This window comes from Peromyscus leucopus, chromosome 10, assembly GCF_004664715.2.
Source record: "Peromyscus leucopus breed LL Stock chromosome 10, UCI_PerLeu_2.1, whole genome shotgun sequence".
In the NCBI taxonomy this organism is placed as follows: Eukaryota; Metazoa; Chordata; class Mammalia; order Rodentia; family Cricetidae; genus Peromyscus; species Peromyscus leucopus.
The window spans coordinates 89,902,511-89,963,458 of record NC_051071.1 but is presented as its reverse complement, the minus strand read 5'-3'; the positions used below and the strand labels follow the sequence as shown (position 1 = coordinate 89,963,458).

General features: G+C 42.6%; 1 protein-coding gene and 1 pseudogene across 1 annotated transcript; both read left to right on the top strand.

Moving 5' to 3' along the window:
- Positions 1 to 10,818: 10,818 nt before the first annotated feature.
- LOC114691796 (guanylate-binding protein 6-like) lies at positions 10,819 to 28,287 on the top strand. The gene is made up of 10 exons (XM_037209259.1): positions 10,819 to 11,645; positions 13,058 to 13,185; positions 15,758 to 15,867; positions 16,070 to 16,266; positions 21,388 to 21,633; positions 22,590 to 22,870; positions 23,542 to 23,754; positions 25,329 to 25,431; positions 26,468 to 26,661; positions 27,491 to 28,287. The coding sequence occupies exons 1-10, from the start codon at positions 11,456 to 11,458 to the stop codon at positions 27,695 to 27,697; spliced, it is 1,869 nt and encodes a 622-aa protein (XP_037065154.1). The 5' UTR covers positions 10,819 to 11,455; the 3' UTR covers positions 27,698 to 28,287.
- Positions 28,288 to 40,371: 12,084 nt separating this feature from the next.
- Positions 40,372 to 58,146, top strand: LOC114691876 (annotated as a pseudogene).
- Positions 58,147 to 60,948: the final 2,802 nt, after the last annotated feature.

Genomic DNA, 60,948 nt, shown 5'->3' with positions numbered 1-60,948 from the left:
CCAAATACAGTGTCCCACCTAAATATAACCTCTTCACTGTGCATCCTGTCACTAGCGTGGTCACATGACACACTTGATAAACTTCATGGACACATCATGATTACTCATGGCCCAAGGTTTACATTAGGAGTCACTCTTGGTTGACATTTACACAGCAGAATCGTACAAAATGTCTTCACAGCCCTAAAAATTCCCTCAATTTCCCATCATCTGAACCATTATGTTCTTACTGCTGCCAAAATTTCACCATTTCCAGAATGCCACAAAGCTGGATTCACACAGTGTGTCATTTTCTCAGATCGACTTTGTTCCCTGAGCGGTAGGCAGAGCTCAGTGGACTCACACATGCTAACTCTTCTTCTGCCAGCTTTGGCTTCCCATCCCTGAATCCCTTCCTTTGAACCTGTGTCTTCATGTTAGTTTATTCTCCATGCAAAAGCTTTCACAACTTTTGCTTCTGGAAGTTTGGCACATTGATAGTTGGAAATCCAATTCTGTCTCACAAAAGAGCTGAAGAATCTAAATATAATTGGCTTTGCTGTTGATATTCCCACAGGTTCCTCACAGTGTCTCTGTCTCAGTTTTGTTGAGTCCTGGAACTCTCTAAGAAAACCGTGTGCCCCTCTCGTGGCTCTCTGCTCATAAACGGCAGATGCTCATTCAAATGGAGCAATTGAACAAAACGGGTTAATTGTCCAGACCTGGGAGAGCTAGATGTGCCATTTGTTGTCCAGTCTCTGTGGGATGGGAAAGTGCAGGGCTTATGTCACGTCTTGGCTAGAGTACTCTGTGAGGCTGGATCATCTGAGTCAGCCATCTTGAAATTATCCTGAGCAGTTTGTAGTCCACAGCCAATCTTTGGATGGTGTTTGCCATCTTAGTGACATTACTACAATCCAGATGAAATTGTCACTTCGGGGCCCCATCTTCCTTTTGGAAACTTCAAAGGTCACTGTTAGGCATGGTCATGGTTCACTGCAGAAAACTTAAACATTTTATTTTATTTTTAAAAAAGATTTATTTATTATGTATACAATGTTCTGCCTGCATATACACCTGCAGGCCAGAAGAGGGCACCAGATCTCATTACAGATGGTTGTGAGCCACCATGTGGGTACTGGGAATTGAACTCAGGACCCCTGGAAGAGCAGTCAGTGCTCTTAACCTCTGAGCCATCTCTCCAGCCCCAACTTAAACATTTTAAATGTCATATGAAGCAGATCTTGAAGAGGTTAAAGGACCATAATTTGTTATATATATCCAGAGTACAAAAACTTAATTCCTAGTTATTTGAGAGAGACTCAAACCTGAAATCATGTACATGGAGCTAGATGAAGCCTTTTTCTAAAATTAGTACTTTATATGACAATTAATAACATGACAAAAAGTTTAAAATATGTATATATGTTACTTTTATAAATTTTGAGATATATTTATACCTTAAGTTTTAAAGAGCCAAAATAAAACCAAAGAATTATGAGATTAGTGGAAATAGAATAGTCCCTTAATTTTTTTTTTTCTGTCCCATATCAGGTGACTTTTTTTTTTTCCCAAGACAAAGTTTCTCTGTGTAGCTTTGTGCCTTTCCTGGAACTCACTCTGTAGACCAGGCTGGCCTCAAACTCACAGAGATCTACCTGCCTCTGCCTCCCGAGTGCTGGGTTTAAAGGCATGCACCACCACTGCCTGGCCAGGTGGCTCTTTTGACATGAGACAGAGATTTTGGATTTTCCTTTAGCAAGCATGCTTGGGTTTAGAGAAAGAGAGAGCCACCCTCCAACTCCAAAGCCAGCTTTAATTTTGAATTGAACTGTGACTACAAAAATACCATTTGCATTATGTGTCTGTAGAAAACAGCAGAAACAAACATTTGGGGAGATTTATGAAATTTTATCCTGTTGGAAATGTGATATTCTAATAGACCAATTTACTCTTTTTCTTGGTACATTATTTTCTGGATGATTTGTCCTTTTTCTTAACCTGTCTCATTTGCTCAGTGGTCTTCAGATTCCTTAGCTGAATGCCTTCATTCTCCTGGAAAGACAAAACAAAACCCTGCCCCAACCCTAACTTTGTAGAGTTTCCTTTTTGGCAGGTTATATCTGATCAAATGAAAAGCATTTGTTAGTCTTATAAGTTAGTTTATATTGAATGGCCATACTGGTTGATGAACTACCGCCTCTCCTAACCAAGAGGTCTCTCTTGTTTGAATCTAATCTCTAACAATTTTGATGATATTCATAGCTTTTCTCTTCCTGTGGAAACAAAAGCAAAACCTCTTCCTCAATATAACACATATCCTGGTTTCCATTCTGAGGTCAACACATCTTTAAAGTATACAGGCTGATTTAATTCAGCACTTTTTTCTATTATCCAATGTCTCTCTGCAGCTGTCGTTCCTTTCTTGTAGCTGGAGGGCTTCTCTCCAGGTTCCCCAAGCCCCGCAGTCCCACAATCCACTTATAAAATAATCACTCAGACGCTTATATCACTTATAAACTGTATGGCCGTGGCAGGCTTCTTGCCAACTGTTCTTCTATCTTAAATTAACCCATTTCTATAAATCTATACCTTGCCACGTGGCTGGTGGCTTACCAGAGTCTCTACATGCTCTTCTCCTGGCGGTGGCTGCAGTGTCTCCCCCTCAGTCTTCCGCTTCCCAGAATTCTCCTCTCTCCTTGTCCCACCTACCTCCTGCCTGGTCATTGGCCATCAGTGTTTTATTTATATAGAACAATATCCACAGCACTTTCTCATTAGCATTTAGAGAATTTAAAGTTAATAAAGCATTGTGTAATCTGTCTCTGGGGGTCTTAGTTACCCCTTTCTGCTTATTTAGCATATCTTTTAGAGTTCAATTAGATCTTTCTATAACTGCTTGCCCTGTAGGATTGTGTGGTATACCTGTAATATGCTTTATGCTGTAATATGCAAAAAAAACCTGGTTCATTTTACTAAGAGACATATGCTGGAGCATTGTTAGTCTTAATTTGTACAAGTATCCCATAGTAACTATAACTTCTAATAGATATGTAATTACAGAATCAGCCTTTTCAGAACTCAAAGCAGTTGCCTATTGAAATCCTGAATATGTATCTATGGTATGGTGTATAATTTTCCAAACCCTGCAAAATGAAACACATTCATTTGCCAAATTTCATTTCTTTGAGTACCCTTTTGGTTACTTCCTATAGGTAGTGGAGTTTGGTTATACAAAGAACAAGTAGAATATTTAATTATAATTTCCTTGACTTGTTTCCAAGTGATGGAAAATCTTTTTTTCAGACCCTTGCTTAACATGATGTTTCTTATGAAATTCTGAGGTTTCTAGCACATTCTCTACCAATAGTTGATCAATTTCATCATTACCTTGTGCTAGAGGGCCTGATAGACCTGTATGGGATCTGATATGTGTTATATATAAGGAATGATATCTATTTCTGATTATTTCTTGTAACTGAATAAATAACAAAGTCAATTCTGAATCATCTGGAATAAATTCAGCAGTTTCAATGTGTAAAACAACTCTTTCTGCATATTGAGAGTCAGTAACTATATTAAGAGGTTCTGGCAAATCTAATAATACCGTGAGAATAGCATGTAATTCTCACTTTTGAAAAGAACCATAAGGGCTTTGAGCCACTTTACTTAAATTTCCTGACTTATAACCTGCCTATGTGATTTGTTTGCATCAGTATATAATGTAGAGCCTCCAGAAATTGGTGTTCCCCACACAGTGTGAGGAAGGATTCAGTTAGTTCTCTTTATAAAATGAATTCTCTTGCTTTTGGGATACTTGTTGCTAATCTCTCCCAAAAATTAGTGCAATCTCTTTGCCAATATTCATTTTATGCCCATAAGGAGGAAATTTCAGCATTAGTAAAAGGTACCTCAATTTCTGCTGGGTCTATTCCTGCTAACTGATGAAGTCTATGAAGTCTTAATTTTCCTTTCAGAATCAATTCAGAAACCTTTTCTACATAGGCCTTTAATTTTTTTACTCTATTTGTGTGGTAAAAATATCCATTCTAAGATATTATCTTCTCTCTGCATTAGAACTCCTGTAGGGGAATGTGTAGAAGGTAAAATAACCAGAATAAATCAAGTTCTTGATCAAAATGATACACATGTGCATCCTACCAAAGCCAATTTTCTCTCAGCCTCTGCTAATAATTTTCTTGGACTATTTAAGTCCTTGTCAACTTTTAATGTTTGAAATAAATTACTTAATTCTTGAAATGTTAATCCAGTTGTGGCCCATAGCCAGTTAATGTCTCCCAGCAATTTTTGAAAGTCATTACAAGTTCACAATCAGTTTCTCCTGTACCTTTTGGCGTCAACTTTTTTGTAAACCTATTTTATATCCCAGGTAATTAATAGAATCTCCTCTTTGTATTTTTTCAGGAGCAATTTGCAATCCCCAACAAGGCAAAAATTTCTTTACTTCTTCAAACATTTTCTCTAAGGTATCTACATTTGAATCAGCTAGTAAGATATCATCCATATAATGGTAAATTATAGATTGAGGAAACTTTATGAATTATTTCCAATAACAGTTGTATAAAATATTGGCATATTGTGGGACTGTTTAACATCCCTTGTGGGAGAACTTCCTACTGATATCTTTTAATGGGCTGAGAATTATTATAAGCAGGCACCATGAAGGCAATTTTTTCTCTATCCTGTTCTTGTAAAGGTATTGTGAAAAAATAGTCTTTTAAATAAACCACTGTAATAGATCATCCTTTAGGTCATAGAAAAGGCAGGAGAATTCCAGGCTGTAGAGAGCCCATCAACTGAATTACTTTATTTATGGCTTTCAAATCTGTTAACACTCTCCATTTTCCAGATTTCTTTTTAATGACAAATATAGGAGAATTCCAAGGACTAGTCAATTCTTCAATATGTTCAACATTTAGCTACTCCTGTACCAGCTGTTCTAAGGCCTGTAATTCCTCTGATGTCAAAGGCCATTGTTCCATCCAGACAGGTTTATCATTTAACCATTTTAAAGGTAGGGTTGTTGGTACCTTTGAAAGATCAGCAGCCACTGTGCCCTGTTTTTATGCAACCGGAATGGTCAGTGACTGTTCTTTATAATATCTTTTAATATTTTCCCCAAAAACATATGTTAGCTTATGGTTTGTTTCTGATTGGAGGAATGTTAATCTGGGTATTCTATTGTTGTAACAAAATCACATCCCTGCTGTGGGATGTTCTGTATGTCCTGTGGGAGCCCTTCTTGGGTTCCTCGTGGCTTTACCCAGCAGGTCCGCATAGAGGATGATTAGGACCATGGGCCTGAGTGCAGGTGTCTGAGATGGTCTGCACTTGGCTGTGCTGGGGGATGGTCTGTATGTCAAGTTGCTCTGATTGGTCAATAAATAAAACCTGATTGGTCGTGGCTAGGCAGGATGTATAGGCGGGACTAACAGAGAGGAGATATAAAAGAACAGGAAAGCAGAAGGTTGTGGCGGAGAGACACTGCAGCCGCCGCCATGACCAGCAGCATGTGAAGATGCCGGTAAGCCACCAGCCACGTGGCAAGGCATAGATTTATGGAAATGGATTAATTTAAGCTATAAGGACAGTTAGTAAGAAGCCTGCCACGGCCATACAGTTTATAAGTGATATAAGCGTCTGAGTGATTATTTTATAAGTGGATTGTGGGACTGCGGGGGCTTGGGGAACCTGGAGAGAAGCCCTCCAGCAACACATCCCCATAAATTCATTGCTATATTAGCCACATATGGCTTTAATTTTCCTCTCTGTCCTTCTGGCCTTATATATTCAACCCATCTTAAACTTTGTTTTATCTGAGATAAAGTTCCAATCCCTAAAACTTGAACATTTACCTTCTGAAGAGGCCAATTTGAATACAATAGCAATTATTGTTACATCTGCCCCTGTGCCTACTAGACCCTCAATTACAATGTTATTCATTTGTATTTTTAACTTTGGTCTTAGATCATTTGAAGAAGTTTGCCAAAATATTTGCTTTAAAATTTCTCTTGAAATTTTGTTTTTATGTCTACAGTTCATGAGTTTCCACTGGTTTGGCTGGTGATCTCTGTACATTTCCCCATCATGATCTTGATGTCCCTTGCTCATAGAATCCCTCCTCTCTCTCATCAATTGGACTCCTGGAGCTCAGCCTGGTGTCAGGCTGTGGATCTCTGCATCTGCTTCCATCAGTTAGAGGATGAAGGCTCTATGATGACAGTTAGGGTATTCATTAATCTGATTACTGCAATAGGTCAGTTCAGGCACTTTCTCAACTATTGCTGGTAGTCTGAGGTGGGACTATGCTGTGGATTCCTGGGAACTTCCCTAGTACCTTGTTTCTTCCTATTCCCATGATATCTCCATTTATCATGGTATCTCTTTCCTTTCTCTCCCATTCTGTCCCAGTTCCAGCTCAAACCTCCCATTCTCTTATGTTCTCATCCCACATCCCTTGCCTTCCATTACCCTCCCTCATCCCCAGTTTGCTCATGTAGATCTTATCTATTTCTCCTTCACTGGGTGATCAATGCCTCCTTCTTAGGGTCCTCCTTGTTAGCTAGCTTCTCTGGAGCTGTGGGTTATAGTCTGGTTATCCTTTGCTTTTCATCTAGTATCCATTTATGAGTGAGTACATACCATGTTTATCCTTCTGAATCTGGGTTCCTGTCTCCTCTCTGTCTACAGTCCTCCAAGTCTCTATAGTTAATTTTGGTCAACTAGTGGCTGACTCTGCCTTCTGACTCCAAGCAAGCTTTATTTATCAGAACACAATCAAACTATCACACAACACATGGGTGTAGGGAGCCATCCAACTACCATGATACCACTGAAGAAAACTGACTCTCCCTGCACCAGCAGCCAATACCATTTCCCTTTTTTCTTTTCCTTTATTTATTCTTTTTTTTTTTTTTAGATAGAGTTTCACCATATAACCATGTCTGGTCTGGATCTCACATGTAGACCAGGCTGACCTTGAACTCACAAAATCAGCCTGCATCTGCATCCCAAATATTTTAAGGCATTAAAGGCAATGAATGGGATTAAAGGAAAGTACCACCAGACCTAACCATTTTCCAAATTTTAGGAAATTCCTAAATTTAGGAAATTTCTATTTTTATCATTATATGAAAGGTCTTTGTGCACTTGAGTTCTTTTACTCCTCTCAACATCTTAAACATAAGCTCTTGCAACATACAGAAAGTAGAAAAATAAAATAATCACTCATTTACCTTTAATACACATGTGTATATTTATACACATTATATATGTATATATATAAATATACACACACACACACGTGTGTGTGTGTGTGTGTGTGTGTGTGTGTGTGTGTGTTGAATGCTTACTTTCTAACTGCTCCAAGGTACAGTTGAGGGAAAGGTTTTTATTGCAGATAGGAGGCAGAGTACAGCCAGTAACATCTGGAAGAGTGCAGAGCAAGGAAAAAAGTACTACACTGAACATGGCCAGCAGAGTGAAACAGGCCGTGAGAGGAGAGAGAGAGGGGAGATGGAGAGGAAGACAAAGTGGGGAGGCTGCCAAAATGGTAGGTAGAAATGAGAAGCTGGGGGAAGGGAAGCCATGAGCTGGAGAAGTTTAGGAAGGGGCGAGGTGAGAAGAGCTGAGAAGATCCACAGATACTAAATGAGCCTGGAGGCCAGCAGACACTTTGGTATGCTAGTAGACACCATAGCCATTTGTATTTTTTGGACCTGACACTTTCTATATTCTTTCTTTAATGAATTGTTTAAAAAGAAATTTAAGATGTCATGATGCCTCACTCTTAAATATTTCAACCCATATCACCTCAGAATAAATGTGTCCTTCTAAACAGGCACACACTCTTTGCATACTGAGGAAGTTATGGTGATTAATAAATCTTGTAGGAAGTAGGGCTCACTCCCAGTGTGGCTTTGGGGCATACTGGTCACCTAGAGCCCTACACTCAGAATGACTGAGCATCTGTCCTTATCAGAAGATATCCAGATCTGTTTCCCAGGCCCCCGCTATTGCTCATACCACGTCACTCATCACAGCTTCTCGTCCCTGTCCTCCATGTGCTGTGTGGAAACAGTCGAGTTGATGGTGGGTTCCAGGATCAACTCTGCCCAGTATCTCTCCTCTTCTTGATCAGGCTTCTCTCCAAGCTGTGCAGCATGACCATCTTCACTAGTCCAGCCTGTAAGCAAGAGACATTTAAAGGCCCCTGAGGCAGTTCTCAGCCCAGAGGACTATAGGGTTCTGGAGAAATACGAGACAGGGGTTATTCTGTAGCTCTGGCTGTCTTCCTGCCTCTATCTACCTCCAGAGTGTTGGGATTAGAGGTGTGTGCTGACACTCCCAGCTCTAATTATTTTATTTAAAAATGGTTTCTTAATAAACTCCCTCTGTATTAGAAAATACATATTCAAAATACTCAAAGCTCTTCACAAATAAAACATTCAGGCATTTCCACTAAGGAAAAAAATCTTACTACAGTGTTGAGCCACATAATTCTGCTTGTGTTTGTGCATGGGTTTCTGTTGTCTTGTGTGTCTAGGAAACTCTAGCCAGATGGGGGGACGTATGTGGAAGAGTCCTCAGAACTCTTGCATGATGGGAAGAGACAGGTGTTGGTGGGACCGCGTTTCTGGAGTTGAGACCTGGAGTTACTGCTGTTCATGCCTTCCTTGTTCACCCCTGTAGAAGGTTGTAGAATCGCCACCGTTCACCGTTCGCAATCTCTTGGGTAACTTTACTTTCAATTCCAGTCCTGCTGCAGTATGTGATCTTGTGGTCTTATATAAGAGAGGAATGAAAAGCAGAAGAAAGAGAAGAACAAGGGGCGAGCACCAGGCAGGTGAGAACTGTGCTGTGACCTGCAGGGAAAGGATCTGGTGAGTTTACTTTACAAGCAACTGAGTGTTGACCTTGACTTAATCTGACTCACAGTGGCAACAGAGGCAGCAAGGGCAGGTTGCCTGTTGTCTGGTCTTCAGAATTCTGTAGCTGGCTTTAATTCTGGGGTAGTTCAGTTTGTCCCCTTTGGCCAGTGACAGATGCAAAGTGGCAGCCAGACACTCTGAGGTCTCTGGATGCATTGCCCTGGCATCCTCAACTCAGCACAGCAGCAAGTGCGGTGGGGAGAGCCCTGGGTGGGAGACTGCCCACTTTGCCAGGCCCTGCTGTAGCTCTGGCCTACAGAAAAACACTATTCTTGCCAAGGAGCTAACAGGCAATTGTAATCTAAAGAGAACAGTTTTGCCTGTCTCTAAATTATACCCTACTCAGAGTAGGGTTGTAAAAATATCTATTCAGAAATAAATTTAGTTCATATACCACTGAGTTTCACTAAGCAAAGTACATAGTCAATATTGTCTTTGATGATGTATAGAATGTGATTACACACATACACTCACGCACACAATGGTGTATGGATTTTTCATGCTCTCTATCTTATTCTCATATATGGGAGTAAGCTGCAGAGAAGCTGATCATTCTTCTCTAGCGACTTTGTCTGTATTTGAATTCTCAGGATTCTGAATATTATCCTGCCTTGGCATAATGTCCTCATAAAGGTCATCCACGTTGTAGCATGGAGTAGAATTTCATTCCCTTCTCTGACTGGATTATATTCAATTGTGTGGGCTATCACATTATGATAAGTCATCTATCTATTGGTGGGAGATTGAATTGTCTCCACATTTTGGGTATTGTAAATACAGCTGCCATGATCATTGGTGTTTAATGTCTGTCCAAGTCCTTGTTTGCAATTTTTCATGTACTGTGTATAAACAAAAGTGGAATTGGATCCTATATTATTATGGTTAATGTTATAAAGATAATGATACTGTTTTCCACAGTGATATTATCACTTCATGCTCCTATTAATAACACTGCAAAAGTCTACCTTTTCACACCCTGGTTCACACTCATTTATTCTTGGTTTTGTCCTATGTGGTAGCCATCCTAGTGGGTGTAAAACGATGCCTGTGGTTTCCAGTGGCACTTCCTGAAAGTTGGGTTTGACAGACTATTGAGCAACAAAACGAACTGAGCCTTGAAATAACCTTTTTTTCCCCTTAAAATACAAACAAGCAAGACTAAATTTGATTTCGAGAAAATGCTTAGATTTGACAGAAGCAAGAGTTAAGTCCAGTTAACCCTGAGTAGTCAATGAACATGAGACTCTGTGAGGGCAGACTCTGAAACAAGCTCCCCCGCCTCCCCAAAAGAGGAATTTTATACCTAAATGGCTTCTTCATTTGGAATCTTCGTTTTCCCAATAGACTCTCATCTTTGACATTTTTTCATTGGAAAACAAACACTTTATCTTTCAATCTAGTGTTCTCCAATTCACAAATTGAAATAATTTTAAAATAAAATTTAAAAAATTGTAATGTGCCTCAGACTTTCCATGGTGATTAGTGGCAAACAATGAATATTATGTCTTGTGTTTATTGCCATTTGCAAACCTTCATTGGAGAAGTGTCTAGTGCCAGGCTTTGCCCATTCTTCAGTTGAGTAGTTTATGATAGATTTAAGGAGCTCTTTGTTGAGAGATTAATCCATTAAAACATAGATCATATTTAATATTCCTCACCCATTCTTGGGTTGCCTCTTCACTCTGGATAGAGTCTCTCAATGCACAAACATTTTTAATTTTACAAAGAAGGTTTTTATCTATTTATTCATTTGTATCGTGAGCTGTCAGTATCGCCTTCAAGAATGTGATCTCCTGAGTCCAAGTGAAGCAAAACAGATTAGAAACGTTAGCCCGGGGTTCGCCTGTTACATGCAGTTAAAATCTTCTGTGCTCCTTGCAGACCACGCATGTGCCGACTTGGAGAGAGGCAGGGCAGGGAAGCAAAGATAGCCTGCAATCTCCTGCTGTTATGGTTGTGCCATCGTTTCAGTTGGCTATCTACGCAGCTGCTGCAGTATGCCAGTTGGTTTTCGAAGTTCCCATAGTATCATTTCCTCATGTTAAGAGTCTGTTTATGGAGAGACCAGGGCTTAGAACCAAAGACTCTGTCATTTTGCTTGTTGGTCATGATTTTAGTACTCTCTATGAGTTGCTTACTTGGGATTTTAAAAACTCAGCAGTCTCGTGTGCACTGTGGGTCTAAGAATATACCTTGCAGACGCTTTTCCACTTCAGTGGACTCACACGCTTAAGGTATCCTTTATATGGCTCAGCCTCTCGTAGGACTCCAGGGCAGTTAACAGTCATTTTGGCTTTGTTCTTACATTGTTACTCTGCAGATCACAGCAGTGAGGGTTTCAGCAAAAGCATCCTTAGAAACTCTGAAGAATGATGGGGAGTCCCCTGTAGCCCGCAGATGTAAGGTTACGTGCTGACAATGTAGAAGTCTCCCCAGTCTCAGGTTGTTGGGTGCTTGGGTGAGCTGAGACAGAGGAGCTGTAATTTCATTTGTGTCAGGAGATTCTCCTAGGTGGACAAGTGGCTATGGCCAGTGGACCGAACATGATGGCCCCCATTTGTCTGGTGGAAAACCACAATGAGCAACTGTCGGTGAACCGGGAAGCAGTAGAGATCCTGGACACAATTTCTCAGCCAGCGGTAGTCGTGGCCATCGTCGGATTGTACCGTACAGGGAAGTCCTACTTGATGAATCGCCTGGCTGGCCGGAATCACGGTGAGTGCTGCTAATGGCGGACTCCACCTCTGTCTGGTCTGCATCTCCCTCCCAGGCCTAACAGAGGAAGCTCAGCTCCTTTCAGCTCAGCCGGCCTTCCATGCTGGTTTCATCACGAAATTACCACCCCACAGTATCTGTCCCTAATCCTTTCCTTACATTAAGAAAAATTCTCTTGAAAGTGCTCAAGAGGGGTCGTCTCTAATGCTCTGAGCTCCAGTATCCTTTGTGTTAGCCCCTTGCCTCATACAACAGGTTTTCCTTGATCATTTCCTTAAGAATATAAGAATATTTGGCAAGGTATGACCTTAAAAATATTGATTGGACTTCACAAACTCTTATTTATTTTTTAATCACATTGGGTTGTTTTACCTTTAGTCATTCTTTCTTTCTTTTTGTTTTTCTTCAGACAGGGTCTCCCTTTGTAGCCCCAGATAACCTGGAATTTATTATGTAGATCAGGCTATCTCTGGACTCACATAGGTCCAATTGCTTCTACCTCCTGAGTTATGGAACTAAAGGCATGTTTTGCTTTGTCTTGTTAATTATTTTGAATGCAAAAATATTAAGCCATTCTCCTTTCGACTCTACTCTTACAAGTGACTCCCACTAACACACCATTCTTCCAAAGACCTTTATTTTTAAGAGCTAGGATTTTGCTCTGTATCCCTGGTTGGCCTAGTGATAGCCGTAGTGCTCAGGCTAGGGTTGGACCAGCAGCAATCATCCTTTCTCAGCCTAAGTGCTGGGCTTATGATAAATGACACCTGATTGGCATCAGAATACTGTATTATAGTTACCAGAGCCCTCCATGTTGGCTGACTGATCCTTTGATGCCTGTTTGTTTCCATTTGGAACCTTTGTGTGACATCATTCTCATGTTAAATGTTCCCTATAGTTTGAAATAGATGGCTAATAATAAGAGAGTCTTGAGAAAATAGAGAAAGCACCATCTTACATGGTAGGAATTCACAGTCCAAATGTGTCTGACTTTGTAATGCTGCTGCTTGGAGGATCTGCTGTTAGTGTCCATTTCATGTAGTTGTGACTGTATTTCCAGAAACAACAGCAGAAGGAGGCAGCACTTATCTTGGCTCACAGTTTCAGAGACTCACTCCATTGTCTTTTGGTCCATTCACTCTGGACTCATGCCAAGGGAGAAGATGATGGCTGTAAAGTGTTCGTAGAGGTGGTTCATGGTGGACAAGAAGCAGGGAGGAGGAGAGCCCTGGGAACCAATTATAATCCTCAAAGTCAGTGACCTAGTGACCTTCCTCCAGCTAGGCCTGAACCCCAAAGGCTCTAGAACCTCTCTAAATAGTGCCACCAAGTGGTCATCAAGTATTCAGCACATGAGGCTGTGGGAGACATTCCACCACATGCAAAACAGAACACTTCACCTCTTCCCTCAGGCTTCCCTCTGGGCTCCACTGTGCAGTCAGAGACCAAGGGCATCTGGATGTGGTGTGTGCCACATCCCACCAAGCCAAAGCACACCCTGGTCCTCCTGGACACTGAGGGCCTGGGGGATGTGGAAAAGGTAAGGCTAGTGCTCAGGTTGGTCCCTTTTAGGTTATTTTTTCCTGTCTCTTTGCTGTTTGTAATCTGTTGTCACCTGTTTGTGAAGTCTGAAGCCTGAACTGTGGTGGCTGAGAGGACACTGGTTTATTGGATTTCACTTCTAGGAGAGATCAGACATCATGTTCTCAGCCAAAATACACTTTTGTTTCTGGACCTTGGAGTGAGTGATTTGATCCAATATATTACAGGTTAATTGAGCAGGTAAATTGTAGCTGGAGTTATATCCAGTCCTGCTCAGACCTGCAGCCACTCAGACCTAAATAAACACACAGACACTTATATTATTTAAATGGTTTGGCCTAATGGCTCAGGCTTCTTGCTATCTAGTTCTTATAGCTTAAATTAACCAATTTTTATTAATCTATAAGCTGCCACATGGCTTATGGCTTACTGATACCTTACAACTTGCTTCTCATGGTGGCGATGGCTGGCAGCATCTTATGACTCAGCCTTCCACTTCCCAGAATTCTCCTCTCTCCTTATACCACCTACACTATACTTCCTGCCTGGCTACTGGCCAATCAGCATTTTATTTATCAGTCAATCAGAGCAACACATTCACAGAATCCCCAGCAGTAAATCTTGTTTTCAGCATAGTCTCCTATGATCACATATGTGGTGCGGGGGTGAGGTTGGAGACAGGGGATCCCTTGGGGAAAACTGGCCAGCAAGATTAGTCAAACCAGTGAGCTTGAGGTTCAGTGAGGGACCTTGTCTCAGGGAATAGAGTAGAGGTTATCAAGGAACTAACTTCAAGCATTCACATGCATGCACACACATATGCACACATATTTACATACACGTCATTCTCCCATGGGAACATGAACACACACATGCACACACACACACACACACACACACACACACACACTCACACATACACACAGGCTTGTGCACAAAAAATAGCTTTTGTAAACATAAGTACAGTAGGAAAAACAGTAGTTCTCTGAAAAACATCTTTGTTAAATTTAATTAGATATAATTAGACTCATGAGTTGCACTTATTGCGATATATTGTACTATAGTGCATATTTATAGAGTAAGAAATTCCAATATCCTTCACTGAGCACCCTACTGAGAACCCAATACAGTGCTAGTTTTTCGTATGTTATCTTATTTCATATAATTGAGGAAATGAAAACATTGAAAATATTTTAATTCTCTCATAAATGAAGAAATTCTCCTCATAATTGTCAAAGTTGTTAATTGTCATTTATGTCTGTTGTCTTTGAATAGGAAATACGTGTTGTTGGTTGTTTTTATTTTACACTTTACTCTTTGGCTCTTTGGGATCCTGGCACCCAGCTCCCAAATAAATCACACATGAGAAGTCTTATTCTTACTTATGAAAGCCTGGTCTTAGCTTGGCTTGTTTCTAGCCAGCTTTTCTTAAACTATCCCATCTATCTTTTGCCTCTGGTCTTTTACATTTTTCTATTCCTGTAATCTTTCTTTCTTATTCTGTTGCTGGCTGTGTAGTTGGGTGGTTGGCCCCTTAATCCTCTTCCTTCCCTCCAGATGCCTCCTATTTATTCCCTCTGCCTGCCAGCCCTGCCTATCTTTTCTCCTGCCTTACCATTGGCCATTCAGCTCTTTATTAGACCAATCAGGTGTTTTAGACAGGCAAAGTAACACAGCTTCACAGAGTTATACAGATGCAAGATAAAAAAATGCAACACATCTTTGCATCATTAAACAAATGTTCCACAGCATAAACAAATGTAACACATTGTGGTGGTATTATGTTCCCCAAAATATTGTGCACCCTAATAAACTTATCTGGGGTCAGAGAATGGAACAGCCACTAGATACAGAGGCTAGAAAATGGTGGCACTCACGCCTTTAATCCTAGCATTCTGGAGGCAGAAATCCCTCTGGATCTCTGTGAGTTCAAGGCCACATTGGAAACAGCTAGGCATGGTGACTCACACCTTTAATCCCAAGAAGTGAGCCTTTAATCCCAGGGAGTGAGGGCAGAAAGATATATAAGGTGTGAAAACCAGGAACTAGTAGCTGGTTAAGCTTTTAGGCTTTTAAGCAGCACAGTTCAGCTGAGAGGCTTCCAGTCTGAGGAAACAAGATCAGCTGAGAAGTTGGCCAGGTGAGGTTAGCTGTGGCTTGTTCTGCTTCTCTGATCTCCCAGCATCTACCCCAATACCTGGCTCAGGTTTGATTTTTATTAATAAGTACCTTTTAAGATTCCTGCTACAACACATCTTAAAATAATATTCTACCACAAACACCTTATCTGAAATGGTACATGAGAGACCTATAGACTTTCTCTGGCTCTCAATCTCTTTCTGTCTTTCTCATGACTAGGAGTTTAATGAGGGCCTTGCATATGCTAGGTACCTGCTCTACCATTGATTTATGTCCCCAGACCTTTACGTGTGTATGTGAGTATGTATGTGAATTTACTTAAACCCATAAAACCTTTTCATGTAGATATACAATATACGTGGGTCCTATACTGCATATTGCTTTCCCTGAGGAGTGCTCTCCTCAGCCCTCTGCCCTCATGTGTCTTCCAGGGTGACCCTAAGAATGACTCCTGGATCTTCGCCCTGGCTGTACTTCTGAGCAGCACCTTCGTCTACAATAGCATGAGCACTATCAACCACCAGGCCCTAGAGCAGCTGCAGTATCCTTGCAGGACCTGAGCCGCCATATTTCATTGAGTGCCCTGGAATGCATATGGAGGCACTGACCTGCCCTGTCTCTGTGTGGCTTTTGGTGGGGCAGAGGAGACCTGTGGAAGAAAAGAATGTTTATTGTGGTTTATTTTTAATAAGAGAATCATGAGAATGTGTGTATGAATTCACTTTTCCTTAACTGAATGCCAGTTATGTCACAGAACTCACTGAGCTGATCAGGGCAAAGTCTTCCCCAAATCCTGATGGAATAAAGAATTCCACTGAGTTTGTGAGTTTCTTTCCAGACTTCATCTGGACTGTTCGGGATTTCATGCTGGAGCTGAAGTTAAAGGGAGAAGTCATCACGGAGGACCAGTACCTGGAGAATGCACTGAAACTGATCCCAGGTATAGGGAATGCTGGGGTGGGGGGCTGGGAAGGGCTGGGATCTGCTGAGCTGCTCCCATCCTCTGTGGGGTCCTTTCATATTTGCAGTGGGATAGAGATCTGCAGGAACGCTGATAGGTCATTGGCTGATAATGCCTGAGAACTGGTGTTTAATTTCTGTTGAGAAAATTAGAGCCTAGAGCACAGCAAAATTACTCAAAGCCAAGTTCTTTTTTTTTTTTTTTTTTGGTTTTTCGAGACAGGGTTTCTCTGTGTAGCTTTGCGCCTTTCCTGGAACTCACTTGGTAGTCCAGGCTGGCCTCGAACTCACAGAGATCCGCCTGGCTCTGCCTCCCGAGTGCTGGGATTAAAGGCGTGCGCCACCACCGCCCGGCCAAAGCCAAGTTCTTTACAGTTGTACTTTAGCATCTGGAATATAAAGCTTCTAAACTTCTCCATGTCCAGACATTTGTATTGCCTGTTTTTGTGTCTGCCTTCCTTTAAGAAATCGATGGCAACATAATTCTTACTCATAAATTTATCATACATAGCCCATCTCAGAATATATTTCACATTGTTCTACATTATTCTTTTCATGGAGGAACATAGCTTTTTAAATGATGGGTTGGTTATGTCATCTGCAAAACAGCTGTGTGCTAAATAAACCAACAGATGTGTCTTTTCAGTCTATGTCTTCTCAGTATCCATCATAATTCATCACAACAGTCTATTTGACAGTCATAGCCACCCATTTTTATTCATGCTATAGTGTCAGGATCCGTTATATTAATGGCATTTAAATGGCCTATCAACCATTTGCATGGACATTATTAACCTGAGAGAGGAGCTGATGAAGCCTTGTGAGGAATGCCAGCTCTCCTCCGTCTCCTTTTCCTCTCGTTGCTGTCTTGAAACTGTGGTAGGCAGACGAGCCATCTGTTAGGCACTGTGGTCCTCATCTCACAGAGTTTCTGAAACAGCAGTGAAAACCTGAGATTCACAGTCTGGCTGCAGTGTGTCACTGAGGCTTTTGATAAACATAGCACTGCGTAAAATTTTAAAAGTGAGATTTATTGTATGCACTTGAAATTCATAAATTGATGTTCTAGAACACAAATGAGTACTAAGGTGAATACTGTAAGTGATGTATGTAACACACCTGTTATCACACGCGGGTGAGGTTTACGATAAACAGCTAAAGTCGACAGTTTTACTGAGTCCTGACTTGGTGTTGCACATCGGCTCTCCAGTCCTCTGCATCCTGCATATGAGCCACTTAGCGCCACCTGTCCAGCGTGGGCCTCCTCCTCCCCAGCTCTAGTGACCACTGTTTTATTCTGTTTGTATGTTTGCCTTAAAGATGAGTTCTGTTTAGAATCAAAGCATTTTTTCTTTGATGACCATGGCATTGTTTCTTGAATTGCTAATGTTGCTGTCTAATTCTCTATTACCCTTTATTTGTGGCTCTTCTTTTTTTGTGTGTTTTATATTATTTTTTAATTTAAAAGGTCTTTTTTGTTTTACATACCAAGCACAGTTCCCCCTCCCTCCCCTCCTCTCACTCACCCTCACCTTCCCCCCACCCTGCCCCCCATCCACTCCTCAGAGAGGGTAAGGTCTCCCATGGGGAGTCAAGAAAGTCTGGCATATTAATTGAGGTAGGACCAAGTCCCTCCCCTTATGTATCAAGGCTGAGCAAGGCATCCCTCTATAGGGAATGGACTCCAAAAAGCCAGTTCATGCACTAGGGATAAATCCTGATCCCACTGCCAGTGGCCCCACAAACTGCCCAAGCCACACAACTGTCACCCACATTTAGAGGGCCTAGTTCAGACCCATGCAGGTTCCCCAGCAGTCAGTCCAGAGTCAGTGAGCTCAAACTAGCTCAGGTCAGCTGTCTCTGTGGGTTTCCCCATCATGATCTTGACCCCTTTGCTCATATAATCCCTACACCCTCCCTTCAATTGAACTCCAGAAACTTGGCCAAGTGCTTGGCTGTGGATCTCTGCATCTGCTTCCATCAGTTACTGGATGAAGGTTCTATGATGACAATTGGGGTAGTCTAATGGGAGAAATCCACAGAGTGTACTTTAGGGGCAAAGAAATTTATTAAGAAAGGGAACTCACAAGACAAAATAAAGGAATTTATTGCAGAATCCTGGAAGGGTGAGGCCATAGTCCAATGCTGTTCTCTGGAGAGCTCTACCCTGGCCTTTTGCAGCATCCAAAACCATGAGGTATTGAAGAAAAAGCCACATATGTGCATCCCACGTCTTAAGGGTCCCATGGCCATGCCCCAGGGGCATGTACCTCAAGGTCATAGGCAGGTGTAACAGTTACCTGATAACTCACTAGGGACAGCACTTCAGGGCATGGTGAGAACAGCTACCCACTACATCCCCCCCTTTGGTCTAAATAAGAAAGTTCTAACCTAACTTATCATATATAGCTATATACAATAGGAATGATTATTAAGTATTGTCCAGGAGAAATAAAGGGTAATGACCCAAACAAATGGGACACAACCAACAAGAACAACATCAAACAAGAGACACATACATACTAAAATCCAGAGATGTCTAGAACATAGGTAAATGGCATGTTACAAAGATTATTCCAAAAGCTATCCTATCCTGAAGAATCTGAATCTAGTACTTAGTATGTTCTAGTTAAGATACAAGAACTGTAACTATTAGTTTTCAACCCCATCAAAGACTTGAGAATGAATATAATAATACCCGAGAAATCGGAAAATGCACGCAAGCAACTTTTGGAAATCTTTCCAGAATAGACAGAGACAGCTGGCAGCCTAGACAGTCACCTAGTTTCTCAGCACTGTTGGGCATCCAATTTGGCTACAGGCCTAGAATATCTGATAGACCATTTTCAGAAGCAGGTACTTTGAAAGACCATCTTACTGTGTCTCGGCAGAGTCTGATAGTTGCTTTTCCTTGTGTCCCACTCGTCCAGAAAGGACAGCTTTCGTACTGTCAGCAGTTGAGGCAAGGGCAGTTCTTTGCCCAGTAGGCCATTATGCACCAGGAAGAAGAAAAACTTCCAACTAGAGTGTCTTAGAAGCCCACAATTCTCTCTGGATCAGGTCGGTGCTGCCAGGAGCAATTGTGTCTCACATCAGCGAATTCTAAGTTATTTAAATGCCATATTCTCTAGGTCCATGAAGTGTTTGAAGATTACCTATCCATCTGACCTATGTAACTGTAAATCTGGACAACCTAACTAATGTAACTATAGAGATGACAAGCATTTGACTCTAAATCTGTAAGTCTTATCTACCCAAAATAACCTAAGGACAAAGGCTTCATACAAACAAGGTAAACAGCCTGTAAACAAATGTCCAGGAAGAGGACAATGACCTCAAAATTGTGACAATAAACAAAATATATTAAACAGAGGTAGAAATGTATAGTACACTGTGCAATATGACAATATTCCTAAATATATATCAATATACAAAATATCCTAAACAGAGGTAGAACATACATACAGTAGTATGACAACTATAATTTTACAATTGTAACAATATACAAGATATATCAAATAGGAGTAGAAATATATGTATAATACAACAAATATAGTTCTGTATCTCTATCAATATACAAATTATCTTAAATAGGAATTGCTTCCTGATGTTTAGGGGGCAATAGTATCTCTCTGGGGTCATATAAGAAGGCTCAGATAGTTAGGTCTCAGTAGGACTAGCCATAGATTCTGCAACCAGTCTCAGACTAATGGGTAAGATTGTCTGAGATTCTGGCTAGAGGTGTAGTATGATGGACCATCTCATCTTGGAACTGTCCTGGAGAGTTTTCAGTACAAAGTTGATCATTGAGTAATGTTCATGGGTACCATGGCATGCACATCTGAACACAAGAAGAGAGCATCAGGCAGTTGTGAGCTCAGTCAGTAGAGCATGAGACTCTTAATCTCAGGGTCGTGGGTTCCTACCCTGCATTAGGCACTAGATAATGGGAGAAATCCATGGAGTCTACTTTAGGGGCAAAGGAATTTATTAGGAAAGGGAACTCACAAGACAAAATAAAGGAATTTGTCACAGGATCCTGGAAGGGTGAGGCACGGTCCAATGCTGTTCTCTGGAGAGGTCAGCCCTGGTCCGTCTCAGCATCCAAAACCTTGAGGAGCGAAGAGGGAGCTGTGCATGTACATCCTAGGTCTGAAAGATCCCAGTGGCCATGCCCCAGGGGCATGGACCTCAAGGTCATAGGCAGGTATAACATTTACCTACTACCTTACTAGGGGTGGTGCTTCAGGGCATGGTGAGAACAGCTACCCAGTACATCAGTCATCAACCTGATTACCAGGGTAGGCCAGTTCAGGCACCCTCTCCATTATTGCTTAGAGTCTTAGCTGGGGTCATCCTGTGGATTCCTGGGAATTTCCCTAGCACCAGGTTTCTCCCTAACCCCATAATGGTTCCCTCTATGGAAATATCTCTCTTCTTGCTCTCCCTCTCTGTCCCTGCCCCAACTCGACCATCCCATTCCTTCATGTTCTCGTCCCACCTCCCCTTATGCTCCCAATTTACTCAGGAGATCTTATCTATTTCCCCTTCCTGGGGGGGGATCCATGCATGTCTCTCTTAGGGTCCTCCCTGTTACCTAGCTTCTCTGGGGTTGTGGATTGTAGCCTGGTTATCCTTTGCTTTACATCTAGAATCCCCTTATGAGTGAGTACATACCGTGTTTGTCTTTCTGGGTCTAGGTTACCTCACTCGGGATGGTTTTTTTCTAGTTCCATTCATCTGTGTGGCTCTTCTTTTGAGTCGCACAGCTCCTTTATTACAAAAGAATGACTGGGCCAGAAATCACATTCAGCCTTTTGCTGTTCAGTCAACAGGACACACAACTACAGTATGCTTGCTGCCATGTTCAGGTTGTGGATTTCAGCCATATGCTCTTCCAGTGGAGTCAAGTGTCTCCTGAAATATTTCACCAGACTTCTACCAAGTACAAACTTGCTATACTTTTGACATGCAAGGAAGTGTTGCATGTTTATGGTAAAGAGACCTGTGAGTGCAGAACCCTTCACACAGACAAGAGCCTCCAGCATTTGCTCTCTGCTCTAAGACTATTCCCCTTGCTTTCTGTTTCCCCCGACACTAGGCAACCATCCCAGAGTCCAAGCATCCAATTTGCCCAGGGAGTGCATCAGACATTTCTTTCCTAAACGGAAATGTTTTGTCTTTGACCGGCCAACGAATGACAAAGAACTGTTACAAAAAATTGAGACTATCTCAGAAGACCAACTGGAGCCTAAGTTCCAGGAACAAACGAGGGCTTTTGTTTCTTACGTCTTCACCTATGCAAAGATCAAGACCGTCAGAGAGGGAATTGAGGTCACTGGGAACCGTGAGTGTTTTTATCACACTTTTGTATAGAGTAATGTACATTGAATATATTACAATATGTATGTTATTTTTATTGATTCTATACACAATGATGGCATGCATATATTCTTAATATGAAGAAATGTATATATTTTATAATTATTCATTGAGGATTCAATACCTTCAAAACTGCAAGCTTTTTATCTGGTATCTATGGCTTCCACACATCTGAAGAAACTCTCAACTGATAATAAATCATTACTAAGAACACTAAAGCAGATATATACTGTTTTTACAGGGGAGGTCTTCTATATTAATTATTCTTTGAAATGAGAATGTTAAACGTCTTTTTGAAGTTTAAAGTATCTCCAATATAAGTGCCAGTGTTCAGGTCCCTGCAAACCCACACTTTAGAGTGAGCAGTAAACATGATCTGCTGTATGTTGTTTCATTAGTCTGCTTGTGTAATTTATTTTCTATTAAATATTAATTGGTAAGTTACATTTCCCAAAGGCACCTGAATTTATTAGACAAAGGTGGATTTTTTTAAAAAAAAATAAGTTAAAAAAATCACTGTGGACTGGAAAAACCATAAAAATGAAGGGCAAATAAAAAAGAAATTGATGGCATAAGGATATGTATATATGTATTATTTTCAGTTATATGTATGCATGTGTCTCTGTGTGAATTATGTACAAATAAATGCAGGTCTCCATTGAGGCCAGATGAGGACATTGGATCCTCTGAAGATGGAATTACAGGTTATGGTGAGCCACTCAATGTGAGTGCTGGGAATTGAACTTGGGTCCTCCGCAAGAGCAGTATATACTCTTAACTTGCTAAGTTATCTTTCTAGCTGAGAGACGTGGTGTGTGTGTGTGTGTGTGTGTGTGTGTGTGTGTGTGTGATTTTCAAAACACAGTCTCAGAATCTTAGATCCCATTAATTTACTTTTCCTAAAACTTCTGGTTCATGAAGGACTGGGGACTCTGGTGATGACCTATGTGGATGCCATCAACAGTGGAGCTGTGCCTTGTCTGGATGACGCGGTGACAACTCTGGCCCAGCGTGAGAACTCAGCAGCTGTGCAGAAGGCAGCTGACCACTACAGTGAGCAGATGGCCCAGCGACTGAGGCTCCCCACAGACACGCTCCAGGAGCTGCTGGATGTGCACACAGTGTGTGAGGAGGAAGCCATTGCTGTCTTCATGGAGCATTCCTTCAAGGACGAAAACCAGCAATTCCAGAAGAAGCTGATGGTAATGTTTTCATCATTAACTATCCTGACTTCAAGGCTGCAGCTCTGCCTTCATTGACCACAGGTGTGTCTTATTCAATAAGATGCATGCTGTGTGCTCATAGTGAATGTAGTTGCAAAAGTACATAAATGCTTCCCAAACCTCAGATACTTTTAACCCAGAAATCTCTCTAATGGTTGGAAAAACAATACAGACTTCTTAATACTTTTGGTGGGTTCTGTCAATATGTCTGCGGATTGTAATCCCACCCCAAAACACCCACAGCTCATCTCTGAGCCAGTGACATTTTCTGAACAAATCCTCTCATTCTTAGGAAACAAAGTTCCTTTTACAAAAGTTTCATTGCTGGTATCTCCTAGTATTCATTGTTGTATCATTCATCATTACAATAGAACCACAGGATGTGAAGGCTGCAGGAATCAAGAGATTAAAGGATGCAGCCATCCTTTAACAGAGAGTCTTAGTGATCAGTACAGTCAAGTTACCCATTGCTTTGTGCAGTTTTAAGATTCTGAGTTAAGTCAGATTGAGATTATGTCTCAGATTGATTCTGAGTCTCATTAAACTAGAATGCTTTCTTATGAGAAATGATCAGCCCTTTAATGAGTCTTTGGAATTGTATCTTCTCTATTCCTTCCATCTCATTTCGCCTCTGTTCATTTTCCTTACAGGAATTAATAGTGCTCAAGAGGGCAGATTTCCTGTTGAGGAATGAAGAGGCATCAGAGAAATTCTGCCAGGAAGAACTGAATCATCTCACGAAAGCACTCACAGAAAGTGTTTCAGCTGGGACATTCTCCGTTGCTGGAGGACACAGGCTCTACATGGACACCAGGGAGAAGATTGAGAAGGACTATTGGCAGGTGTCCAGGAAAGGGGTGAAGGTAAGGAGCGGGGAGCACAGGACAGGGGTGAGGGTGAGGAGCAGGGAGCACAGGACAGGGGTGAGGGTGAGGAGCAGGGAGCACAGGACAGGGGTGAGGGTGAGGAGCAGGGAGCACAGGACAGGGGTGAGGAGCAGGGAGCACAGGACAGGGGTGAGGGTGAGGAGCAGGGAGCACAGGGCAGGGGTGAGGGTGAGGAACATGGAGCACAGTACAGGGGTGAGGGTGAGGAGCAGGGAGCACAGGACAGGGGTGAGGGTGAGGAGCAGGGAGCACAGGGCTCAGAGCAGAGGGAAGGGTGTCTTGTGAAACCTGAGCTCATAGCACAGCCTGAGAGGAAGAAGAAAACCTGATGATAGCATGGTACCTTTAGCTTTGTGTTGGTGCTGGGACCAAAACCAGGGCTTTACAGTGTGCTCTCCCCTTAGCCCATCCCTGTAACCACATGTAGCTCTTAATGGCTGCTATTTACTGCTTATACCTGAAAACACCCACTTCTAAAGAAAGAGGGAGGGCTTCTGAACTCCAGGAGAGGCAGAAGAGCAAATTAATAACACTTTGGTGTTGAGGTGCTAAGTGCTGGCAATTTACAAGGTACACAGTTCTTAGTTCTCAAGATGGATCCATGTGAAAGTCAACTAAATAAGTGATTTCATTCTGAGTGATAACTTCATGGTTCTGTCAGAATGGTCTACCTATGGGTGTCTTGTTAGGGTTTCTATTGCTGCGAAGAGACACCATGACCATAGCAACTCTAATAAAGAAAACATTTAATTGTGGTGACAGCTTACAGTTTCAGAGGTTCGGTACATTATCATCATGGCAGGAAACATGGTAGCTGGGTGTATGGTGGCGTGCAGGCAGACATGGTGTTGGAAAATTCTATTGCAGGCAATAGGAAGTGAACTAAACACTGGGTGGTATCTTGAACATATGTAAGACCTCAGAGCCCACCTCCACAGTGACATACTTCCTCCAACAAGACCACACCTGTCCAACAAGGCCACACCTCCTAATAGTGACATTCTCTTTGGGAACCATTTTCTTTCAAACCATACCAATGAGGTAGTAATAAATGTAAGAACACAGCTAAAATATTATTCCATTGTTGCCAATGACATGATGGTGAGTTCTTTCCTTAGACCTTTCTCCAGTTATCTAAAATGCTTTGGTTGATGCCCACCACTATTGTGGACAGTTTACACATCTGAACCCCAAGGCCCAGGCAGGTGAAGTGACTTGCCCATGAATACATCCAGCAAGAGCAGAAGGAAGTGAAGCCCACACAATTATGCAGTGTTTTACACTGGGACACATTATTTGAAAGCGTCATAGGTGGCAGTGAGCACATCTGCACATGATGTGGACAGGCTGGATCTGGGAGCAGGTGGAGGCAAGTGGACACTAGCGAGGATGCCATGGGTCAGGAAGTATCTAGTTCCACTGAAGAGCATGGGCAGTCTGCAGGCTTCGCCACAGCATGTTAACAGTGAGGCGCAGTGGAGATTGTATTCACCCACACAGGTACTCTCCCAGGACTTATCAAGGTTCTGTGCTTCTTCTTGGTCCTGCAGGCAAGTGAAGTCTTCCAGAGCTTTCTGCAGTCACAGGCCACCATCGAGAGTTCCATCCTGCAGGCAGATACAGCTCTCACTGCTGGGGAGAAGGCCATTGCAGGTACAGGAGCATGTCTCTGTGCTTTCAGGAGGGGTCAGATTCCCACAAGGCTTCCTAATAGAAGCCCTAGTAAACCCATTGCCAGATTAGAAGCTTCCTATCCTTCTGTGGATGCTCACTCTGAGAGAAACAGGAAGTCCGGTCTGTGCTTCAGCCAAATGGGCAGGGGCTCCTCCATCACCCCAGAAACACTCTCTCCATGGTGTGGACCAGTGTGGATCTGTGGTTTCCTTTCAGATTTGAATTGCTCTCTGGGCTCTGGAGTGTAGATGTTTTACCTGGCTCCTCACTTTCTTCCCCCATCCATCCTGAATCTCCATCACTTTCTTCCCCATCCATCCTGAATCTCCATCACTTTCTTCCCCATCCATCCTGAATCTCCATCACTTTCTTCCCCATCAATCCTGAATCTCCATCACTTTCTTCTCCCTACCCATTCTGAATCTCCATCACTTTCTTCTCCATCCATCCTAAATCTCCATCACTTTCTTCCCCATCCATCCTGCATCTCCATCACTTTCTTCTCCCTACCCATCCTGAATCTCCATCACTTTCTTCCCCATCCATCCTGAATCTCCATCACTTTCTTCTCCCTACCCATTCTGAACCTCCATCACTTTCTTCTCCATCCATCCTGAATCTCCATCACTTTCTTCCCCATCCATCCTGCATCTCCATCACTTTCTTCTCCCTACCCATCCTGAATCTCCATCACTTTCTTCCCCATCCATCCTGAATCTCCATCACTTTCTCCCCCATCCATCCTGAATCTCCATCACTTTCTTCCCCATCCATCCTGCATCTCCATCACTTTCTTCTCCCTACCCATCCTGAATCCCCATCACTTTCTTCCCCATCCATCCTGAATCTCCATCACTTTCTTCCCCATCCATCCTGAATCTCCATCACATTCTCCCCCATCCATCCTGAATTTCCATCACTTTCTCCCCCATCTATCCTGAATCTCCATCACATTCACCCCCATCCATCCTGAATCTCCATCACTTTCTTCCCTCCCTGAATCTTCCTGGGACAGAGGAGCGGGCCCAGAAGGAGGCGGCTGAGAAGGAACAGGAGCTGCTAAGACAGAAGCAGAAGGAGCAACAGCAACTGATGGAGGCTCAGGAGAGAAGTCACAAGGAAAACCTAGAGCAACTGAGAATGAAGCTGGTGCAGGAGAGAGAGCAGCTCATCAAAGACCACAAGACGATGCTGGAGAAGCAGCTGCAGGTGGGTCTCCTCATCCCCCTGGTGCCCGTGCTCTTGGGTCCCCAGGCAGGAGGGGGAAGGTTACAGCTGGGTCATGAGAGGAAACATGATCGCTATGAGTTATTGTTTGGGTTTCATAGAAAGACCCCAATCTTTCTTTTTCCATGATGTCTTTGATTTTAGACATGTATTTAGATTCTGAGCAGTGCAGGTATACATGGCTGCAGCTGGACACTGCAGGACGTTGATAGCATTTGAGCTTTTGGTGTGAGAGATTTTAAGATGATCTCATGAGGATTCACTAAACATACTTTAAGCAGGCCCAGGCAGTAAGAGTGGCAGTCAGTTTGCCTTGAGGCCAAGGTTATCCGGGGCCCACAGACTCTCAGGATATTCTATACTGACATAAAATGTCTGAAATCTCCAAGGAATTGTGTAGCAAATGACAGCTTCTGAACTTGGCCGCTGCTATCTCTAGGGCAGATAGCCTCTTCGAGTTGGCACAGGGAATTCAAATGACTCTCTTACTGTCCATCTGCAAGTTATGGGAAACAGTCCTTAATCAGCTGGTAAGCTGCCACCATGTCTGCCTTGCTAGCCCAGCAGACTGAGAATGATCTATGCGAGCATGGTAGCCAAACAGTAAGGGTGGGGCAGTATTAGTTGGGCAAACTGCGCTGCCCCCAGTACATGGTTCCAACTCAGACCATGTGGTTTGTACTATATTATTTTGGTAACTGAGAATTCATTTCTCAGAGTAAACTAAAGACAGTTTGACAAAGATCTTAAACAGATTATACCTTTGGGATTGAAAAAATCTTTATTTCTGTCTCCACTTTGACTTTCTTAGGCCCAAAAGGCACTGCTTGCTGAAGGATATAAGAAGAAATCTGAGGAAATGAATGCAGAAATAAATAATTTGAAAAGTAAGCTTGAGAGTATAAAAAAAGAGAGCACTTCGTTTTTAGAGCAGACCCTCAATGCCTTTGCTACAGTTCTCTGTGCTCCTATTGTATTGGCTGTGGAGGTCGTAAAAGGGATTGCTGCACTGTTTTGAGATTCACTCCTCTGAGAAAATGAGACTGTGAAGATATGTTTTGTCCTGTCCTTAAGATGCACATTCATTTTCATTCGACAAAGTTTTAAACATGAAAGTACTTACTCAGTCTAAAACATCAGTGCCTGACCCATGTTCACCTAGACAAATTCATGTATGTTTTGATAGATGATGTTTGCAACATCATATGGAAGAGATCCTCTGAGTTGTCACTTGTTATGGTGACAAATTTAAAATTACTTGAATGTCATCGATTAATATTGGCAACATAATCTTTAATATGTGCCAACTACTTAGTCAGGAAACACCATCTCGGTGGGGCTTCTTGTGTTCTAATATTAAGTTGAGCTCAAAGATACTTTATCAAATGAAATATTTCAAAGCACCATGCAACTATTCCATGCAAACACACAGATGCATTAATGCAATGGTTTCTGAAAGATTCATGAGAACCTGGACTCTGGCTTCATCTGTAGAGACCATGAGACTATAGGAGTTGATGTGACAAATGTATCCATTACATCCTCAATGCAACCATTCAAATTTTATAAACAATGCTTGAAATAAATGCTATTGTAGCTTGATATTGATAATGTTGGTCATGTTTGTGATGGCATGTTGAAATTTCTCACTGTTTCTAAAAATGGCAGGAACCTGCTACATGTGGCAATTTATTCTAAGTTTTGAATACTAGAAAGCATGGAATTTACACCCTAATGCTGTTCTACATCCTAATGGCCTTTAAAAACAAATCCCTATATGTGTTTCAAAACTGAGGGCTCAACTTTGTGGTGAGTTTTGAAATCTGAGTTTTCTCTGTTTTCTGTCTCTAAATTCCCTGTGAAGTCATTACAAGCACAATGACCACAGGTCCAGGATGTGAACTGTGTAAAGGTTCCTGAGGTTGCTGTAATTTAGGTGGCATTTTCTCTGTGGTGTCCAAGAGAGAGGGAATCATGCCTTTTCAGAACTAGACACTTCGATGGGGAACAAGATGGCAGTCACAGGAACACTAAGCAAAGTGCTCGACCAAATTCGTTGGCTGCCATGACCTTGGCAACTTTACCATGTAAGATTAACTAGCAGGCCTTGTGAACATTTGGGATTTCAGTTTGGCTGAAGTGTTTCTGGAAGAGTGGAGCTGTAAGAGGTGAGGGGTCAGCTTGCTGGGTTGGCCAATCACGCGGACGGTGATGTCTGCAAACTCCAGTGACAGTGATGGGGAGACAGGAGGGGCAAAGTCTAAGGTCAGTCACCAGGGAGGGGGAGGAAGTACAGTGGCTGTGCTAATGTCAGCAATGCAGGGTGGATATAAACAGGTATTTCACAGAGGAACGAGGAGAAGTGTTTGGGGTGTGAGAAAGCAAAAAAGAGCTCGTGTTCCAGGCATCTTTCTGGAACAAATACACAGACACCAGTGGCAGTGGAAGAGAGATGTTGCTTGTGGACCAAAGCCAGGATACTTCTGGAAGGCTTTGCTCCCAGGTCCAGTGTACAGTCTCCTTTCATACTCTAAACCAGAAGTTAGGGTGGGCAAGCAAAGAAGATTTCACAGAAGCATGCATAGAAGTCAGAGGGTTGTTAAGGGCAATGACTCATTTGTTTCAGCTATTTCTCCAGGTTGCAAGTGAAGTCATGCTTGGCAAACAGGCAATACAAGCAGCATTACTAAACAAATCAATAAGTCAGTATCTAAAAGTTGATCTTTTCTACTTTATTGTATGGAATTTCCTTCTCTTCATCATCTCAACTCCTCATGAATCTGTCTTGAACAAATGGGTTGGTTCTCCTGGCGTATCATCTGCATTGTTCTCCCTTGGCTTTCATTTGTGTCTTTAGCCTTAATCCTTTAAATACATTTCTGGCTTTTTCTCATATTATTCCCGCCTGTGCGGTATAAAACAGCATTCCTTATTTCAAACCAGGCACACACCTTTCTTCTCCACAGTACTCAAGTCTCATCCTCTATGGCTTTAGAGGATCATCACTGCCAGTTACTCTATTTCATGCTGAAGAGTGACTATGCCCTCCTAAATATCATTTAAGAGTCTCTTGATCTGAGTAGAGAGCTATGTTGAACTTGTTGGATGCCTGCTGCATGGGCACCAGTGGTCATGGATGCTGTCAGGGCCATTCCTGGCAGGACTGGTGAAAGTGCTCTCACTAGTGTTGGAGAACTTATTCCAGGAAGATTCCCACAACACTCCTACCTCATGTTTAGGTCCCAAGATGTGAAAGAACTCATAATTTATAGATGGTTGTCAAGGAAAACTGTAGTCGAACTTCCTCTGGTCCACCGGCTCACAAATAATAACACAGAGACTTATTATTAATTATGAAAGCTCAGCTTATAGCTTAGGCTTGTTCCCAACAAACTCTTATAACTTAAATTCACCTATTTCTATTAATATACATTTTACTATGTGGCTTTTTCCGTTTATTTCATTCTGTATATCCAACCCTCTCCATGTCTCTTTGGCATCTCCTGCCTAGTTATTATTCATTTAGCTTTTTATTAAACCAACCACAATAACATATCTTCACACAGTGCAATCAAATATCTTGCCACAGAAAACTATCAATGGACCAAAGGTTCCGACTGTAGCCCAATCTGGAATATCCATAGGAAGGAGTGGATGGAGAGAAGTCTGCTAATGATAGACAAGGTTTTCTCAAGGTGCCGAAAAGCATTTGTTTGTAAAGGTAGGAAGGCTGGGTAGGAGGCTGGGGACAGCTGCAGGCATCCAAGATGAAGAAAATCATGAGTGAGTGTCTGTGTACAGTAAAGGATGCCTGGGCTCTGATGGTGACAGTACTGAGCATGTATGGGAGACTGGTGGACTGGCCAGAGCTACAGACCACAAGGTGATTAGTCTTTTCTCTGTGTCGACCTCTTGTGACAGAAAGCGCCCAGGAGATCGAAGACCACAGGATAGTTTCTTCTAGTATGGAACCCATGCACAGAGAAGGAAGCAATGGCAGAGTCTGAGATATCGCTCTCCTCCCTGCAGGGAAGATGTCCACTGAAGTCACCGTGGAAATCACTCTGTCACATCTTTGGCATATTTTCTGAGTATCCATGAACCAATTTGTAGCCACCTCCATCACATGCAGACACATAATCAGATTAAACTTATAAAAGTGCACTTTAAAGGAGATGTGAATTCAGTCATTAAATAAATATGTCCTTCCTTTGATCATGTGCCACTGTGCAGGACGCTGGGAAGGTGGGAAGGTGCGGAGGATCACATGGCCGCACCATGGCTATAGTTCCTGTGCCCAGGGGCATAAAACAGATCACAGTAGCAAACGTATACATGAAATTCCTTGAGAGCACTGTGAACGAATACAGGGTCCACCAACAGTGTAGAAAGAGAGCTAGAAGTGGTTTAGTCAGTGGGTCTTCCCTGGGGAAGTAATGATTCAGACACATTTTTACTAAATGCATAGCTATTCAGGAAATGCAGGAATCAAGCTCCATGTGAGAAGAGAGAATTAGTTACCCTGTCCTGCACAGCTCTAGGGATTGGCCTAACCTGGGCAATGAGGGAATGAAGAAAGGACGAACAGACACACAGTAAAGCTGGGATCACATGGGCTGGGCTCCATGATGGAGAAGCTGCAGCACTCAGGAGGATCAGTGTGCTTATTACAAATAGTAGAAGAGGGACGCATGGTTATTACATACAGCTGAACACGGAGGTGGGGCTATTACATACAGATAAACAAGGAGGCGGGGTTATTACATACAGATAAACGAGGAGGCGGGGTTATTACATACAGCTGAACACGGAGGTGGGGCTATTACATACAGTTGAACACGGAGGTAGGTTTAGGTAATCTAGCTAGGCACACTCTCTGCAGGGGAGTAGCAGAGTGGTCTCTCATGGTAAACATCCAGGGAGGCAGTGGACAAAGTCATGGTGGACATTTTTGGGCACGCCCAATCAATATTAGCTCTCAGACCAGGCAAAACTTTGATCTTTGACATGGCTGGCTCATGCCAACAGCATATACCCAGTCAGGACTTCACCCACTTCCCACCATTTGTAGCACTGACATTTTTTTCTTTTACATTTATTTGTTTATTGTCCTCCACACACAGAGGACTGAGAAAAACATGTGGGGACTGACTCTTTCCTTCTGCCGCGTGGGTTCTGGAGGTAGAACTTAGGTTGCTGGGCTTGGTGGCACTCTCCTCTATCCACTGAGTCATTCCACCAGCCCCTATGTGTCACTTTTGTTTGGAGGAGAGTGTGATGTTCTTGCTGTTGAAAGTTCAAGTGTTGAAGCGGAGATAAAGGAGATGACAGGATGCCCTTGCAGGACCCAGGCTGAGCAGGATCTTGCAGACATGATAAGGATTTTTGCTTAACCAAAACAGGAAACAGCTTTTGTGTAGGAAAATGGTTTAGATTAATCTGTTCGTAAATCTAACTGCATGAAGAATGGATTAGAAATGTCTCAAGGAGTTTTCTGGCTGTGTCATCTGTCCTCTGGATGTCTGTTTTATGAGTCTGAAGTTGTGCCTGCCTAGTGAATTTGTTTGTCTTTGTGTCTGTCCCTGTGTGTACCTGTCTGTCTCTGAGTCTGTTGTATGAGTTCTGTGTGTCTGTGTGAGTCTGTCCCTAACAAAGGGTTTGCTCTGTCTTATTGAACAGAATAGAAAGCATCACATGGAGGAAGGAATGAGATACTTTGCAGAAATCTTTAACAGTTTTACAGGGGTTGTTACTGTATGCAAATGACCCAGATAAGAAACGTCACTATTCATCAACCAAAATCCATAGGTGGTTGTTTTCAGCCTTTAGGGTAGATTTTAGGAAGCTGATTTCCACTTCTGTATTTGCTGCTTTCAGCAAAGGATTCATAAGCATTGCTCTGGATCAGGGACATGGAAGAGTGAGTTAAGATTGCAGCTATGCATTGACTTAGGTTGAACAAGTTGATTACATGGAAAATCCAAGGATACTAAGGTTGGTTGGACACTGTTTTCTTAAAGGCAGTGTACCGGGTAGTTTTACGCCAACCTGACACAAGCTAGAGTCATCGAAGGAGGGAGCCTCAGTTGAGAAAATGTCTCTAGAAGATTGGGCTGTAGGCAAGTCTGTAAGGCATTTTTTTAACTGGTGATTGATGGGGAGGACCAGCCTACTGTTTGTGGTGCCATTCCTAGGCTGGTGGTCCTGGGTTCTATAAAAAAGTGGGCTGAGTAAGGCATGGGAAACAAGCCATAAATAGCACCCCTCCACAGCCTCTGCATCAGCTCCTGCCTCCAGGATCCTGTCCTGTTAGAGTTCCTGTCCTGACTTCTTTCAGTGAGGGACTACAAGGTGGAAGCATAAGCCAAACAAACCCTTTCCTCCCCACATTGCTTTGGTCATGGTGTTTCATCACAGCTAACAGTAACCCCGATGAAGACAGGGAGATTAAACAGGCTGAGTCCACAGAAGGATGGCAGTCTCGTGTCACCTCAAGGTGTGTTGTTCACTCTGGCTGTGAGGTCCTGCCAAAGTTCCAGTCTCTGAGAATGTAAGAGAGAGTTTCCGAATGTTGCATCAGCGTAGATGATGACAGCAGTGAGGATGCTGTTGAGGTGACAGTGACAAAAACAGACAACAGCTAATGCTGGCTAAGGGACGCCCAAGAGGGGAATACTTGCAGACTGATCGTAAAGAACACAGTTAATTAATTACAGGGATTGGAGTGGAAGTTCCTGACAAATGAAAAAAAAGACTATCATGTCTCTAGCTATTCCACTCTTTAGTACAAACCCAAAGAATCATGACCCCACAGAGACACCTTACATCAGAAGCCAGTTTGTAGAGCCAGCCTATATATCCTTCAAAAGATAAAAGGCCCTTCCATCTCCCAGCCAGACCTCCCTCCCTCCCTCCTCCTCCTCCTCCTCCTCCTCCTCCTCCTCCTCCTCCTTCTCCTCCAGGGTCTAGCCTGTCCAGGGCCTCAGCAAATGAAGTGGAGTCATCTACATTCAGACTTGGTCTTCTCATCTCAGCTAACTGTAATTCTAACCTTGTCACGTGATAGTCCTGCTTTTAATTTTCCAGGAACTTCCATTCTGATTCCCATGGTAACTATTGGTTTACTAACAGTCTACAAATCTCTCTCTCTCTCTCTCTCTCTCTCTCTCTCTCTCTCTCTCTCTCTCTCTCTCTGTCTCTCTCGTTGCCCATTGGTCAGTATTAGCTGTTCATTTGTTCTTAATGACAGCTGTTCTGACTGGAATCTAGATGTTTTGATTTGCATTTCCTCAATAGCTAAGAATGTTGGTGTTTTTTTAATGTTTGTAGTTTTTATTTTGAGTACTGTTATGTTCAACTAATTTGACCATTTGTTGATTATTTCAGATGTTTAATATATTGAGGTCTTTATGTATTCTATATATTAATCCATGATAGTGGTATATGTGACAGATATATTCTGCTATTCTGTAGATGGGTTTTGTCTTCACTCTGATAAGTATTCATGTGTTTTAATTTTATGCTGTCCCATCCATTAATCTTACCGTTTTTTGCCTGTTAGAGTTCTTTCTTAGTTTGTCTTGCCTATCACTGTATGGAGAAGTGTTCACCTGCGCCTCCCATGGGCAGTTCCACCGTGTCAGGTCTCACATTAATGCCCTCAATTCATTTTGAAGTGAGTTTTGCGTGGAATGAGTGGTAGGGATCTGGATTTCATTCTCCTGTGTGTGGACATCAAGTTTCCCCAGCATCGTTTGAGTAAGACACATCTTCCCAGTGTATGTTCTTTGGTACCTGCATTGAAAAGTCAGGTGTCCATGGTGGTGTGTATTTACCTCTGTCCTATTTGATTTCTGTGGTGGGCCAGAGCACTTTTTTTTTGCCAGGACCACTCTGTTTTGTTATGATGACTCTACAGAGTCATTTGAAATCTGGTGCCACTAGTATGAGCTCCTATGCCATCTTTCCCTTTCTGCGAAGAACGTCATTGGTGGGCACTGCATTTGGTCTATATCTACCTTTCAGTCAAGTAGAATCATTTTCATGAGTTTGATTTGGCTGTTCCATGAACATGGAAGCTCCGTCCATCTTCTAGTGCCTCCTTTCATCAATGGTTAGTGTTCACTGTAGAGGTCTTTTACTTTGGTGATTAGGTTTATTCCTAGGTACTTTTGGAGATAGTATGTATGAACGGACATATTTCCTGGTGTCTTTCTCTGTGTGCTTGCTATTGTTTAATAGGCAGGCTTCTCCTGTTTGAGTGCTGACTTTTTATCCTACTGCTTCCTTAAAGTACTCATCATGTCTAAGGGTTTTCAGGAGTAGTCCTTAGTGTCTTATGTATAGACTCATATGGTTTGCAAATAGTGACAGTTTGACTTTTCCATCCCTGTTGATTGAATTCTAAATGATGTTATAATAAAAAACCCAGAGCCTGATATTGGGGTGAATGCTGAAAGGTCAGACAGACAAAGGAACAAGCCACCTCTTACCTCTAGGACTCCTCAGCTTGAAAAGCCTCAGCTGATAGGCCTCTAGCTAAATGAGCTTCCTCAGCTGAAAAGGCTTTAGTTCCCGTCTCCTCACACCTTATATACTTTTCTACATTCAGCCATCACTTCCTGGGATTAAAGACATGTGTGCTTCCCAGGCAAAGGCATGAGATCTCAAGTGCTGAGATTAAAGATGTGAGATTCCCTAGTACTGGGGTTAAAAGTGTGTGCCACCACTGCTTGGCTGTTTCTCTCCTAGACTGAGTCAATCTAATGTAGCTCAGGGTGGCTTTGAACTCACGGAGACCCAGACAGATCTCTACCTCCTGAATGTTAGGAATAAAGGTGTGTGCCACCACTGTCTGGCCTCTATGTTTAATCTAGTGGCTTTTTCTGTTCTCTGATTTTCAGGCAAATTGTGTTAGGGTACACAATATATCACCATACTTGTTTTTTACTTATTTCTTGTTATAATGGGTCTTTCTTTGGAGCACAAGCTCTTGAGTAATGACACAGAGAATTTTTATTAATTATTAAAGCTTGGCCTTAGCTTAGGCTTCTTCCCAACTAGCTCTTAAAACTTAAATTAACCAGTTTATATTAATCTATGTTTTGCCACATGGCTTGTTACCTCTTCTCAGTATCATACATCGAACTTCCTCTGCATCTGGCTGGTGAATCTCCTGCACCTCAGATTCTTTTCAGAGTTCCTATCTCTGCCCAGAAGTTCCACCTATCCTGTCCTGCCTAGCTATTGGCCATTCATCTCTTTATTAAACCAATCAAATTGTACCTTAGATGGAGACACATCTTCATACAGTATAGAAAAAGATTATTTCAACATCTTGTATCTTATTACTCTGGCTAAGACTTCAATCACTATTTTGAGCAAGAGTGGAGAGTAGGCCACCTTGTTGGATGCCTGGTTTTGGTGGAAATATGTGTGTATGTGCGTGTGGAGGCCCACAAAGGTTTGCTAGTGAGACCTGAGCTTGCTTTACTCAGCAGGGCTGCATTAGAGGACTGCTTAACCACAGTCGTGGTTACCAGGTGATTGGAAGGGTCTGCACTCGACTATGCAGGGGGAGGTCTTTTGCTCCACCCCTTGGCATTTCTATAAAAGGCCCTTTAGAAGATATAGAAGGGGCTGGCAGATATTGATCTAGGCCTTCCCAAGGCTATCCTGTGTTTCTGTCTCTCTTTCCTCTATCTTTCTACCTAATATCTCTTATCCCTCTCTCCTCAAGAGTGCCCTGGGGAAAGTGTGGGAGTGGTCTCCCCACATGTGCATGTTCCTTTGTGCCTGTGTAGAGGACAATGTTGGCCATCATCTAGCTTAGCTTTGAGTCTCTTTCTAAACCCAGGGCTTGCTGTTTTAGGTAGACTGGCTGACTAGGGTATAGAACGTGGCAGTATCCTTGGCTTTTACATGGCTCCTGGGGATCTAATGCAGATAACCAAGCTTTGCACAGCAGATACCTTACCAGCTGAGTCATTTCCCTGGCCACTCAAAATTGCCTTAAAAAGATGAAAATGTGTTGTTGTTTTTAAATTCAGAATTCGAAATTATTTCAGGAGAAAGTTTTGTCTGCATAACGATTCAGAGGAGGACATTGTTGCTTAGAGTCCACAGCTTAGTTTATTTCACAGGCTCAATGCCAGCTCCTTCTGCCTCTCTCTGCTGTTTCAAGACCATCATACAGTTCTGCCACAGTAGATGGTTCCAGAGTTTTGCAATACCTGCTTAGAGTGTCACTCTCCTTTTCCTGCCCAGGCTTTTCTCCAAATTCTGTGTGTTTGACCATTTACACATGTCTAGCCATCACATGGCTTGCATTTAAAGACCTGGGGAATTTCCCAGCTCATGGTAACCGTACGATATTGGGTCAGTACTCTACTTTGTCTTAAAAAGAGGCAATCTTGAGTCTGGCATGGGTCCTTAAACTTGTAATCCCAGCACTTGGGATGTTGAAGCAAGAGGAGTTTGAGGCCAACATGGCTTACATAGTGAGTACCAGGACAGCTTTTGGGCTACAGAGTGAGGCTCTGTCTCCAACAAAACCAACCAACCAACCAACCAGGAGGGAATCTCAGAAGACTTTCTGAGTAAATCTTCAGCCTGTCCATGTTGGGACTGATTTAGAGGCCCCTGATGGTTACAGATCAGTGATCCACCCACTTGGCTTTCCAGTGCCCCTCATTTTCCATTTCCCTCTTGTATCACACACTGCTCCCTGCCATAGCTTCCCAAATAGTACATACATTCACGCCTCTTTTTTAGACGGAAAACCCAATTGAAAACATATCATGCCATTGGAGTTGAAGCCCTTACCCCTGCCCCATCATTTCCCTTTAAAGAATATTGTGCCCAACATATCTGTTAGGAAATATAGAGGTAACGTTACCACTATGTACAGGTGATTTGTTTGTATAAGTAGCTTTTTCCAATTGATTATAACCTCTACTTTGCTATATAATTCCTATTTATAATATGTTATAAATTGTTCATGATAACATGGATTCCTATAAATTCCATCTTGATCTTAGTAAATTCTTCAAGACAGTCATTTTGAGTCGCCACACGATGGCAGCATGTGCAAGCGCTTTCCTCTGACCCACGGGGAAACTGCTGTTCCTTAATCCCTGCTTAGAGTGGGCAGGCTTCATCTAGAAAATGCTGGCAGAATATCCGCTCAAAGTCGGTGTTTACAAACTTCCCCTTCATCTACGCCACCCAAGCTAGCTAAGGGCACATTACTACACACAGATGTTAGGCTTCCTCGCTGTTTCAAAGGGTCCTGCAGACGGTGGCAGGTGCCCTGTGTCCAAGTCAGCCTCTTTTGTGTTACAGCTGACCACGTTCCATCAGCATATCTATCTTTCGCTTATCTTAGAGTTCTGAACAGCTGTATGTTATTCAGAGATAGATTATGAGTTGTGTAGACATGGGGGGTGGATAGCTCAGGTATCCAGTAAGAACTCACATGGATGAAAATCAAACAGGAGGAAGAAATACTCTCTCTCTCTCTCTCTCTCTCTCTCTCTCTCTCTCTCTCTCTAATTCTTCTTTAAGAAAAAAAAAGATTTTGTACATTATTCCTTAAATAGCCATAGAAATAGAGCCCTGGATTTGAATTACTGGGTAACCTGTAAGATAATAATACCTGGAATAGTGACAACTTTCTACATATTATAGCATCATATAAACAGAAATCAAAGGTCGAAAGGAAAGTGAGTCTGATTCAAAAATAAAATCTTGTAGGCAGCAGTTACGCCCACTCATTCGCCAGTGACACATGGACACGCTAGCCATGGATCTGCAAGGCAGCCTTAAGATGCTGTTTCACTGTTTGCAGGAGGAGTTTGCACAGAGGAGGGGAGGATTCATGGAGAAGCAGAGGGACATGGATGCTCTCCTTACACAGTGTGATGTCCCTGGGCTTCACCAACTCTACCCACCGTCTTCCTACTGTGCACTTAGTTCATTGCTGTACTCCACAGACACACACACTCAATAGCTTTCTCCTCTGGCTAAATGCCTTTGAAACTGGGCCAACTAGCCACATTTCTGCAGAAAGGGCAGAGTCTGTGTAGTGGGGAAACACAAGAATTTAGACAAAAGGGCAACAGTGAGTATTTCTATTTATTACAGTTAAGGCTATCCATTTTATCTTTACTTCTTTTCTTTTTTCAAATGTGTCTATTGTGTGTCCCCGTGCCAGGACGCCCATGTGGAGGTGAGAAGACAACACTGTGGAGTTTGTTCTCTCCTCCACCTTGGTGTGGGTCCACAGATGGAGCTCTGTCACCAGCTTGTCCAGCTGCAGCCTGCAGAGAGCTTCCCCATGAGGTATCTCGCGGACCCTTAGTATTTTCTAATCGCTTCTTTTAAAAACCGTGTTGAGATGAATGGTTTCTGTTTTAGAAGACGGGTTAAAAACATTAAAGCTCTTCGCTAAGGAAGCATGAGGAATTTCCACTGAGAGAAACATGCTTGCATCAGCCCCGGATTGTGTAGTTTCCCTCAGTTGGTGCCTCAGGTTTACTGTGTATTTTCTGTATCAAGGACACTGGAGAGGGAAAGAGAATGTAAAAGCTCTCCACAGTGGGTCCCTCAGCCAGCAGAGTAACTCACTGGCTCTCCTGCCCTCCAGCATCTTGGCTAAGTCAACAGGGCTTTGGAGTACTCGACTTTCAGTTTCGCTTTTGCTACAGCATGTGATTTTTTTTTTTTCCAGTGTGTGGAACCTGGACTTGATTTTCAAAGTGGCTGCTGAGGGAGAGGCAGGTGTGTGTTGTCTGGTCTGCAGGGGTCTGTGGCTGGCTTTAGGTCTCTGAAGCTCAGTTTCTTTCCTTTGATAAGTGACAGATGCAAAGTGGCAGCCTGATGGTCCAGGCTCCCCTGCTCTGGCAGCTTCAACTCAGGCCACAGGCCAGTGCTGTGGGAACAGTCCTGGGAGGGAGCCTGCCTGCCTTAGCTGGGACCACAGATACAGAGTCCCTGGCCAGGCTCACTGGCAACTGCAGTCAGAAGAGCATCTTTTTTGTGTAGGAATCAAATGAGAAAATTTCAGCACAAGGGCTTGGCAAATACCAATTTAAAATAAATTTAGTTTCTATCTCACTAACTTATTAAGCATAAGTAGATAGTCAGAATCCTCTTCGTTGATGTTTAGGGTGTGAGATTTATAAACCATATAGGGCTCTATGCATTTTCATGCTATGTTCTTATTTTCCTATATGGGACTAAGTTGCAGAGAACCTGTGACGTCCCCTGTTACCTAAAATCCAGGATTCTGCACATTCTCCTTCCTTGGCATAAAGTCCTCAGGCTCATCCGTGTTGCAGTTTAAAGTAGAGTTTTATTCCTTTCTCTGGCTGAATAATATTCTATCGTGTGGGCTATCACACTGTGTTAATGTACATATCTGTAGATGATCTGTTGATGAGAGAGTGGGTCATTTCCACATTTTAGGTGTTGTGAGTATGACTGCCATGATCATTGCTGCTCAAAGGTCTGTCCAAGCCCTTATCTGTGTGTTGTATATAATCAAAGCAGAGTTCTTGGATCAAATGTTATTATTCATTTATAAGATACCAAGACTATTCTCCATGAGGTAGTATAATTCTCTGTTTTTAGCTGCAGTGCACAAATATCTATGTTTTTTAAAATGTGTTTCACATTTATTTGTTTTTGTTTTGTGTAGTCATTGTCCCGGTGGGTACGAAGTGACATCTTGTGGTTTTGAGTGTTACTTCCTCAGTGTTTCCTAAAGCCTCGTTATAATGCAGACTGCGTTTGAAAGGTTATTGAGCAACAAAACCAAGAAAGTCTTAAAGAAACCTCACTCTTGCTTAAACTGCAAACAGGAGCAAAACCAAGCAAGTGATTTCAGGTAAATATGTGTGTCAGCCAGAAGCAAGACTCAACCTCAGTGAAGCATAAGAAGCCAGAGCACAGGAGATCATGTGACTGTAGACTTTTACAGCAGGTCCCCAGCCCTCCAAGACAGAACTTGAGTAACTGAAGTTTCTTCATTTTGCTCCCACGTTTTCCTAATAGAGCTGACTGACGTGTTAACACGGGAACATAGACCTTTATCTTTCAGTCCGGTACTTCCCTGTTTGCACAGTGCATCTTTTTCAAATAAATTCTTCAACATTTTAGAGTTTTCTTTTACAGTGATTAGCAAACTGAATGTTATCTCGTGTGCTTATGGCCATTTGTAAACATTCTTTGGAGAAATGTCTAATCCAGTGTTTTGCCCATTTTGAAATTGAGTTGTCTATGGTGAATTGTAGAGGTTCTTTGTTTAAGATAACCTTTTTAAATTTGTTTAGTCTTAAATCACATATGTAATTTACAGTACTCTTCACCCATTCTTGGGTTGCCTATCTATACTCTTTTTATAAATCCTTTGATGCACAAAAGTTCTTAATTTTACAGAGTGGATTTTATCTATTTATTCACTCATGTTGATATTTTGGTATCATATTCAAGAAATAATCCCTACTTGAAGTCCAAATTAGGTAAAACAGAGACCAGGTTAGCCCCAGGTTAGCCTGTGGCAATTAAGGTCTGCTTTACTTCCTGCAGAGAGGATCTGTGTCTTATTGGTGAAATTATTAAGGCCATTCCATGTAGTTAAAAGGAAGGTTTATTTAGTGGGTAACTTACAAATGAAGGGATAGGTAGGTTGCGGGATCTGGGGAAGGTGTATCGTAGTCCAGTGGTGTTCTCTGGAGCTCTGCTCAGTCAACCTCTACCTTCCAGGGTTCAGGAACAGAGAGAGAGATGGCCCATCCCAATCTCGGGTCTCCAGGGTCCTCCCTTGGCCCTGCCTTGTAGGTGTGACAGTTGCTAAAGCCTCAATGGGGGTTGGAACTTCCAGATTAAAACTGGAATGGCTGCCCACTAGTGTCTGGTTAGGGGTAGGGTTAGGCAGTGAAAAGCCAAATAAATATACATGTAATTCACACTGTTTATTCACTTGGACATCTCAGTGTTTGCAAAATTCACAGGTGTCTTTCAAAGCTCCTATACATTTTCAGCCACTTTAAAATCTATTCACAGAGGAAACAAGGGCTTAGAACCCACTGGCCTGCCATTTTGCTGGGTTGTTAAGGTTTTGGAAACTAACATATGTCATTGGCAGTGTGCAGTAGTCTGTAACTAGTAGGTACTTACAGATTGTGGGAGGTCACATGCTAAAGACGTTCATTACAAGGCTTAGCATGTTGTAGGACCTTAATGAAGGTAACCACTGTTTGGGCTTTATCACACTGAAGTAAAACTTTATAGATGATGGCAGCCCATGTCTTACTAAAAGCTTCTTGAGAACTCTGGAAGAATGTTGGAGAAAGAGGAGAACATCCTCTGTGTCTATTCGCTGCCAATAGGAATGTACAAATGTCATCAGTCCTAAGCCACCTAGGGCTGGAGTAACACTGAGGCAGAGACTAACTGTATTCTTCTTGCAGATTCTTCTAGCTTGGCACGTGGCTATGGCCAGACCAGAAATGATGGCTCCCATTTGTCTGGTGGAAAACTTCAAGGAGCAGCTGTCTGTGAACCAGAAAGCCATCGAGATCCTGGACACGATTTCACAGCCAGTGGTAGTCGTGGCTATTGTTGGATTGTATCGGACAGGGAAGTCCTACCTGATGAACCGTCTGTGAGAAGCATGCTGGGTACCAGCCAAAGGTTTGACTGTCTGTGTCACCTGATCTTAATTCTTATTCCCAATTAGAACAAAGGAAAGCCAAACTCCTGTCAGCGAAGCCATCCTCTTATGCTAATGCGCATGACTAATTACTGCTCCTCAAAAACCAATTCCTGTATTCTTTCCTTCCATTCCACTAAGGGAAATCTGTCCTAGGAGGCCTGGAGACAGGGCCTCTCTGATGCCCTAAGGATTGGGATCTTGTGTGTCAGTCTCTGGTCTCATACAGCCGGATTCCTTTTTCAATAAAATATTTCTATCAGGATAGAAAGGTCTTTGACTACTTAAGACTTTAAAAATCATGGGTAGGGCTGGATAGATGGTCTAGTGGTTAAGAGTACTTGCTGCTCTTAGACAGGATTTGGTTCCAAGCACCCACATGGTAACTCAAAATTCTCTCTAACTCCAGCTCTAAAGGATCTGATGCTTTTATTTGGCTTTTATGGGCAGCAGGCATGCACATGGTGCACTTACATACATGGAGGCAAAATCTGATATTCATAAAATGAAATAAATATATCTTAAAAATTATTTATTAAGAAATAAATAAATCTTGAAAAAACTTTAAAATAGGACTTTATATCCTTTATAGCTGCACTTTTGTTTCTTTAATAACTTTGAACACAAAAACTATTATAATAAATTTCTTTTTCTACTTTTTCTTTGTTCTTCTTGCATATCTGTGACTTGGAAACCATACCAGTAAAAAATACTTTTTTTTTTTGAGACAGTCTTGTTGGTTGGCCTGGTTCCAGCTATGTACTCCCAGCTGGTCTCAGACTAATGGCAATTCTCCTGCCTCTGTCTCCTGACTACAGGGATTAAGGTGTGTACAACAGTGGCTGACTCAACACACTCTCACTGCAGCTACCAGGGAGCTCCATGTTTTCTGATTTCTGGATGCCTGTTTGTTTGCTTTTGGAGCCCTGGGTGGCCCCATTCTCATGTTAAATGTCCCCTCTAGCTTGAAATAGATGGCTATAAACTAAGACACTTTTGAGGAAAGATGAAGCTCCGTTTTGAGTGCTGAGATTCACAGCACTGCCAGTTCTACTGTTCACATCTGCTTCTCGTGGGCACTGTCCTCTGCTTTGCCTTTTCATGCCTGTGTCCAAACACCCGGGAGAAGGACTTAATGGGGACGTGCTTCTCTCAACAGTTTCTGAGATTCCACTCCAGTCATTGGGTTCATCAATCCAGGGACCATAGTGAGATCACAGAGGCAGCTACGTGGGAGACAGGTAGCAGATGCTGAGGAAGGGATTGGGGACTGAGATACAACTTCCAATATCACCCCTCTGCCTACCTTATCCTCCATCGAGGCTTCAACTCCTAAAATCTTCAGAATCCCTCAAAAATGGTGCTGGCTGCTGGGCACTTACATACCAGCACACAAGCTGGAGCACTGCCATTTTAACACATGAGACCTCTGGGCACCGATGTGTAACTAGAGTTTTCCTGCCTTGCCCACAGTCAGGACAAATCTTTGTCACCCGCCAGTCCCACAGCTGCTCAGACCCAACCAAGTAAACACAGAGACTTATATTGCTTACAAACTGTATGGCCGTGGCAGGCTTCTTGCTAACTGTTCTTATATCTTAAATTAATCCATTTCCATAAATCTCTACCTTGCCACTTGGCTTGTGGCTTACCAGCATCTTCACATGCTGCTTGTCCTGGTGGCGGCTGGCAGTGACTCCTTCTGCCTTCCTGTTCTTTCTTTTCTCCTCTCTGTTAGCCCTGCCTATACTTCCTGCCTAGCCACTGGCCAATCAGTGTTTTATTTATTGACCAATCAGAGTAATTTGACATACAGACCATCCCACAGCACGGATGTTTTAGCACATGAGCCTTCCAGGCATTTTAGCATGGAGCCTATCTATGCAGAACGTTCACACATCGGCCCTGACTCCTCACCCCTTCCCTCAGGCTTCCCTCTGGGATCCATGGTGCAGTCTGAAACCCAGGGTATCTGGATGTGGTGTTTGCCACATCCCACCAAGCCAAAGCACACCCTGGTCCTCCTGGACATCGAGGGTCTGGGGGATGTGGAAAAGGTAGGCTGAGGCTCAGGCTGGCCCTTACGACCCCTTGTTATTTAACTGATTGGTCTATTCACGAATAGATCTAATAGTTCTACAGACTGAGCAACAGCAGGTGAGATGAACACTGATCTGTTTAGATTTCACACAGATAAGGTCAGCTCTGTTTTTATTCTTATTTTGTTTTGCTTTGTTTTTTGAGACAGGGTTTCTCTGTGTAGCTTTGGAGCCTATTCTAGGACTTGCTGTGTAGACCAGGCTAGTCTAGAATTCATAGAGATCCACCTGCCTCTGCCTCCCCAATGCTAGGATTAAAGGCGTGCACCACCACTGCCTGGTGGTAAGATGTATTATATTAGGCAAAACGTGCTTTTATTTCTTGCCATTTGGGTGAATGATTTGATTCAATCCAGTAAAAGTTTATTTAGCAGTTAAATTCCTGGATTCTAGGCATAGTAGTTAGATATTAGGAACAAAATAAAGGTTTGACCTTCCAAGACCCTCCTAGTTTCACTGAGGATCCTACCTGTGTGTACTCTGATGTAGTCCAGTAACTGGAAAGAAGCAGGATGGAGAGAGGATGAGCTGTCATGGGGCAGCCTCTGACCTCTGAACTCCAGGGAAGCTGGGGTGGGAACTTTTGAGCTAGCCTTTGTTGGGTCAAGGGTACTGAGTCTTCATCTCTCCTACCTACCCATCACTGGAAGTCTGCTCTGGAAATCTTTGTCATTCAAAGTGCTGGCATTTGAGAGCTGTTACCCATCAGCACTCCCACAGCTAGATGAAGAAGGTCTTCCATTTTGGAATGTGACCCAGGCACCACAGTGATACTTCTACTAGGAGCAATTAGGTGGAGGGATGCTTTGATGAGAAGGTGGATGACATCATACTAGGAACTGTTAGGCAGAAGGATGTTTTGATGAGAAGATGGATGACATCATCCTAGGCACAGGTATGTGGAAGGATGCCTTGATGAGAAGATGGATGACATCATACTAGGAACTGTTAGGTGGAAGGATGCTTTGATGAGAAGGTGGATGACATCAGCCCATCTCAGTGGATTAAGAATGACTTCTGACTTGTCTTCTGAGATACCAAGTATACATTTTGGAAATGGGGTTAAGGAATTAGGTTTACATTTAAAAAAAAATATTTTTATTGTGTGTCTGCCTGTGGTACAGACATTCTTGGTGTTTAGAGGCCTTGGATTCCCTGGTGCTAGAGTTACAGAAAGTGAGATGCAGCCTGATGTGGATGTTGGGAACCAAACTGAGGCCCTCTGGAGGAGCAGCAAATGTTTTTTACCACTGAGCTGTCTGTCCAACTCCTTGGGTTCACTTTTTTTTTAATGGTGAAACTTATTCTGGAAGTTCTTGAGAAATCTGACTCTGTAGGTTCAGTGAAGGTACATGTTTGTCCCACAGTAACTGATTAATATGAATTTGGCTTTCTCAAATAAGGGAGCTGAGTGATTCAAAAAAATTATTGTTGTTGTATTTGAAATGTTATGTGGCACATGTGTGTGCGTTCTTGTGTATGCATGTGCATGTGTGCGCGTGCCTGCATGTATGTGTGTGTGTGTGTGTGTGTGTGTGTGTGTGTGTGTGTGTAGGCACATGCTACAACTCCATCCACCTTTATGTAGACTCTGTGATTGAAATAAACTGTAGGGCTTTCGCAGTAAGAGCCTTTTCACCCTGTGTCATCTTGCCGGCTGATAAATCCTTTATCCTTCCCTTAGTTTAGACACATGAGAGCAGTGCCTAAATGCCCATGTTTTCCATTTCACTCCAGAGAGGCATTAGTAACACTGCATTTCTGTATTTGGCTCATGTCATTTAGTACACTGCTCTAAGGTTTATATATGCTGTTTCCAATGACAGGCTTTCTTTTCTTTTTAAATGCTGTCTTCATGTTCCACCTCATCTTTACCCACTCGGTCACTGAGAAGCATTTAAGTCTGCTCAACATTTTGACTATTCTGAATAATGGTGCAAGAGACACGGATGAGCCTGGCTCTTGGAGATTGTCCTCACTCCTCTGGGTTTGCACTGTCTTATCTACTTTCTGTTTCTGTAACCAAATAACTGACAAAAACCAACCAAACAAAAACCAAAACCAAAATCTGACTCAGAGGAGAAGGGGTTTGTTCTGACAGCTCCAGGGGATGCAGCCCGTCAACACAAGCAGCAGGAACATGAGGCAGTTGGTCACATTTCATCCACAACTGTGAAGCAGAGGAGTGAAGTCCTGTGTTCATTCTCTTCCTCCTTTTCCTTCAGCTTGAGACCCAGCCAATGGAGCAGTACCACTCATCTTCAGGACAAGTCTCCCAGGCAATGTAGTCTAGATAACAGCTCATACAAATGCCCAGAGATTTGTTTCCATGGTGATTTAAAGTTCCATTAAGTCAACAATATAGATTAACCATTCCTTATGCACAGAAATGAGATCTGGATCATACAGAGCTTCTATTTTTATTATTCTAGAAAACATTCTAATGCCCTCCAGAGTGTTTATATAATTTATGTCCTGTCCAATAGTACACGGTCCATTTTTTCTCTACCTTCTTCAAAACTTGTTGTCTTTTATCTTTTTGCTGATGGTCACCCTAAGACGTGTGATGATACTCCATTTCAATTTTGACTTACCCCTCCCTATCTGATGATTTATGAACAGATGTTCACCATCTGCTCATAAACTTATTAACCACTTGTGTGCTTTTCTTTTAGAAATATGTATTCAAGTTCTTTCTCATATTTAATTGGGTATTTTATTTGTTTTTCTGTTGAGTTGCATGATGTTTTTATATTTTTTGAATATCTCCTAGAAAATATATGGTTTGCAAACATTGATCTCCCATTCTGTTTTGTATTTTTTCTTGGTTATTTCTTCTTCTGGTAAGGAGCTTTTTAGTTGGATTCCACCCTACTTGTATAATTTTGATTTTTGTTTCCTGTACTTTTTGTGTCATAGCTAAAAATGCCATTGTCCAGATTCCTGTTCAGAAACAAATTCTTCTTCTCATGGTTTTATGCTTTCTGTTCATTTCTTTCGTAACTGAAATTCCATGAAATTTGCCCAATCTCTTCTGAAGTATCCCCTCCTCCAGACACTGGTAACCAGCATTCTGCTATTTCCATTCAACTTTTTAAGATTTGTATGTACGTGGGATCTTCATGGCGTTTGTCTTTCTATGCCTGATCACTCCACTTTCCTAGATCCATGCCATGTTCACCTACTCATTTATATCACAGGATTTCTTTTTTGTATGTCTGTATCAGAGTCCATTGCAAATGTACAGCATATTTTCTTTGTACAACTCCATCCACCTTTATGTAGGCTCTGTGATTGAAATAAACTGTAGGGCTTTCGCAGTAAGAGCCTTTTCACCCTGTGTCATCTTGCCGGCTGATAAATCCTTTATCCTTCCCTTAGTTTAGACACATGAGAGCAGTGCCTAAATGCCCATGTTTTCCATTTCACTCCAGAGAGGCATTAGTAGCACTGCATTTCTGTATTTGGCTCATGTCATTTAGTACACTGCTCTAAGGTTTATATATGCTATTTTCAATGACAGGCTTTGAGCTCCAACTTGAGCCCCTGCCTTGGCGTTGAACCCTGCACTATTCCTTCCTATGCTGGTCAGATTGCCTTTGCACATGCACACTGGTGGGATCTCTATCCAGTTTCACATCTTCACACTTGACTCTATATCATTGGCTGACTTTTGTGTAGAGTGTGCATAGGATCTAACTCTGCTTTTCTGCATGTGGATGCCGTTTCCCCAGCACTATTTCTTGAAGACACCGTCTTCCTGCTTTGTGTGCTCTTGACAGCCTTGGCAAGGATCAGTTGATAGTTAACTCATGGATTTATTTCTGAGCCTCTTACTCTGTCCCATTGGCACATATCCTTGTTTCATTATTATCATACCTTAAGGATACTCATTGATACAGGTTAATTATACAGATTAATGGGATTCAGTATGACATTCCAAGATAGACACCGTCCATTGTCACCTCCTTTGCTCTTCTTATGGTATCTGTTAACAGCACTTGGGAAAAGGTTTTTGAATAAACCGTACTGTTCTGATTACTATAGCTCAGTAATTGTTTTAAATCAGGATGTGTGCGGTTGTTGTTGCTTAAGATTAATCTGGGTAAAGAGGGTATTTTGTGACTCCATGTGAATTTTAGGATTTTTCATTATAAAGATGTTATTGGCATATTTGTAAGTACTTTGAAGCCATCTGTGAAGCAACAATCACATTTTTGAAACTAAAGTTCTGTTAGGACCTTGTGTCTACTTCCCTTCTCAGCTGGGACTTTGTCTACTCTGAACCTGTGCAGACCTTGTGTGTGCTGCCATAGTCCCTGTGAGATCATGTGTGTACCAGCACTTAAAGCACGTGCTGCCGTTTGTTCTATTGCCCTTGGCCATTCTGACTACCATAGGATGAAATCGCAAAGCAGTTTTAATTTGCAATTTCCCGGTGGCTGAGAAAGTTGAACTATTAATGAGTTTCTTAGCCTTTTATGTTTCACTGTTCGAGAGGTCTCTGGTCCTACACTTAAATTTTAAATTGGGCTGTTTGTTTTATTGATGTTCAATTTTTGTGTTTGTTTGTTTTTAGTTCTGTATATATTCTGAATACTAACCATCTAGCAGATGTGTAACTGTTACTTTTTCCTACTCATGAGTGTTGGTTATGCTGCGGAGCTCGTGGCTGGCCGCTGACGGAGGAGAGTGCTGGAGGAGAGTGCTGGATGTATTGGTAACCGGAAGAGTCATGAGCCATGGTTACCTTTCTAGAGCTTTATTGGGAGGGGGGGGACCGTGTGGAGGTGGGGAGTATGGAAGGAGAGAGTGTGGAAAAGAAAACTCACAGAGGGCACGCCCGCTTTTTAGGCTGGGACGCCGTTGCAGGCTAGTGATAAAATTAAGGACATAATCCTTACATCCCAGACTTTTGCTTATTATAAAAAAAAGCAGGTAGATGGGAATAGGTGCATTACTAGAAGATGCCACACTTACTTTCCGGACCTGTCCACCTCTTAACATTTCAAGCCTCCTCCCTCAACCTAATGCTGACTATCCTTCTTCTCATTCCTGCACTGAAACCTTAGAGGAACTGTTACCTCACCCTTCACACATACAGGAGAGCACATTGCCTCAGGCTACTTATACCTGGTACACAGATGGCAGCTCCTTTTTATATGAAGGGACCCGTAAAGTGGGTTATGCCATAGTGTCAGATACTGAGATAATAGAGGCACAGGCATTACCCACACACACCACTAACCAATAGGCTGAGCTGATAGCTCTCACCCGTGCCTTTCAACTGGCACAGGGACAATCTCTAAATGTTTACACAGACTCCAAATATGCTTTTCATATCCTCCTGTCCCACACTGCTATTTGGAGGGAGTGTGGCCTTCTCACAGCAAAAGGGGAATCCATATCTAACTCAGGCCAAATAATGGCCATGCTGGAGGCTTCCCACCTCCCAAAGCTATTGTCCACTGTAGGTCTCATCAGATCGATAGCTCTATCATCTCTAAGGGAAACAACTGGGCTGACCAGGCAGCTAGGGCAGTGGCCTTCCAGGGCCAAGTCTCATCTCACCCACCACAGGGAATCCATACAGTACAGCTTACACCTCACAGGGAACTCCTGACACTAGGTAAATTCTTTCCTATCTTCAGCAGCTCTTTCATCCTAATAATCTTGCTCTGTCTCAATTCGTAAAAGCTCACCTGCAGCCCACCTCTGAGAACTTACAGTTCTTAAGAACTCTTACTGCCTCTTGTGAGATCTGCCAAAAAGCAGATCCCAATACCAAGTACAGGAGTCAGCCTTTTCCCACCCACCAGGCTAGAGGTTCCCTTCCAGGGACTGACTGGCAGCTCGATTTTACCCATATGCCCACCGTCAGGAAAGTTAAATATCTCCTCGTGATGGTAGACTCATTTTTCAAATTGGGTAGAGTCATACCCAGTTTCTAGTAAGTGGGCCCAGACAGTTGCAGACCTCCTTCTCCGAGAAATTATTCCTCGGTTTGGGGTTCCCGCTTCTCTTCAGTCTGACAATGGCCTGGAGTTGACCTCTCAGATTTCCCAGACACTAGCTAAGGCTCTTAACATTCCTTGGCATTTTCATATCCCATACCATCCTCAATCCTCAGGGAAGGTGGAACGTACCAACTGGCCTTTAAAAACTATTCTTACTAAGATGTTACAGGAACTTCACCTTGATTGGGTAAGATTATTGCCTCTAGCTCTTCTCAGGCTCAGGGCTCTTCCTAAAAAGCCTCTTTCAATTTCTCCATTTGAACTAATGTATGGAAGGCCAGTTCTAATACCAGGTCTTCTATCCAACCCTCCAACTGTTCCAGATAGCCTGTTAACTCCCCTTTTATGTCACCTAAGGTCTATTCTATGGAGCTATGCTGACTGTTCACTGCCTCAGCCGTGTGACAATCCTTGCCCATCTCCAATACACACTGGGGATCAGGTTCTTCTCTTTCCTCCAGGCCAGCGCCCTTCACTCCTTTCCCCTAAATGGCAGTGACCCTTCAAAGTAATTCTTGTGACTCCTACAGCTGCTAAACTCAAGGGCTTTCTTCACTGGGTCCTCCTGTCTCATCTAAAACCTTTTATCTCACCTTCATCCTAGAAAAATCTCTCTTCAAATACAGTAAAACAAACAGGGCCTTGTTCTCTCAAGCTCCAGAGGACATCAGGATCCACTGCCTTGTCACTAATTCCAGAGGAATAAGGTATCACCCCTTCCTTTTCCAACTAGGGCCACACAGAGCTGGAGGCAAAAGGACCATTACAAATACCCAGGCCATTAGGAAAAATGTAATGTAGCAGTCTATCATTGTTAAATACTCAATAACCGATCACCTGTGTTTCGTGAAGGCTAAACTAATAAAGGAAACAGGTGCCTTAAATAAACTACCTCTAATAAAGCTTGTCTCAGGTAAAAATTAAGCAGAGTACTAAAACACCATAATAATCATTAATTTTCTCACAGGCACCTTTTAACATGTCTCCACGGGGACAGGCCAGATCTACCTCACATAAATGTCAACTCCAAAAGCTTTTTTTCTAAGCTTTTTCTATGTCACCAGTATCTTGCCAGACAAAAGGTTCTCAGCCACACCACGAAGGATGAACAGCTGCAGTACAAGGGATGACAGAACTTGATTCCAGGACTCCCACCATCATTCCAGGTCTTCGGAAGCTACCCTCCCCATTTCCCCAAGAGCCAACTGATGCTCTCCATTCAGCTAGAAGCAGTCTTTGAGAGAAACGATACCCCATACCCACTCATCCGCCATTTTTTCTTTTCTTTTCTTTTCTTTTCTTTTTTTTTAAAAAAAAGAGTCCGAGATGATATGGATTCACAACACGCCCCCATGGTTGGGCATGGTTGTGTATGCCCAGTGGAACCTAATCACCTCTGCCTGGTCATTTCTGGGTCAAAATGTCTTGTGTGACCAGGACCCTGTGGCTTTGCATGCAGTGTAACACAGTGATCTACACACATGCATGGAATAGCCACATGGACCTGTGTGCGCAGGTGTGGCCCAGCCTTTATAAGCTGGCGCCATATTCCCAGCTCCATCTTTACCCACCTGTCTTTCCACAGGCCTGAGCACATCTGTCTCTCTCCCTTATCTTAATAAAACTCTTGTTAGTGGATTCTGTCGTGTTTTGTGACATTTCCTTGCAGGGTAAGAGCGCCGCCAAATAACCAACAATGAGATCCTGTTATTAATTGTTCTTAGAGTCTATGGGATCTTCCTGTCAGAAAGTCTTTTCCTGAGCAAAAGACTTCAAGCCTATTCCCTACCCTCTCTTCTATGTGATTCAGGTTGTCTGATTCTTACACCAAGGTCCTTGCTCCACTTAGAGCTCTGTTCTGTGCAGAGCAATATGGGTTCACTAAGTTTCTAGGCCAACCTTGGATTCTTCCTCTAGGCAGAAAAAGCACTCTTGCTGTCCCTGCTTTGGCCTTCAGAGTTACTGGGATAATAAGGCCACTGGGCCAGTCCAGATAGACTCCTGAGGAGTCCTCTCCTCAGCTCTCTGCCCTCACATGTCTTCCAGGGTGACCCTAAGAATGACTCGTGGATCTTCGCCCTGGCCGTGCTTCTGAGCAGCACCTTCGTCTACAATAGCATGAGCACCATCAACCACCAGGCCCTGGAGCAGCTGCAGTATCCTTGCAGGACCTGAGCCGCCATATTTCATTGAGTGCCCTGGAATGCATATGGAGGCACTGACCTGCCCTGTCGCTGTGTGGCTTTTGGTGGGGCAGAGGAGACGTGGGGAAGAAAAGAATGTTTATTGTGGTTTATTTTTAATAAGAGAATCATGAGAATGTGTGGATGAATTCACTTTTCCTTAACTGAATGCCAGTTATGTCACAGAACTCACTGAGCTGATCAGGGCAAAGTCTTCCCCAAATCCTGATGGAATAAAGAATTCTTCAGAGTTTGTGAGTTTCTTTCCAGACTTCATCTGGACTGTTTGGGATTTCATGCTGCAGCTGAAGTTAAATGGAGAAGACATCACAGGGACGAGTACCTGGAGAATGCACTGAAGCTGATCCCAGGTACAGTGAATGCTGGGGTGGGGGGCTGGGAAGGGCTGGGATCTGCTGAGCTGCTCCCATCCTCTGTGGGATCCTTTCATATTTGCAGTGGGATGGAGATTTGCAGGAACGTTGATAGGTCATTGGCTGATAATGCCTGGGAACTGGTGTTTAATTTCTGTTGAGAAAATTAGAGCCTAGAGCACAGCAAATTTATTCAAAGCCAAGTTCTTTACAGTTGTACTTTAGCATCTAGAGTAAAAGCTTCTAAACTTTTCCATGTCCAGACATTTGTATTGCCTGTTTTTGTGCCTTCCTTCCTTTAAGATATAGTTGGCTACATAATTCTTACTCATAAATTTATCATACAGAGCCCATATGAAAATATATTTCACATTGTTCTACATTATTCTTCTCATGGAGGAACAAGGTTGTTTTTAATGCTAGATTGGTTTTGTTGTCTGCAAAACAGCTGCGTTCTAAGTAAACTGACAGATGTGTCTTTTTAGTCTATGCCTTCTCAGTATCCATCGTAATTCATCACAACAATCTATTTTTATTCATGCCACATTGTCAGGATCAGTGATATTAATGGTCTATAAACTATTTGCATGGACATTATTATCCCGAGTGTGAAGCTGATGAGGCCTTGTGAGGAACAGCAATTCTGATTTGTTCACTGCTTTCATTTTTCTGTCTTTGCTGTCTGAAAACATTAAGAACATAGTAGGTGGGAAAGCAGCCTGTGAAACCAGTACTCACAGTCCTAAAGCTACATCTGAAAAGAAAAGTATCCAGCCCAGGACACCCCAAGACCAAATTCTCAGCACAAAGGAGATTTATTTGCTTCAGAATGGCAAAAGGCAGGAATGAGAGACAAAGACAGGAGACAGAGGATGAGGGAGAAGGGGAAGGGACAAGGGGGAGGGGACAAAAGACTGCCTCTGGATAGAGGGGAGACAGACATGGCCCACAGACAAATGGCGGTTTATAAAGGTAAAAGGGAAACCCTGTGTTAGGATGAGGTGTTTAATTTTAATTAGGCATGTTAATTAGGTGGCCAAAAGGGGGCTTTAGATTGTTGGACTTGAATGCTTTTTGATAGCTGGACCTTGGTATTCAGTCTCAGGAGGAGGAAATGGCCAAATAAGGGAATAGACCTTGGTGGCTAGCTTTAAGAGTGTAATCTGAGGTTCTTTAGCAAGGCAGAGGGAATAGGGGAAGGGCAAGGCCTGCCAGAGCCATGCTCACCACACTGGCAGAGCGCCTTCACTATAATCTTCTATCATTGTTTATTTTTAAACAAGATATCACAATTTAGCTCTTAGCTGGCCTGGTTTTCAATTCAAGATATTCAATGTAGCCCTGCCCAGGCTAGCCTGGGATTCAGTTTCTCCTCCCTATGCCTCCCATGCGCTGGGATTAAAGGTGTATGCTACCACCCAGCTCTCCGTTCCTTTCTGTAGGGCCCTGGCCCCCCATTTTGGGTAGCTGTTGCCTTGCTTGCCGACCTTGACCAGATGTCCTCCCTATGCTGATTCCCTGCTGGTTTCCTTCTTCCTGAATGCTCACCAGAGGTTCTTTGTTTGTGTATCCTGCATTTGGTGTAAACAGTTTAGATGCAAGAATGTAGAACATTGGTAGCAAACTTCTGCCCTCCGGGATTCTCCCACTGTGCTGTAAGCCTGTATTTAAGGTTTCCTCCCTCCTTCAATAAACGGCATTCGGCATTCATCTGGGGAGAATGACCTGCTGTCTCTTGTCTCTATTTTTAATCCACAGCCCCTCGCTCAGACATGGTGAACGGGTGGTGGTAGCGTGGGTGCTACCACAACACCTTTCCTTTTTCCATTTCTCTTTCTTTCTTTCTTTCTTTCTTTCTTTCTTTCTTTCTTTCTTTCTTTCTTTCTTTCTACAATTTTGGTTTATTTGTTTGCTTTTCTTTTTCTTTTTGAGATCAAGGTCTCACAGTGTAGACTTTGCTAGCCTGAAATGCCTTATATAGACATGGTAAGCTTCAAACTCATCAAAATCCTTTTCATAATTTTTGATATAAAGGTTAACAGCATTTTATTTTCCTTCCTGAGCATTTGTAACTGGATGAGTTAGAACACATGTAGGTACTAAGGCGGTTACTTCAGTGAAGCAGATGGTACATCTATCATCTCATATTGTTAGTTTTCATGAAATGAATAGTCAAAATGGAATCAATAAAAATCCCTAATTCATGAGTTGGGGAGATGACTTGGTGCTTAAAGCACGTGTCACCCAAGTGTGAGGACTGGAGGTATGATCTCCAGAACTTACATAAATGTGGGGTGGGTATGATAGTCTACCTCCAATCCAGTACACAGGCTGATGACATAGGATAGCGCTGGAGCGTGCTGGCTAGCCAGACTGGCTGTATTGGAGAGTTCCAGTTTCACGTGAGAAACCCTGCTTCATTGACAAGGTGGAAAGTGGCTAAAGACAACATCTGGCTTCCCCATGCAGACACATGCATGTGTCCTCTCACACACATATACCCAGACACAGGCAAACATGCATACATACACCACACATATCCACATGAGAGAAAGGGAGAAAATCCCCAGTATGGCAGTTTCCTGAAGTACTGTCTGAATGTTGCACATCAGATCTCTAGACTCACATATCCTCCATATGTTCAGAGTCCCACCTTCCCTCCCCAGCTGTGAGGAACACTTTTGTTTTCCATGAGTGTATATTAGGAATTCACAAAAAATGAATTCTTTCAGTGTCAAAGTAATTTTCCTTCAGTAACCATGGCATCTTTCTTAGAATTGCCACTGTTGCTGTTTCTAGTATTCTATTACCCTTTACTTGTAGCTACTCTTTTTGAGTTGCACAGTTCCTTTACTACAAAGAATGACTGGGCCAGAAATCACATTCAGCCTTTTGCTGTTCATGCAACAGGACACACAACTACAGTATGCTTGCTGCCATGTTCAGGTTGTGAATTTCAGCCATAAGCTCTTCCAGTGGAGTCAAGTGTCTCCTGAAATATTTCACCAGATTTCTACCAAGTACAAATGTTGATATTTTAATTGTGCTGAAATGTGATTTTATTTGTATGTTAATAAATAAAGTTTGCCTGGAGATCAAAGGTCATTAGCGAGCCAGGAACAGAAGTCAGGTGGTGATAGCCCATGCCCTTAATCTGATCACATGGCAGGCAGAGTCTCTGTGTAGTCAGGGATACAGCCAAGTGTGGTGACATGAACCTTTAATCTCAGTACTAACCATAGAGACCAGGAGTTCTGTATAGACAGGCAGTGATGAGGAAGTCATGTGGCTGGGTTTAGAGCCAATGAGAATGCAGAACAGAAAGGCAATAAAAAGACAAGTCACACAGGGAGAAGTTCGTTTTCTGGGGAAGCGACGCTGGCCAGATGTTAAGATCAGGTGGTTTTGGTTCTTCGCTAGTGCTCTGATCTCTTTGGCTTTAGCTCTGTATTTGACTCTGTGTTTCTTATTTAATAAGACCATTTAGAATTTCGTCTACATACAAACTTGGTATACTTTTGACATGCAAAGAAGTGTTGCATGTTTATGGTAAAGAGACCTGTGAGTGCAGAACACTTCACATAGACAAGAGCCTCCATCATTTGCTCTCTGCTCTAAGACTATTCCCATTGCTTTCTGTTTCCCCCGACACTAGGCAACCATCCCAGAGTCCAAGCATCCAATTTGCCCAGGGAGTGCATCCGACATTTCTTTCCTAAAAGGAAATATTTTGTCTTCGACTGGCCAATGAATGACAAAGAACTGTTACAAAAAATTGAGACTATCTCAGAAGACCAACTGGAGCCTAAGTTCCAGGAATAAACGAGGGCTTTTGTTTCTTACATCTTCACCTATGCAAAGATCAAGACCCTCAGAGAGGGAATTAAGGTCACTGAGAACTGTGAGTTTTTTTTCTTTTTTTTAAAAAAACATACTTCTGTATAGAGTAGTATATGTTGAACTTATTAGCATGTGTATGTTTTTTTAATTATCTATAATATGATAATATTCTGGTGTCCCTTCTCTGAAAAATCTATATGATTTATAATTAATTGTAGATTACAAATCCTTCTTTTGGAATGAAGACTTCCTTACTAGTATCTATTGCTATAACATACCTATATAAAATTTACAACTGATAATAAAGTCACCAGTAAAAAGGTAGTTAATTAACTATAAAATCAGTGTTTAAAGCACTAGAGCTGATATATTCTATTTTCATGGGGGATGTCTTATATATTAATTGTTCTTTAGAATGACAATGTGAAATGTAATTTGGAAATTTAAATAGTACCAACATAAATACTAGTGTTTAAACTGTGCTAATACACACATTTAAGGGATAATATGAAATATTTTCCTTGTTATACAATCTGTTTTCCTTTAAAGATTTAAATGCAAAATTGGATTTTTTATAGACAGATTAATTTATTAGGTGAAGATTGATATCAATTTTTAACATCGTGAAGTAGAAAACCACAAAAACAAAGAAACAATACAAAAAAGAAATTGCTGGCTTGCTGAAGGAGGTGTGTGTGTGTGTGTGTGTGTGTGTGTGTGTGTGTGTGTATGAGTGTGCATGTGTAGCTGTCTGAGATTTAGAAATGTAACCTTAAAATCTTGGATCCCATTCACTTATAACTTCATATTTATCCCCTAAAACTCCTGGCTCATGAAGGACTGGGGACTCTGGTGACGACCTACATGGATGCCATCAGCAGTGGAGCTGTACCTTGTCTGGATGACGCAGTGACAGCTCTGGCCCAGCGTGAGAACTCAGCAGCTGTGCAGAAGGCAGCTGACCACTACAGTGAGCAGATGGCCCAGCGACTGAGGCTCCCCACAGACACGCTCCAGGAGCTGCTGGGTGTGCACACAGCCTGTGAGGAGGAAGCCAGTGCTCTCTTCTTAGTCGGGAATAAGTCAAGTTTTCTGATTTTTGACTTATTTCAAGTCTTACATCACAATACTCTTCTCATGAGAAATAGTCAAACTGACTTCCTACTGGGTTCTTTGAAAGTTTCTCTGTTCTTCCCATTTGGTCACATCTCTGTACATTTTCCTTGCAGGAATCCATAGCAAAGAAGGGGATTTGTGCAGAAGAATGAAGAGACCCCTGTGAAATACTGCTGGAAAGCTTACTCAGCTTTGGAGGCTCTAACAGAAAGTATGTCAGCCTCCATGTTTTCCATGCTGGAGGTCACTCAGGAGAAGACTGAGCATGACTATTGGTGGGTGTCCATGAAAGGGGTGAAGGAGAAGAGCTGGGAGCACAGGACAGGGGTGAGGGTGAGGAACAGGGAGCTTTGAGGAGAGCATGAGGAGGAGTTTCACGGGTGTGAGCATGCTGCACCACTTGAAAGGAATAATAAAGCCTGAGGAAGACCCTTAGCTCCTTTTCAGTGTTGGAGATCAAACTCAGGACCTTGCAATGCTGTCCGAACATCCCACCCCAGATCAACCTTTCATGTGTGTGCATGTGTATGTGCATGTGTGCAGGTGTCTAGTTGTCTTGAATGAAAGTCTGACTGTGCAGAGTTAGACAAGGCTTAGAACAGGGCAGCAGGGGTCAGAGTGCATAAGATGCCACAGAGGGTGGTGTGGAGATGGTGCATATCCCGGACAATAGAAGTGGTTAAGATTTCTGAGCAGGCGGTATGATTCAATTTTTTTTTTTTTCTTTTTTTGCTACTATGTCTCTTGCAGAGAAAGACTTGGAGACACCCAAATGGTGATTAGCATTTCTGCCTGGCCCTGGCAGCAGGCCTGTCTACATTCAGTCTGATTACAGAAAGATTTCAAAACCATGAAAGGCTATCTTGAAAGGCAACAAGAAGGGCAGTGGGTCTGGGGATCTGACCTATGGGGTTCTCCCTCCACACTGAACACACTTCCAGGCTTGCAGGATTGCTGCCAAAGCCGGCCCCTGAAAAGGCATTTCCTGGGGTGTAACTCTGGTGGAAACTGAAAGCAGCTGAGCCTCTTCTGTACCTGGGGCTTTTCTAGGAACTCGGTTGCTTCTTGTGTTAGCAAAACAGGAAAGCGGTTTCTTTTCAGCTCTAAAGAGGTTTGCAACTACAAAATTAAAGCACAAAGGCAATTAAACCCCTTAGCTCTGTTACAGTTTTCTTGTTTTTTAAAAACTGTCTGTCTCTCTCATGATGTGTGTGTCCATGTTTGTGTGAGTGCTTGTCTATGTGTGTAAGGGAAGGTCGTGTGTGCCACGTTGCTGTGGAGGTCCGTGCTCCCCATGTTGTTTGTTACAAGGTGTGCAAGCTGGCCCACAGGTTTCTGGGTATTGTTCTGTCTCTGCCACTTGCCTTGCCACACTAGCACTGAGACACATGCACGATACAGCATGAGCTTTCCCATGGATTCTGGGGATTCAAACTCAGGCACTCACGCTTGAATGGCAAGGGCTCTACAGACCGAGTCATGTTTCTACACCCCAGCGTACATTTGTGGAACCTATTTAGAAACCACATTTTCCCAAGGGCATATCTATGTTTCACAGTCTAGAACAGCTTCTTTTCGTGGCCAGGAGTTTTGGCTGGGAACTTCAGCAAAGCCTCACAACGGTCAATGTGTCCCTTAAAGTCTGCTGTCTCCACAACCCTCCATGGTGCATGTCTCCACAGGGCTTCCAAAATCAGGGAAGCTGTGTTATTTTCACCTCCGTGTTTTCCCACAGCCTCCTTGTTCTCTCTCATAGAACAGCCACGGGAAAACACAGTAAAAAGGCAAAATCAGAAGCTCTTTATTTTAAGACATATCCTGAAAATTCTTGATAAAAAGGTTGTACTAGTGTTTATAAAATCTCCTGACATATCTTAGGAGCAGGGTGGGGGCATAAATAAGAATATAAAAACTAGAAGAGACCTAAACAATGGAAGAAGAGAAATAGCAGAGGAAGAAGAACCAGGCCCTAAAATATTCTGTGAACAAGGGGACTGGGACACTCAGGACGCCGGGAATAAGATGGAGCAAAAGGTTGAGTGTAGTCTCAGGACAGGTATGCTGAGGATGTTCTGTCTTTGCTGTTTGTTGTGTTTGGTTTCCTAGAGATGAGGGATGCTGGGGAAATACACAAGGGCTAGACGCCTAAGGAAGAGGGATGCTGGGGGAATATACAGAGGTAATGATCTAGATGTCAAAATGAAGCCTGTGCTCTGACTTGTTAGCAAAGTGGAGTAAAGTCTTACAACTGATCATGGCTGCCACCCACCTTGCAGGTAAACCACCTCTGCGCTTCTGAGTCTGTAACCATTTTCCATGTCTCTTTGATCATCTTCTCTACAGGTGCATAAATAGAAAACTCAGAACACTCTGTGAGGGGAGCTGAGATTACATCGTGAAGCTCATCAGGCTCATTGAAAATTGTAGTACTTTCTTTATATTTTAAAAAATACTTTTATTGAAAAAAAACATATTCTTTTTTTTTTTTTTTTGGTTTTTTGAGACAGGGTTTCTCTGTGTAGCTTTGCGCCTTTTCCTGGAACTCACTTGGTAGCCCAGGCTGGCCTCGAACTCACAGAGATCCGCCTGCCTCTGCCTCCTGAGTGCTGGGATTAAAGGCGTGGGCCACCACCGCCTGGCCCATATAACATATTCTGATCAAGCTTTCCTGTTCCCCAATTCCTCCCAGCTCCTGCCTATCTCCCCACCCACAAACCCATGACTTTTCTTCCTCTCTGTTTTTAGAAAACAAACAAAAGCAAGCAAACAAACAAAACCATAATAAACACACACACACACACACACACACACACACACACACACACACACACACACTATAAAAACATAAAATCAGAAACCATAATAAACAAAATGTCCAATAATATAACAAACACTCACACAAAGCAATATCAGACAAAAAGCACA

Bases quoted from the DNA above. Each gene is read 5' to 3' on its own strand.
- LOC114691796 (XM_037209259.1), top strand. From the start codon at position 11,456: ATGGCCAGTGGACCGAACATGATGGCCCCCATTTGTCTGGTGGAAAAC. The intron at 13,186-15,757 runs GTAAGGCTAGTG...TGTGTCTTCCAG, and splicing joins GCCTGGGGGATGTGGAAAAG to GGTGACCCTAAGAATGACTC. The intron at 26,662-27,490 runs GTGGGTCTCCTC...TGACTTTCTTAG, and splicing joins TGCTGGAGAAGCAGCTGCAG to GCCCAAAAGGCACTGCTTGC.